Genomic DNA, 70,306 nt, shown 5'->3' on the forward strand with positions numbered 1-70,306 from the left:
GGAACCAGTCACTTTGGCTTCAGCAACGAATCAATTTGAATCAAATGACTTTTTAAAAGAACAAAAGCATGTTACCGTACATATTCTTTGTGAAGTGCATCATCTCCAAACATCCAGCACTTTGAGTTTGTTCTCCCCTGCTGTTCTTCATTGAACACTTCATTCTTTACTCTTACTCTTTTAAAAGAATGAGACCCTCTTGGTCAGCACACTGAAAAGCACAAATGCTGCATTTCACAATTTCACGCATGGCAGAGAAAAGCAACCTGGAGATTTGGTGTTGATGCTTCGCTGCTCCTGTAACGTACAAAGTGTGGCAGCATTTTGGCTTCTAAGAAATAGTCAACTCTGCAAAGACTGCTGTGTGGAGTAAAACTGCCGGAAGTACATTCTCACTCTCTTCAACCAGTTTTTAAGGCTGCATGGTATTCTTTTTTCTCACCTTTAAAAAAAAATAAAAATTGCAAGCACGAGTTAATTTCACTGATGCACATTTTTGCCAAAAGAAAATAAAATAAAATTTGTGTTTGCAAACTCTGTAACCTAATTAGAACTACCGAGCCATGAATTGAATAACATCACCTTTAAGCCATAAATTCACAGCTCTAATTATTATTATTACTTTTATTCCAATTTTAAATTTTAAGCTTAAGAAGAGCAGGATTTTGACACGACCTCTCCCTTCTGTCTATCTCTCGTACTTTTCTTATTCTTATAGGACACCACAGTGTTAGAGAAGATCATGGGAATTATAGCAGGGTTGTGGTCTTCCAAAACATGGCCTCTAAATACTTCCTGATAAACAATGTTGAGTCCTAATAATCAGCCAAATACTGCGTACGGCTCACATTGACACAATAAACAATGGTTCCAGTGGCTTTCTAAGATTTCGTGTTAGTTCCTTCAAGGAGAAAGTGGACCGTAACCGCTTTAAAGCTATTTTCTTATCGCACGCCTCGTCACAGTCTGCTCCGGGTTTCTTCCTCAACTCTCAGGCAGTCTTTCTACCCCGCCGTCCTTATCTCCCTCCCCTCTCCTCCTTCCTGCTCCTTCTGTCTCTCTGCTGGGGATGTTTGTTCAGGCTGTCAGTGTGCCATCACAAGAGTGGGATGTCTGTTGCTGAGTGGTCTTCTGAACTACCCGCCCGCTCTGTTAATCCCCTTTTCAGATGCACAGAGCAGAACCTAAAAAAATATGCCTGGCTTTTATATTCTCCTGGGAGTCTTTGGCTTTGGTTCAGTGTTTACATGGACGTGCCCTGTCTGTTTTTCTTCTCCTGACAGACATCTTCTAATCAGTGATTTACTGTATAATGACATATATATATATATATTTTATTTTTTTTACCACCTTTCTTTGTTAGGCAAAATGTACATGAAATATCAACTTAAATGTTAAACATATAAATATAAAAATAAAATAAGAGTAAAAGTGATGTGAAATAATGATAATGAAATAATTCTTGTATGTAATAATAACACTTAATTCTGCAAATCCAAAATAGTATTGTGGAACTATTCCTACTAAATACATATACTTTACCACAGTATACTGTACAGTATACTATACAGCTTAATAAGCAGCATAAATTAGTAGCAATAACAATAATGAAATGGGGTTGTAAGGGAGATTTTACGTGTACCTAAACAGACGAGTTGGTTACCAGACCTTTCCAAACTGGCTGTGTGTGATTACAGTAACTTCAGCCAGCGCAACAAGATTGATTTTTCACATTTGTATGAAATGGCATGAATCACCACCTCATGTGGGTGTTTCACTGAAAAATGAAACTGTGCAAGAGTAACACATTACCATTACTAGCTGCTGTGCAGGTTATCTCTCTAATGATCTACAGTGTTACCAGGCAGCCTTTGGCAAACGAGCATCATATGTCACACGCTTTGTTTGTAAATGTCATTCAGTAACGCCCCTTTAAAAGGTGTTGAACTATGCAAACATTCCACCTGCTAAACATCCGTATTTTACAGACTGAGGGCTGCATTAACAAAGCACGTCTGGTATGGCATCAGCTCCACTCCGCTCGTGGTCAGCTCTGTTTACCAACACACTCAGACAGACAGACAGCAGCCATCACCTATCTTCAGCCCAGGTGGAAGGGACATCTATCTCACTGTTTCCCTGCATAGTTGTCAGTAATCACTCTGTTGCTCGGTCTCTGTCAGTTCCTGCTGCTGATGTTGTGCTCTTAAAGAGATAAGACACATCTGCTCTCCCCCACAAGCTAGCTGATTAGCATTCGCATCGTCACAATTCACCCATGGGGCATCCTACCAGCATGAGCATTAACATTGGCATCATTAATAGCATGATCTCCACTCAGAGCCGTCTCTGCCAGACAGCACCTCTCTCCAGCTAAGCTGCGGAGTGAGTGTGGCTGGAGTGGACATCACCCCTGTAGAAAACAGTCTTCATCAGCCAGCCTCATTTGTACCCAGGCTTGTTATTCATTGTATAATTTGATATGCCTTTGCTGACTTGGCTTAGTACTCCTTTAACATGCTTCAGTGATGTTTGCTCCTCTACCTCACTGAAAATCTGTGATAGGCCAGAGATGAGGGGTGATATGAGCTTTTATGGGGCCAATGCATCAAATCTGTCTTTATTTCTCTGGAGGATTTGATCGGGCCGAATTTAGCAAAGACCCAGGTCAACTTATCTCCATTTTCGGCCCATCTCCAGCAGAGGTCACTCCGTGACCCAGTATGACACTGCAAACTGAATCAGTTTATGGGGGATTATAACCTCTAATGCTGAGTTCTGAGGATTCAGGCATCGATGCAGGCGCTCTGAGGTTTGTGAGGAGAACAGAAAAACCCCACAAATATAACAAAACAGAAAACGGATGAAGGGGCAGCAGCTTTTGAGTACGAGAGAGAGAGAGTGCAGTGAGATGTGGAACAGTTGTTCCTCTCATAAGGAAGCCTGTTGCTCCTACTGTACCTCCACAGCATTATCTCTCACTCCCACTCACTCTCACTTCCTGCCACTTAGATGGGCGACAAATTAAAGGAAGGATTAAACAGGTGAAGCAACATAATAAATGCAGATGCATCCACACAGAATACAAAGGGTGAATGAATGGTTTGATGAGTATGTAAATCATGTGAATCATATGATCTGGCCTTTACGGCCACTAGAGCTTAAAGTGAACACCTATGGGAGATTTTAGACAGTGCTCTCCACCACCATCATGGAAACACCAAATATGACCTGCAGGGTTTATGTTAAAGCACTGCTTTATGCATCTGCCGTGCATCTGTATATTGAGATGTATATTTTAACTTGTGGAAAAGGCGCTGAAAGTCAAAAAGTACCAGATTGTTGTCTCCCTCTCTGTCCTGTCCTCTCTCTCTCTCTCTCTCTCTCTCTGAAGAGCTCTCTGTGATTCTCCTTTCCCCCCCTCGTTCCCTTGCTCCTTTCCCAGTGGTGGGGTCAGCGGTCCTGTCCTCTCCACTGGAGCCAGTTGGAGTGACGAATGGCAACACGGCACTGCCAGAGGCCCACAGCACAAACAGTAAACAGAGCGAGGGTGGAGGAAGAGAGCAGAGGGGTGTGATAAGAAAGAGAAATGAAGAGCAAGAGTAAACTAGGAAGAGGAATGGAGGGGCTTGCTGCAAAGGACGAACACTAAAGGTCAAAATGTGTGCAGGGCGATCTCCGGCAGAGGCTTATGTATCTATTTTTGAAGGCTTGCATGAAATACCTTATTGCTGAGATCAGATATGAGTTTGCATACTTTTTAAATGTATTTCCCAGGTTTACAAAGATAGCCTCTTTCAAACCCTGAAATGAACAACTTTCCCCCAAGATGAGTAAGTGGTGCCGCAGTAGTGGCCTGGTGTGTGCTTGTCTTGCTGATCTCTCCCTTCTCTATCACTTGAAAATGAATATAGAGCATCTGTTTACCTCGCCAAGGAGAGCAGGCGCGGACAGACGGAGCGATGGCATTTTTCAAATGTGCAGAGCATTCACGTCTGTCAGCATGTAGCCGTGTTGACGCACTTTGGCTGAAGTCACCAGCACGCTCCCTCTCAATTATGCTTATCTTGGTGTCGTGTGAGGTATTAAAAATGCATTAGGCTCTAGCGCAATTATGATAGCTCTGACAGTTGTGAATAATACATATTTAATGGAGAGTAATACAGATTATTGCAAACTGTTTAATTGCATTTTAATTCCCCAAGATCCCGCCTGAAGAGATATGGTGACCAGGAAATCATTAACTGCATTAAAAATCCACTTTCACATGGCCAGGTGTGCCTCTCTATAAGCAAACAGCATGTGAGCACAGAGGATACTTCATTATAGATGTGACAGCCGTCTGACTTTGGCGATACTGCTGGGTTATGTGATATTTACAGACCATCCTTTTGAGTTTCTTTTTTTAAGTTGCCATTGCTTGATACTTACATAAGACTCTGTCTCTCTCCTTGCCCCTTTCTTCCTCTCTCCCTGTCTCAGTAAATCATTTCCCCAGGGCCAGTCATTAGCATCATCTGAAGTTGCCACGTCTAACATTGCTTCTCCCGACATGCCAATCCAAAAAGACAGTATCGCTTTGAGAATCTCACAAGCTCCACTGGAACAAAACAAAACAAAAAAAAAGCAAAAGGGAACCAATTCTGTGTGTTCACAGAGTGCGGCTGACATTGCGGGGACTCTGGTTTGGGCGCTGGAGCAGGTGATAGCGGCACACATGCACACACACACACACACACACACACACACACACTCTTGTCTTGTCGCCACCTCAGCCATCACTCTGAATGATGTCAGTCAAATTAATTGCTGTTCTCTTCCCGTGGCACGCTTGAGGAGGTTTCACAGAGGCAAGGACAGTCCGGGGCCCAGAGAAAGCGGGCTTTAGAGGACAACTCTGTGTGTGTGTGTGTGTGTGTGTGTGTGTGTGTGTGTGTGTGTGTGTGTGTGTGTGTGTGTGTGTGTGTGCGAGAGAGAGAAAGAATTATCATCACAGTATTTACACTTTTTCATATTTCTAATGAGCATAAACTTAATTTCATCTGAAGGAAATCTGTCCTCTAAATCTTCTGAGACTTGCAGTTTAATGAGAGTCGCTCATGACTCTTTAATCACTTTAAAGTGTTTATGTAACAAGACACAGCAACTAGTTTTACACCGAAATTCATCTCATTCAGATTTTCATGGTTATTGAAGACCGGGCACATCTACAGAGATATTCATTAGCTTTAATAAACAAAAACTGAATTCCACATCAACTTGGATTTTGATTTCATTCATCATTTTAAGAAACAGCAGGCAGATCTGGGAGGGAATGTTTAACTGGGTCGCGCAAAACATAATCCATCAGGCGTCCATGTCGCTGCTGTGCTCTCCCTCCACACTCCAACTACCTCTCACTCCCTCTCACTCCCATTCAAGCATCTGAATAGATTAGGGCGGGTAAGTTCTCGTGACAGGTGCATCCTTAATATACAAAGTCACTGAACCACTGAAAACTGAAATTTACAATCACCTCTGTCTCCCCATTTCTGCTGTGGCCCAAAATTTGTGTTTAGTTATTAGGTATTGTTGCAGGAGTCCAGTCAGTCAATTGAGGATGAAAAAGAGCGATGAATGACAGAAACAAAGCCAACAGTGGAGATAAAGAGGTGCCAAAGTGGTTGCTCTACTTTATTATTCCAGGCTATTCACGACTCCAGATTGGGCCTTTCACTTTGCTAATGACGGCGATACATCACCAGACTGAACAGACACATGAACACCAGAGTTATGCGAGAGTGAAATTTTGGATGTGAGACACAGCTGGTCCTGTTAAGTTTTACCCTTTAGACTCTGGTGTGAAATGTGCTCCAGGAAGTTTGCTCTGTGGAGGTCAAAGCTGTGCAGCCGTTCACACACACACACACACACACACACACACACACACACACACACACACACACACCACACAGTGGCTCTCACGGAAACGGACAAGTACACTTTTATTAAGCTGTGCGTTGAGATGTTTCCACACAGCTGAAGCAGACACTGCACAACTGTTTCTTCTGATGGGTTATACTGTTATGAATAAAACATAATAACATGTATTCATTGGTCGGACCTCCATAACATATTCTAAAGATATCGTTTTTAGCCAAGTACAAACACCTACTGCTTTTGTTCACTGAAGCTAACTGATGAAGAAAGTTAGCACATGAAAAAGTAAATGCAGGACACCAAGTTAGAGGTAACTGTGATGATGATGGCAATGCAACCTGTTCTTCATATTCCACCATACACTGATCATTCCTGGGTCTTATTTTCTTAGTTTTGGCCATCATTTCTATCAGTCATGATAACATTGTACTCACCGAGTTTTAGGATTAGTTTGACATTTTGGGAAATAAACATATTTGCTTTCTTGCAGAGAGTTAGATGAGAGGATCGATACCGCTCTCATATCTGTGCATAAAATATGAAGCTACTGCCAGGAGATGGTTAGCTTAGCTTAGCATAAAGACTGAAAGCAGGGGGAAATAGCTAGCCTGGCCAAAAGTGAAATACTCATTGCTCATTATATCTTATTTGTTTGATCTGAAGTATGAAAACAACAAGTTGTGGTGTTACGCAGGGTTACGTGTGGGACTATTTCTTGCCTGGATGCAGTGATTTCCTGGAGTCTTGCTGTCACTGTCTTTCTTTAACTGCTGAGATCTGGGAATACGGTGACATCACTAAAAAGATGTCTGACGAAACAGCAGAGACAGATCAGATGACAGGTTTCAAACAAACCCTCAGCTTAGTCGGGTTTATATGGAAGAAAGAAAAAAGGCGGATCTTTGATTACACAAACTGTCCATTGTCCCATCACAGTTTACAGACTGACTTCCTCCTTCAACTTTGACACACCGTACTTACTTTAGTTGTTACTACGGTTGAGGATTACTAATGTCCAAAAATAGGAATTATAAAAGATTCGATAAGTATTTGTTTGGAATCAAAACTCACAGTGCGTTAGTGCAGCAGGCAGTGCCTTGTGCTCATAAAATGTCTGTCCAATCCATTGCATGCCCTGTTGCCCTCAGTAACCTCAACTATTGTTGTTTTCCCTAATGCAAAATGTAGAAAACAAGCGTACCGTAATGAGAGGAAGCATTTTGGATTTGGAAAATCATGGATGAGAAAGTAAAGTAAAGTGGCATCAGTAACCTGGCGAAACTAGGTTGGTTTACAGCTGGTCTGATAGTCTGGCTGCTCGGGTTTCTTGCCCTGTCGAATTTCACTGTGTTAATGTCCAAGATGTTCCAAGATGTCAGCAATTACTTTAGTGAGTACGATGCTATCATAGCCGATAGGAATGATAGCCAAACCCAAGTTGTCATTTACCAAGATCATCCGTTAATAATTCACTTTAAATAGTAAATTAAGTCATTTACCTAAACATAATTTAGTCAAATACAATTCTGTATCAGACCCTGAATAAGCACAATGGTCAAAGACACCACAAGTCAAACAAAAACTTTGTTTGTTTAGGTCTCTGCCTTTTCCTTAAAAGAGGTCATCAGCTGTTGTTTATGAAAAATACAGGACACACAAAGTAATATGAAACACTCATCCATAAAACACTTTCAAGCAGTGAAACCAATCATTTATGAGGTGTCAGTTGAGTACATTTGGTTTAAAGTTGTAATGATTTGACATTTGGATGAGATAATAAATAACAATTCTGATCCAATATCAGCAATGAGATGTGACCTGCAGCCTGTATGCCTTTACATCCAAAATAAATCACATTTTCATTTTCAAGTGTCCATTTCTGGGAACTTTTAAAATCACAACATTAATGGATCAAGCCGGATGTAAAATCAAATGCTTTCTTGCTGTAATATTAGCTGGCATGTGGATGTACTTTACCTACATGTTCATCTGTGTAGAAACATGATTTGGTTTGACGCTTTGCTGCTGGAATCCTTGCACAGCACAGGATGCTAACGTAATGCGCAACAGTATTTCTGTGTGCTGTCATGTAGTTTCTTGAAGTGTGCATACTGGGTGCTGCATTTACACTGTATTTAGAGGAGCTTGTTTTGACAGTATTTGTGTTTGTGTACGTGTGTGTGTGATGGTATTGAAGAGAGCAGTGTCTGACAGCATTAGGGTGTGTGTTGCCCAGTCATGGGATTATCTATCCCAGGGGCGTGTCAGCACCGCTGCGCTCCCAGCTCCCTGGCACAACAGCCGAGAGTCTTAATCTCAATCCCTGAATCCCCTCCCCTCTTTCAGGAGATTCTTCCATTTGAAGACAGCGTCGCAACCACGGTGTGCACGACAAGCTCACTCTGACAGTGTGCACACAGATGGGCCACTCACCCAATGCAAACACGGGTACATGTAGGGTCACCGTATCCTTCAGTCACACTAAGAGTCAGCACAGAGAGCAGCGTTCGAAGTCGATCAGACCGGCCTCTACAGGAACGCTCGGACTCTTAGCATTAAGGATGAGTCAGTGCTGTGAGAGTCATGAGTCATTTCTTGTTTAGACTGACCGTCTCTATGTTGTGGCCTCCTGGATACAGTCTGTGGCAGCCCAGCAGGATGGAGAAGGCCTTGCGGAAATCTGCATTGAAGGCATAGATGATGGGGTTGAGGGAGGAATTAGCCCAGCCGAACCACACGAACACGTCAAACGTGGTGGGGCTGATGCAGGGGAAAGCCTCCCCTCCGCTCGACTGCTCGCAGAAGGGCACCATGCAGTTGAGGATGAAGAACGGGAGCCAGCAGCACACAAACACCCCCATGATCACCGACAGTGTCTTCAGCACCTTGGTCTCCCTCTTGAACGTCATTTTGAAAGAGCTCTCAGACTCTGCGATGCTGGAGCCTCCGCCCATGCTGTCGTGTCTGTTCTTGGCACTTTCGGCCGCTCGCTCCAGGGCCGAGATCCTCCTGATTTGTCTGTGTGCGATGCGGTAGATCTGGGTGTAGGTGGCCACCATGATGGCCACAGGGATGTAAAAGCTTATGAGAGAGGTGGAGATGGCGTAGGTCCTGTTCAGGCTCGAGTCACAGTTCTCTGGGCCGCGGTAGGATGTAGTGTTTAAACCTGAAGAGCCAGGGGACCCAGTGAGAGGGGTGTAAGGTTTAGTTTGGGCCTTGTGCCAGTTGAGCTGCACTGGGATGAAGGAAATGAGCACAGACAGCGTCCAGGCCACACTGATCATCACGTATGCCACTCTGGGTGTCATCTTCCTCTCGTAGCGAAAGGGGCTGGAGATGGCCCAGTAGCGGTCCAAGCTTATCACACAAAGGTTCAAAATGGACGCTGTGGAGCACATAATGTCAAAAGCCACCCAGGTATCGCAGAAGGACCCAAACGGCCAGAATCCGGCAATCTCCGTCACCGCCTTCCACGGCATCACCAAGATGGCGACCAAGAGGTCTGACACGGCTAGCGAGATCACAAAAAAGTTGGTCACTTTGGAGCGCAGGTGTCGAAACTTGGTGACGGCAGCGCAAACAAGAGTGTTCCCCAGCAAGGTGGTGAGGATGAGCAGCGAGAGGAAACAGCCAGTCAGGACGCGGCTCGATGGAGCCTCATCCATAAACCCATTGTCGATGACAGTCGTGAAGTTCATGAGATCCATCCCTGAACATGTGCCGGTTGGGGAGTGTTTATTTAAGTCATGCTGAAGAGCTACATTATATCCACAGGATTAGAATCTAGGAGGCTCCTGTGCTCCAGCCTTGCAAAGAAATCTCCATCATTGTGTCTTCTGATGAATGATGAATGACGAAGGATGAGATGTTCGAGGCAAACCCTCTCTGGGCCGGACATTTGCCTCCTGACTTTGTAAATTAGATTTGACATCGTTTGAGCTGCAGTGCTGAAGAGGTAGTGGTAACTTAATTCCTCGGAGTAATGACCGTGAGCTCTTCTGTCTGCCCTGTTTGTGGGTCCCAAATGGCTTTAATTTTAGGAATCCTGTCTGCTTACTTAAGTCATCAACAGCCCTGTGGATTAAAGAAATATAACATTTATTATATATTATATAACATTGGATATATGTGTATTCATTTACAGTTCTTGTCATAAAAATGCAACATTGGTTAAAATACTGTCTTTATTTTGGTGTCTTGTTTACGTAAGCTCTTGTGTATGTCATATAGCCGAATATATTGTGTATTGCCAGTGACCCGATTTCAAAGAGCACACAGGTTACAACTGTCACAGCAGGAATTTCCCATGAGAGCACTGTAATTATTAAGACGTGATCAAGAGTCCACCTTCCTACACAAAAAATATGTTTCTATTTAAATCTCAATCATCATACCCACCTCCGATTCACACAGACGCGGTCAGCTGTAGCTTGACTTCACATTTCAAAATAAATGTCCCATCGCTTCCAATAAGGACTTCGCAGCGTAAAGTCCATCCAAAAGGGCATCCGGTCAAAACAAAAACAATGATTGTATCCTTGACAGGCTCCACATCGCTGGCTTAATAAACAACACATAACAACAACAACAACAACAACAACAACAGTGTTCAGATGTCACTCAGTCATCACCGCTCGCGCTGCGTCCTCCTGCAGCCTCAGCACGCGTCTGCGGCCAAATCCCAGAGAGCGTGCGCTCCGTTGCTCTGACGTTGTCCCATTCAAGAGAAAGTGAAGGACTGGAAGCATGTGACTGTGGCCCTTCGGCGACCGACCCCGTTACACTGCCTAATGCACGGTGCGATAAGGCAGGTTACACCTGATTTGTCACGAGGACAGCCTCTTATACTCACGAGGTTTAAACATCACAGTGCCGACGAAAGCAGCCTGTTATCAGCAGCGCCTTCTCTTCATTCCATCCAGTTAAAGCTGCACTGTGGTGGAGTTTAATTAAATTAACATGCCGGTTATAAAACTGAATCAGGACAAGGGCCAAACACGCGGGGGCAGTGGGTCGCTGAGGCCACCTAACGGAGAAAGAGAACAACTGCGTGTCAAGCTGCAAGGAACACAAAAGCCCATGTGAGGGGTTTTACTTCTGTGCGGGATTTTAATGAATGAAATAGAGATTTTTATGAAAGACAGCTTTATGCCCAGACAGACGATTAGAGCAGAAACTCACGTTCTTCATCCAATCGCGCCAGAGTCTTCATGTGCACGCCAATGTCACCTTCAGCCGCAGTCTGCTCCGGCCGGTAAATCGTGCACTGCTAGTAAAGATCCTGGCAATATCTGCCAGCGTGCCCGTAGTTGTTTTATTCACTTCAAGCTGGTGTCTCGCACGCAGAGCGTAGTGGGATGCAGAGACAATCGTGACATGCCAGCTGTCACCTTATAGTGATGTGAGTACTTCTGACAGGAGGAAAAGAGACAGCTTTTACCCTTTTCCATCACAAACATCCACGCTATAAGATGTGTAATAATTGGGTTAAAGCCACGGGGCGACAATTAGTGTGTAGAAAAATAAAGTAAGACAAAAGTAATTGTCCTTTTGCCATTTCCCATCTCTCACTCTGTCCTGTAATTCTTAATCCTAATTATACAACAATAACCTGGCCTACTCTGACTGTAAACACTACATTTGTAATATAATAATACTGAATATTTCATTATACAATTACGACAAAGAAGCAATAATAAAACAGTGTTATTTGTTTTTTACAGTTTCAATATTTAGGATGTAAATTTAGCCTTTTAAGTATTGATCCCTGTTGAGAAATAGAGGACACAATTTGTTGATTAATTGCGAAGTCAAACGATAGAATATTAATCATCAACTATTTTGATAATCAATTAATTTTAGAGGTGCTGGTAGGTGGATTTTGTTACCTTCGGACAGAAGGTAAGGATAACCTTAGCTGTTTCCTCCTCTTTCCAGTCTTAGCTGACAGACTGCTGACTGTAGCCTTGTATTGAATGGACAAACATGAGAGTGGTATTGATCTTCTCATCTACCAAGAAAGCAAATAAGCGTGTATGCGAAACTTTAACTTCAAACATGTCAGCTAATCACTATTAGTGCTCTGCCTTCCACTTCCCTCCAAAGACCATCTAAAACATTTTCTCCTATTTGTTATGATCGTGTTTAGATTCTTGTCATCCTGTATGTACTGCCTCCTTTCATAAAGAGATGGTATGTTCTTCCCTTTTCCCAGGTCTTTTTCCGTGACTGCCTGAGTGCTGCCTTTCTTGGAGGACATCAAAGACGCAGCAGCCAGGAAGGGTCTAGAGATCAAAGGTCAGAGGTGAGACCGGGGCAGACGGGCAAGCCGAGGTGCATTGTGGGCACTACTTCAGAGCGTCCCTCTCCACCTGCCTCATGCTCGGCTACTTTTCTATGTTCAAAGGTGCAGCTGCTGCTCCTCTAAAACTCGTTTCCCATGCATTTCAAAGCTTCTCGTGCTGCACTGACGTGACTCAGAGGGCGTGTAGGAACAGATAAGACAAACCACAACTGGTTTGCACATAATCTGTAAATCTCCACGTTACATTTTCCAAGATCTCCTGTTGAAGTCATGGCAAACCTCTGTTTTTAGCCTGACGTGGGATGACAGGTACCCAGCCACCCGCAAAACACACAAGTGCTGTGAGTAAGACAGCTGAGAGCTAAACGGGCTGTTTCAGGAAACCTAAATGTTACAAAACCTCAAACCTCTCTCTGCACTGTGCATGTGTGAACAGCCAGCCCTGCATATTTATCAGTCATGCTTACCTGTGCAGGTTATTACGGGTCCATGTGTGTGTGGTATATAAACATATCAACTCCTACTGCTCTCCAGATGGGTAGAGTTGATAAGGGAGACAGTGATTCACTTAAGCTCTCTCTTTACTCCCTGTCTCTCCTCTATCATGCATTCACAGTGCACTTACACTTTTTATATAGGGTGAATTCAATCTTTTTATCTTTTAGCATCCAAATAGTGTAACAACAACATAGCAGCAGTTCAGTGAAGGATTTACAAATACTCAGTGAGAACAAATGAAGGAATTAGTTGATTTATTTGATGACAGCATTTCCAAACTGAAATAATGTTTTTCACATTGTGAATATTACTTTGCGCCATCCAGCCAGCTGAATACATCATATGAAAGGTCTACATATAAATAACAAAAATAAATACATTGTGAAATAAATAGACATAAATAATATTCATAAATACATAAATACACATTTTGAAAAATTCTGAATTGGAAACTGCATGAAAATAGATATCTAATACATTCACTGGACAAATCTGTAATTTCATTTTTATATGGAGACATTGACTGAAAATAACTCATCAGGAACAATTGAAGCGTCCCTGCATAAAACAGAAAACAGGCAGGAATCTTCATCTTCCCCTGGAGTTGTTCAGCTTCTTGAGGAAAGTAATGTACTGCCTGAAAGGTGCCGAAATGTTTGTGCTCTCCGTCATTTGGCAATGGTCAACAATCTGGAAGAGGAACAGAGAGGGTTTGGGATTACTCTCATCATGATATGCATGATATGACTCAGCAAGTAAACAGAAAGAACTCTGTATCTGTCAAGGAATCACACAGTCACATACCTGTTGGGTAACATTTCGATGTGGTCCTAGAGCCCTCAGGTTGGCCCTAAGTTCTTGGAGAATTTTCTTGCTGTTTTGATGTACCGTCACATTGGTAAGAAGGTGCTCCAGCTCCTTGATAAAGACACCCACACAGGACGACTGCAATGGAAAAATGACGAGGCCTAGTCAGGCTGTTGCAAATACAGTGCATGTGTCAATCACAAAGCTTGGTCTAGCCCATTCTGATTGCGGATGGTGAAAAGATGCAACACTTACCGCATTATTGGACATAGATTGTGATGGCACACGCAGTCCCTCCAGCTATAGGAACAGGGCATTTATATGAATGAATATGAATGCATTAAGCACTGAGAGTCATTGAGAGTGAAGCGTTTGACAGCAGACACAGGATGGTGAAGCCACAGTACACTGCAAGTGTTAAATGAAATAAGGTGTGATAATACCAATGAATTATACTTACAGATGTGAAATTGATTTTGTTGACTCTTTTGAGTTTGTTGAGTTTGTCCATCCTGTCTATCATCTCCCTGTTCAAGGCCATGTTTGACCTAACACTGTGGCAGAGATGCAACAGGACAACAAGGACCAACACGCACTTCGTCATACTGCAGCGTAGTCTCTCGCTCTCTTCCTCAGCAGCCTCTCTTTGTTGTCTTTAAGTGAGAGTCCTGATGTGAACAGTCTGCCCATTCTGTTTATATACAGAAGTCAGTGAAGAAAAGGAAGTCACTGATGTCATCGTTGTACACCTACCTGGAAATGCAAATCACTCACACAATTTTTTTTTATGCCATGTAATGTGGAAGTGGCGCATTTTAATAGTTAGCACAAATAAGCCTATTTTAAAAAATATTTAAAAAATATTTAGAAAAATCTCTGATCTTATGGCAAAATATTAAGAACCACCGCTGACTATCTTCCACCTGAAGAATTTAATAATCTGTTATGAGCGGCAACAATCTTTGCATCTGCATTCTGTTAGAAGACAATCTTGATGAGACAACACAACTCAACACATAAGGACTTTGTTACCTAAAGTGAACTTCCTTCCTTGTCAAGACATAAAGAAAGCACAATATTTAGGAACTGTGTGTACAAATGTAAATAGAGGATATTCTGTTATGAGCTGTACATTGAAAAGTATTGAATACAATAGCCACATATAGTGACATATTGAAGCTTATGTTCAATTTTGATGTTACGTGAAGCTACTGTGTTATATTGTATGGTAAAGTACATTTCCTGTGAGTATATAAAACACAAAATAACACTTTTTCACACACTTTTTTTGCATTATACTGTAGGACATTTCTGTCATTTTGTCCAGGACTGTATGACCTACAACTTCTCAGACTGAAAAACGGAACATTAAAATCTTCACAGTTCATGGCACATGGTCCAGTGGTGACAACGTTTATCTATAAATATTAAGTGAGAGGTTGCACTCTTTTCTTGTCAACTGGACTCCCCAGTTAAAAGCTTCGCAAATAGATCAGCTTTATAGAATTAATAAATTGTGGTGTCTGCTGACGTCATATTTTGAAATGACTGCGACCTCATTAGTGACCTTGTGATCTATTTACATCTCTCAAAAATGTTGCTATAATACAAACGTCCCCTCTCATTCACGAGGTAGAGCTGGTCTTAGAGGTGCAAATATTATAAAAGTCTTATACATCTTCTCAATCTACACAGTAACCAGTAAACCGATTTAACCCACTACTACAACATGTTAGAAATGAACTTGGGTGAACTGGTGTGTCTTTGACCAGAGGAAGCTCGATCGAGAGCAAAATATAGCACACTCTTACAAGTATAAGGAAGTACGTTCTTGAAGAGTGAAAGAAACTGAGATGGGCAACTCTCTTGCACCTCAGTCTCTGTGGTCAGAAAAACGATGTTTTAACTATTAACTATGGGTGACGTGATAGTTTCTATTTTACTTTTCCCATGTCCAGTGGATTAGTTACACTGATGACTCATGCCAGTGATAACATCTTGTTGATCTTTATAACTGATTTGCCAAAGAGTGGGTGGGGGAGATCCCCTCACAGACAGTTATAGTTACACACAGTATAGTTAATAAGTCACAGTTTCACTCCTACGAAACATGCACTGCCAACGCAGACAAATTGCTAGCTAGCTAACGTAGCAAAATACTGTCATGAGTGGCTAACGTCAGCTAATTCATCCAGACTCCCAGGGCTAATATGGCTGGTAAATTGGCTAGTTTGCCGTTTGCAAATCACTTTATCAGCTAACGATATGAAGCAACCAATGCCAGATCCATGCAGCGTAGCTAAGTTACAGCGAGCTGGCTAACTTAAGCTTGCCCGCTAACGTTAGCAAAATACTAACTGAGTGGATCTGTTAGTTGGCTATCTTGCCAAATTACTCCACCAGCTAACGTGATCCATGATACTAACTGTACATACAACATGTATTAACCTGAAACCCAATTTTAGCTATTCGAATAGTTTACATTAATTTCCTAAATCCTAAATTTCCCATGTTTGGGTCCAGACCCTCAAGAAAAAATCCACGATTGACCCAGAGGGACAGCTCATTGTTTAAAGTGGTATTTGTTCACTTCCTGAAAGTAGACCAAATTAGATTTAAAAGACCTGTCTTAAGTCCAAAGGCTGTCATTTGAAGGAAGTAAATAAAAATGGGTACAATTTCCTTGTGCAATTTCAGAAGTCGCACTCAGTTGTAGAGAACGTGCAGTGTCATTTCCAAACTTCCAAAATACTGTGAATTGACATGTGAATTGATTTAAGTTCTGCCTTTCCTCGTGTTCACTCATAAGTCTTTGTGAGGGAATAATCTAAATGATGTCAGATGAGTTCATGTGAGTGCTGCTGTGGTTGATAGAGCAATAACACGAGCTACAATCCAAATACAAACACCAATTTGATTTTAACTTGACCCAATTTCTAAATATGATAAATGCATTTCTCCTAAATGTTACCTAGTATCTTTGTAGATCTTCGTTGAGCTGCAACTTTGTGACTCATACTGGATCTAAGGTAGGTATGCAGTTGCAACGTTTTGCAGCTGTCATCATGGAAGTTTGTGTGGTGCCTTTGTCTTTAACACCATCAGTGGATGGAGTTTCAGATGAGTGTGCAAGTGTCAATTTGAGGAGGACTGAGGGGAACATCAGTGCTCTTCTGCACACAACAGGGGAATCTTTGCACTGAGGGAAAGAAGCAACAGAAAAATGGCAGAAAGAACCTACAACCTTTGGCCTTCAGTCACAATTCCCAAGGTCCTCAACTTATTCTTAACTCAAATATGTACATGTAAGTGCTGTTTCCTTTGATAGTGGTGTTGAGTGTTGATTACAGGGTTGTTAGTCCTCTCACAGACCTGATAAAGCTCAAAAGTATCTGCGTTAGATCGTGAACAGATTATGAGATAATGGGTCCCTAGTAACTGATGCTCCAAAGGTCCCCTGTCCTACATCCCGTACCCCCAGGCAGACACGATTCATGAAGATGTCAAAATGGCTTCTTTGCTGTGACATCTTCAAAGTGAAGCTGTTTTGCGAAAGGAGTTTTGACTAAACCCTTCGACTCTCCAACAAGAAATGTTGATAGTCACATGGAGGCTCTGGTTTATGGGGCCCCTTGACCTCTCTGGCCCTTCAGCGATTGCTGGGAAACATAGAGACTCACAAAGGAAAAGATAGTTACCTTTGATCTCTCTGTCTGGGACCTGTATGTTGTATTGCTTGTAAATGTAACGCTAGTGGGTGAACCTGAGATTGCTGACTACGAGTGCAGGAAAAAACTTTGGTCAACTCTTGAGAGATCGTGCGCTGATAACGTGTGAATCTTGCATTTCCATTGAGACACTATTTCATTTTGAGCTTGGCACTTTCAAAGCTTAACTTGTCACCATCAATACTGAATTCTAAAGATATGTAAAAATAGTTAAACATGATTCCTGTATGTCTGTACGTCTGCTTCACACCTTACCTATCTGCTGTGTTAGTTGCTGAGAATGACAAAGCGATAATCTAAGTGTGTGTGTGTGCACAACCTCAGAAAGGATTTTTTTTTAAAGCTGTTTGTTTAACAGTTGTTGTTTAGCTGTTTGGTTAGGTTTGTTTCACTAGTGAAAGTCATAAAGCAAAAGTACTTCATGAAGAGTTCACATTTTACACAGTAATAGATAACCGTTTTCCTTTGAAGGGACTAAAAACTTAGGAGAAACCCGTTTGCGCTACTGATGCTGTAGAACGGAGGCTCGATGGGAAAGCTCCAGTCAATACATACAGATGACAAATTAAATGAAGAATCCTGAATATGTGAATGGAGACCATAACAAATGAAACTGAATGGTTTCATGAGTATGAGCCCAGGCTTCTGTAGCTTAGTTATGTTAGCATAGGAAGCACATGTGGGTATTACGTAAGAGCATTAGGGCCAAACATAAGGGGAATAAAGTTGAAATGTTGAGAATAAACCTGACATTTCAGGAGTACATGGGGGACCTGGTTTTCTCCAGACAGTTGAGACCAGAGTTCAGTTATGGCATTAGAAAATGATTAAAGCTCAGTGGGCTTTGTGCAAATTATGTGAAAGAATCTACCTGTCCTACAGTCTGCTCTGCTATGTTGGTACTCGGCGCTCTGCTGATACGGTAGTATCCCATTCAGACCGTCTGGCAGACACCTGACCCTGTTTGGGACTAAGTCTGAATGAGACAAAGTTTAGGGAAGCTGCTGTGCGCTGCTCTGTATCAGAGATGGAAAACCGAGACTAACTGAAACTAACACTTCTGATCAGGCATAAATCTCACCTTTGTGTGGCTTATGGTCCACACAAATGTTAACTTTACCACCTCTGATGATGAAGTGCATCTCACAGCGGCTTCCCTGAACTTCTCAGTGGGAAGCATCCTGGAGTAAGACAGTCCAAAACAGAGCAAAGGAGCCTGTAAGTTAGGGGGGAAGCAAGTCAAAATAACTATAGGCTGTCAGGAAATGCTAAAACATGCACATGTAATCAAATCAACCTATAAGTGTATGACTCTAAGCCACCTATTCTATTATAAATTTATTCTCGAAATATTACAACTTTTTTCTCAAAATATTACGCCTTTTTTTCAAAATCTTTTTCTTTCTAACAGTGGCCCTAATACTCAGTCGTAGGATATAGCATGCTAACCTGCTAACAAAAGTAATATTGGGTCATTTCAGTGTGCATACTGTCATTCACATTGTTAATGAAATTACTACTCAATTCATTTATTATTACATTCCATTAAAATTAATTTATTGGTTAAACTGGTTCAACTTCAGTTAACCAAAATGTTTGTTAATGAGCTCCCATTCATATTACCTGCTGGTCATAGACCAGACCAGTATTGCATCATCAAGTGCATTTGGGAGGAAATAATCACATAATGTGAGAAACTACTATGATACCAGAAACAACTGTATTAATAACCAAAGCTTTCACACTGAGTTTGGGGAACATGAGATACATGAATATTCACTTTCAGTGTGGTGAATAGCTACATTTGATGGATAGCTAGCTTGAGTGGGAGGCTGCTGGAGTACAGTTGTACAGTTTAGCAGCATCAGTAAACATGACTTTGGTCATCCTGTTAAAGGTATTGTTTAAAAGCAAGTGGTAGAAGCTCCTCAGGGGAGTTCATTGTTGGAGTTGAAAGTGGGTTTAGTCCAGGTGCAGACCTGCCCAATAGCCTTTGGGCCTTGCCGCGGTTTGTCTGTCTGTTCGTCTGGTGTAAACAACAAATAAAACACACACCAGGTGAAGACCAGGTTCTTGCAAAAATTCAGTTCAATTGAGTTTTTCCTCTCATCAAATGAACAATTGTCCAACTATTTGTTCCAGTCACATTACATCTAATCCTAAATGTCATTAAATCTAACGTGATAAAAACTAATGCTCTACAGAGGTAGTTTTGTAGTTGCAGCAAATACAGACACTCAATTTTTTAAAAAGAAAAATCTGTTACATGAATTATTCTGCTTACTTTGTATTGGGGCAACAAGTTTGTTGCATCAATAAAATACTCAATGGCAAAATCGACGCACCTTTAATGAAGTGATCAAAAACAGCACTGTATCCACAATCCACAAGATAATAATAATAATAATAAGAATGTTTCATTTTTATTTTATTCATTTTAGACACACATGTTTTTCTGAAGGTAGGTGTACTGGATATTTGTTTCTTATTCTTGGTATTTATCTGAATTTGAGTTATCATAACATCTTTGTGGCGAGCTGTATATACCACATACTTCCTTTGAAAGCATAACTGCAGTGCTTTTTGTAATTTGCTTTAAATCCTGTTGTGTAATAACATAACAGACAAAAACACTGAAAGACCATACAAACAGTATGAAACATTAGGACACGTAATAGATAAGAGGAAAGTTTTGACCTCCTGTTAGTGCTTTTCTATCTTTATGAAAGTCATGATGTGATATGTTACATGTAGTTTACAAGTTAAGAAAACCTGGCTATTGCTATTTTTTACGATAAGAATAAAATATTATAATAAGTGATTCTAGATACTGTACAAGCTTGTGTTGGATATAAAAGAATATTTTGTAAAATAATACAGTCATGTGTGTCATATTCATCATTACCATCACTCCTCATGATGCTAATCAGGAACCTCATTCAAGAATATTCACGTCACTGAATGGCCACAATAACAACACACACTGAGCAGGACCTCATTCACTCTCTCTAGCCCCACCAAGTGTCTTGAACATCATCTAGCAGTAAAACGGCAACTTATTTCAGCCCTGCCATGTCTCTTGGTGTGTAGTAAATGTACTGGAGGGCAGCAGGCTTCCAGTTTTAGCTTAAACTGTGTAGAAGCCTCATGTCCTTTTTAACAGAAATTGATATTTCACTGTTCCAGCTGTGGTGTAAAGTTTTTAAGGTTGTAAGGGTGTTTTTATCCCTTTTCCTTCAATGCTTTCAGGGTGACGGTCAGTCCTCCAGCATCACAGAGCTGAAACTCCTCCTCCTGTGCATCATCCTGTGGCCACTGAGGAACAGCAGTGTCAACTAAGGCTGCTTCGTCCTCATGTTCTTCTTCCACCTCAGCTTCCTCAAAGTCATCTGGATACTCAACTTGCTCTGAGACATCAGGAGCTTCTGGAAAGAGAGAGAAAGAATCAGCTGAGATCATTACTGTATATATACTAACAAAATAAGCTATTGACAAAACTACTTGTGGCCGTACGATCGTATAAAAAACAGAAAAGCAGCAAGCCCTCACATTTGAGAAGTTTTTTTTGTGTAGTACGACGTTGTATTTCTTCTTGCCTCTTCCATGAATCATCTCAAGACCCCTCAGACTTATTTTGTGACCCTTTAGAGGGGGCCCGACTCCTTGGTCGGGAACCACTGGATTTAAAGACTAGCTAAATTAAATCATACTTATGCATTGATGCATTAGCAATAATTATGTAATAATATAACAGGCTATATAAGAAATTAACACTCACCAAAGGCAGTTTTCTGCAGAATGAGTACTTTTACTACCTGAACTACATTTTTGCTGATAATACTTTTACTTAAGTAGAATTTTGAACATAGGACTTGAGTATTTTTACACTGTGGTTTGAGTACTTTTACTACCTGAACTACATTGAGCCGATAATACTTTTACTTAAATAGGATTTTGAACGTAGGACCTGAGTATTTTCACACTGGTTTGAATACTTTTTCTTAATTAAAGGATCTGAGTGCTTCTTCCATCACTGAGAAGAAGATGTTTTGCCTCTAACTTACCAAAAGGCTCAGCAGAATCGCTCCTCATTGTCGACCCCGAGTGTTCACCGTGCTCCTCAAGAGAAGACAAACTTCCATCTTCTTCAAAGTCCTCAGGATAGTGACAGTCGCAGTGGTTTTGTCGTCCAGCACACAACGCATCATGGTCTTCCTCCTCCACACCACTAGAACTGGCCTCCATATTGTGTTCTTTCTCTTCCCATGAGTGGGACTGACTGAGGACATCTGGCCGTGGTGTGGCGGGAACACAGTCAGTCTCTGTGTGTTTAATGTGCTCTAAATGGTCTTGCACATAGCCACTGCTAAGTATACAGGCAGCGCTTGGCCTGCTTTCTGGGTTGAGGCAGAGCATCCTCTGGATCAAAGAGGACATGTTGTCAGGGTAGACGTTAGCCACGGGATCATACTCTCCTTTGGTGATCTTGTAGAACAGACTCAGGAGGTTCATGGCTGCAAACGGAGGTCTGAGAGCACAGACCTCATACAGCAGACAGCCAAGGGCCCAGATATCAGACTTGGAGCTGTAAGGGACGTCCTGGCAAAGCTCTGGACTGAGGTAGCTGGGTGTCCCAACACATGTGGAGGCCATATCAACTGTGTTGGTCATCATTCGGGATATCCCAAAGTCCCCTAACTTCACCATGCCTTGCTTTGTCAGCAGTACATTAGAGGTTTTGATGTCCCTGTGTAGTATTTTAGTCGTGTGTATGTAATCTACAGCCACAGCGACCTGTACAAACCACCCCATCACAGTATGCTCTGTGAAAAACTCCTCTGGTTGCCTCTCCTTAACTTTGTCGTCTAATGTCCCACCGTCACAGTAGCTCATCACAATGTAAATGAAGCCATCATCAGAGTTCACAAAGGCGTCGCTGCATCTTACTATGTGAGGGTGCTGCAATCTCCTAATGATTTCAGCCTCTTGCAGTATTGCCCTCGTTGTTTTTGCTGTCCTCGTGTCCTCTACTTTGATCCTCTTCACCGCGTGCAGGCTCTTGCCCTCTACGTGCCTCATCAGGAACACGTCTGCGGCTCCTCCCCGGCCCAGACACAGAACCTTCTCGTACTCCTGCATGTTTTGTCTGGAGCCGAAAAGGTCTTCATTAAATAAGAAAAAACAAACAAACAAACAACACAGTGTCGAGGTAAGGAGCACAGCTGTCAACATGCGTCAGGGAGCGTTTGTGTTCAGTCTCGTTGCCATGGCCACCAGCTCGCTCTGACGCCGTGATAGGAGGAGAGTTTTCTGGTAAATAGTGTGTATCAGTGGCTTCACCTGTTTCAGAGTTACTCATTAAAAAGATGTGTTTTTAATGAACTGCCAGCACACAGTTTTAGGGTTTAAGTGATCGCAACACTTTATCTCTTCTGGTTATTATGCTTATCTGATTTCCCTTTTTAAACCATCCTTCATAAATCGTTTTATTGTGGCCTTGTTTTGATGTTTTTTTTAGATTGTGTATTGTTTTCTGTATTTATTGTATGTACTTCTTGCGTGTTTTAATTACCCAATGATGTAGCATAATGTTTTCCTCCTGTAGGCTATAGTACACTATGATCTTTGCTGACATTAATAGGCCTATTTCCTATTATATCTCTTTTTAGAGTTACTGTAACATCCGTCCAGGGACTACAGATTTTTTTATATATATATATATATATATATATATATATATATATATATATATATATATAGAGAGAGAGAGAGAGAGAGAGAGAGAGAGAGAGAGAAATAGTCTTTTATTTAACTGTTAAATACGTAATTTGGTAACATATTAATGACAGGGAAAAAATAAAGGCTTAGAATATGTCTAGGCAATATTATGGTCCAAGATAGTCATTGGATTTGAAACTACTCCAAAAAGGAATAAAAGGAAAGTGACATTTTTATATGAGAAGAGAAACGATTTTTTTTCTCTTTTTTTATTTAACATTTAAAATAAAGGTACATAAACTGTATTTTATTTTGTGAACTGATGGCTTTATCATTTGAGACTGCACACTGTGGTACATTTCACCAGGCGGCGGTATGGACGTTAACTGGCAGCAGTCTACCAGTAACTAGCTAAAGAAGAAGAAACACGCTGTCTGCGCAAGTTGCTGCGCATGCTAATCATAACACACCATGAGCGCATGCAATTGAAGTTTTGTCTTTGTCATTATTTCTTGATTTTCATTATACGTTTATCTAAAATGCCACCAAAGGGAAAAGGTGGCAAGGGTGGTAAAGGTTAGTGGTCCATGAGTTATCTTCTGTTAATAATGTGTTATAAACTTACGAGTCAGACACATTCACTAGCTTGTAGCACACAACTGTTACACACACTTCCATGCGAGGATGTAGCTAGTCCTCCAGATTTAATATTACCTTATAGCTTGCTACAGTTTTGTTGTATGTTATTGCATAACGTGTCGTCATGGTACTGATCGTTGTCACTGTGTAGGAGCTGCTTCAGGAAGTGCAGACGCCGACAAAAAAGAAAAAGCACCCAAAGGAGGCACTGCTGTGAAGGTAACGTTAATTACATTTTTTTACCCGAAGCTTCACTGCAAGAGTCAAATGTGACATAACAAGGGATTTTTACTAAGCGATGACTGCCCTCTTCCTGTCCTCCTACCACAAAGCCACTCATGGAGGAGTTGGCTGGGAGGAAATGATAGCTGAACGTGTGGTTGATGTAATGTTGCATCACTGATGAGCAGTAAAATAAGAGGTGAATCAAAGAAGACTGATAACAGATTGTTGTGTTCGACACTAGACAGTGTACATCCTTTCACCTTTGAACTTGTTTTCCATCTTTGTCACTAGATATCTTTAACTGACACGTGTGATAATGACATGACAGTTTAACTGGCAATCATGGGAACGACTTAAATATTGGTTTTGTTTTGGATTCAGAGCTACAGTTTGTTCTCAGGAAATATTTCATGCATCCAGTTTTATCTCCAGAAAATAAAGCAGCAATAAACATTATGTCTGCATAAAGATCAGATTTGGGTCACAGAGGAAGAGCCTGTCCCGGAAAACATTATGGAGTTTGGGAGCTTTGTGATATTCATCATAACCTGTATACATGATCTATTTATTGGGATGATTTATCTTTGTCTGCTAATCACCAACCATTGTTTATTCCTGGAAGTCTAACTATGCTTCCATGACCTGTGCTTTTTCCCCCAGGTTCGGCATATCCTCTGTGAAAAACATGGAAAATGCATGGAGGCAATGGAGAAACTGAAGGCTGGAGTCCGTTTCAGTGAAGTAGCGTCACTATACAGTGAAGACAAAGCTAGACAAGGAGTAAGAACGTGCACTCATAACCATTTTCCATTTTTCCTTTGGTGCCTTTTTATCTCTGATTGTGTGGTTTTTCGTTGCTGGGTTCAAATTATCCCAAAATATTAACTATAAGCCCTAACCACAACAGTCCTCTGCAGTTTGCCTAATGTGGAAATGAAAATGTGATACATCATATCATCATACAGCATGACATGTGGCTTGGATAAGATCATTGTTGCAAAGTAAATGTAATGGGGAAAAATCCAAAGACCACAACAAAGTTTGCACCTCTATAGCCATATGTATCCTAACCTGTGGTGATAAATGTCATGTACCTAAACCTCATAATGAGTCTTCATTGGTGGTGAATTCCGGACTGATGAATAATGATTATTTACTCCATTATTCACAGAAATGTGGCTGAGCACATGTGCTATTTTTCACCTGCTCTGTACATCTTCTGCTTATTCACACCTACATCCCACCAGAACACCTACACTGGTGTTCTTCCGTGAAACTTCCGTTGAGATATTAGGCTGTTATTCAGGGACACCATGGAAATGTTTGTTGTGTGTGTTGAGTTGTTGGAAATATTACCATGCAACAAAGCTTTTATCTCACATCCTTATCTGTGCCCTAATTATGCCTGGTAACTGAAGACGTAAAAATAGTTGTCAAAATATCACAGTTTCTATTTTCAGTACAGTACCTTTGCCTTTGTTGCTCACGTGCACTCACTTGTGTCCTGGCTTGGTACCCATATTAGGTGAGTACTATGTGTTTTCTTCATGACTGTTGTGTCCCTGGCAGGGTGATCTGGGGTGGATGACGCGAGGATCGATGGTTGGACCTTTCCAGGATGCAGCATTTGCCCTCCCTGTCAGCTCCATGGATAAACCTGTCTACACAGACCCTCCTGTCAAGACCAAGTTCGGGTACCACATCATTATGATAGAGGGGAAAAAGTGATGTGGAACATCTCAACGCTTTAAATTAGGACGTACAAATTCTACAGTGTGTTATGTTGTGAAACTGATTATTTCCTGATCTTACTGTTTGCTTTATATTTCACAGAATGTTTAAGAATAAGAAAATTAAGTGATCCTCCTGTGTCAGCTTTGTCTCAGTGTGTACACTACCTTACTGACAATTCAACCTGAGGGGATTTCTTTTGCATTCACAAAACTCACTGGATATTCTTTTTCAGCTTGATTAAGTTCGTGGAAATCAAACCACAAATGGTCAAATAAATGCTTTTTCACAGTGGTACAAAGTGTGTAAAGTTTGTTTGTGTGTGTATGAGAGATGTGGTGGCCCTGCTTCAAAAAACGTCTGCTTTAAACTCTTTCTAAAAGTGAGTGTTGCCTTTAAACGTGATATTGTTTTTTTAATTCCAGAAATATAACTCATATTTCTTTAGAGGGTGTACATATAAATTAATGAGGCGTTACTGTTTCTGTTATTCTGTATTCTGGAGATAACTTACAGTTAGCTGTTAGTGCTAACTGAAAAGGTGGACTCATTTTCAATTATAGTTGGTAAAAATGAGATGAAAGAAAATTACATTTATTTACTTATTAATAATTTTCTTTTCTCATGTAATTGTGTGATGTATAAAATAGTGAGCGGGGTGGTGATTCTACTGCTAGCATCCAGAGCACTAGGCGGCAGTAGCCCGCAGAGGTCGTAATATCACCGCCAGCATCAGGAAAAGACAGTTGACGTTGTTACGCCTTGCTAGATGATTGGCGAGGAAAGAAGATGGCGGCGCCAGAGGAGCCAGAATTATCTCAGGCGCAGACTGAAAAACTCCTCCAATTTCAGGTAGACACCCTAAATTCAACACTTACACATGTCTGTTTGAAACCTCATATAGTAATACGTTAACGCTGATACTGAACCCCTGTTAATAGAGGGAACCGCGCGTGTTTAAATGCTTTTTGCAGTCAACTTCGATAACGTTACCCCCAGCCCCCTAACGTTAGCCGTCAACTTGAGTCAGCGCTAACGCTAGCAAAGCTAGCTAACATTAGCTAAGCTAGCTAACAAGTTAGCAGACTTTAAGGGCCAGAGGTAGACTTAAATAGCTTAATATTTCTTACGTTTTAATCTGATACATACACCCAGTCCAACTTTTTTCATCAATGTCCCTCCTGCTGCGTTGTAATGTCTATTTTCACTTTACGTTAACTTGGCTAACGTTGGGTTTACACTGACGCTCCCTATTACTTGCTGAGTTAACGTTCGCACAGCAATCATTATCGAGCTGTCACTGAAGTTTCACAGCGACACAATTGTTTTTAGCTACGCTAAATGACAGTGTTGATTTTACGACACTAATTTCCTCCCCCTTTGATCTGTTGCCTGTTCTGGTTTTCTTGGTCTACTATTAGTAAGCTAGCCGTTGAAATCACTTGAGATTTTGGAGAGCTAGCTAACGTTTAACCTGTCCCTACTCGGGGTAAACGGTTTTTTCTCTGAGCATGTTGACGTTAATTTCGAGTTTAGATAGCTCTCTAACTAAATGATAGTTAATCGGCTACTTAAATCATTTAATTCTTAACTGTTTGACAACCGATTTAGTTTTGTATGATTCTTGCTAACTATTTTATGGATAACTTGACACAGCATACCAGTAGCCTGTAAGCTAACGTTACAGAAGGAAGCCCTGACTACATACGAGCTTGCTTTTTTACTTTTTATATGCAACTTGAGGCCTTCAGTCTGACTTTCTTTTCATGTCTAACAGGACTTGACTGGCTTGGAATCAATGGACCAATGTCGTCGAACATTAGAGCAGCATAATTGGAACATAGAGGTAAAGTCACATTTACAATTGGATTTTTATGGCTGTGTTTTGCACTTTTTTATTCATATACAAATTCTGTGAACTGTGCTGGCATTCATCACTCATCTTGTCTTTCTCTTCTTTGCTTGAGTCAAGTATGATGGACTTAAATGTATGTGTTTCAGGCTGCAGTACAAGACAGACTTAATGAGCAGGAAGGAGTGCCCAGTGTGTTTAACCCTCCACCATCCAGACCATTACAGGTCAACACAGCAGACCATAGAGTATATAGTTACATCGTCTCAAGGCCACAACCCAGGGTAGGTCTGCAGGTTCTTCCAGTGTCTGTGCTTTAGGATGAAATCTCTGCGTAGCAGTTAAAGATTTTCACCACTCTAAATAAGATACTGGATTATTCTTACAAAATTCTTAAAACTAATGCTCATGCTTGACACATAGACACATGCTAGCAGGACTTTCTCAGTAAATTTCTGTTGTTAATGTTGTCACTCACATACTGTTCTGACATAATAAATAAGTGAATCATATGTTCCTTTTAAGCCAATTCTTGAGTAACCGTTAAATCCAAGTTTGTTTCTTCTTCTTCATTGTTTCTTCTTTTCAGGGATTACTAGGATGGAGTTACTACTTGATAATGCTACCTTTCAGATTTACATATTACACACTTCTGGATATATTCAGGTAATTCTAGCACATTGATTTAAATTTCTAGCTGCTGGAAGGTAAACTTGTAGCTGCAGGAAGGTAATTCATTGTCATAATGTCTTTTTTTCTTCAAGGTTTGCCCTGCGGTTCATCAGGCCAGATCCTCGTGGTCGTGTGACAGACCCTGTTGGAGATGTTGTGTCCTTCATTCATAGTTTTGAGGAGAAGTATGGTCGGTCACACCCTGTATTTTACCAGGGAACATACAGTCAGGTGAGTTCAGAGATGTGGCGTGCCAATGACCAATTAGAAACACTTATTTTTTTATGCTCAGAGTCGATTTCAGTTGGTGGACGAGGTGAAATTGCAATAAGTGTTTGCTTTTGTTAACCCTGAAACATGTAGGCACTGAATGATGCCAAACGGGAGCTCCGCTACTTATTAGTTTACCTTCACGGAGAGGATCACCAAGACACTGACGAGTTTTGCCGGTATAGTACCTCACTTGCATCACTTGAGTGTCGGCCATCACAATTTGTTACATAGCGCCTGTTTTTGCTCTGTGTATGTTGTTGCTCTGTTTTACAGTTACTTGAGTTTGTGTTTACTCAAGGCACACTCTGGTTGGTCTTTGCTGCATGTTATGAAGGCACATAAGCTCTAGTTTAATATTAATATATTTATACATAACATTTTTGTTTTGTACCCACGTGCACATGAAATGGGTCTTCCCTGTGAAATGGTTTGTTTTGAGCTTCTGTTCTGTCACTTTCTAGCTCCACGTTATGTACAGAAGAGGTCGTAACCTTCCTCAACACACGAATGCTCTTTTGGGCATGCTCAACCAGCAAGCCTGAGGGCTACAGAGGTATGCAAATTTATTGTAACACTCCATTTGTTGTCAGTCAGCTGTTAATGTAATATGCGTTGCTCTCTTATATCTGCTAACTATTACTCGCACATGTAGGCACACTTCATATGTCCATGTCCTGTATGAATGAGATATTGTACAAACTCAAACTGGAGGACCTGAAAGTGAATGAAGTGCCCTTCCTTACAAGCAGCTTAAAAAATATTTGTTTGTGTTGTGAAAATCATCAAAAATTAAAACAGACAGCGAGTCCTGTGGATTGTTTGTAGTACCTGGGACATTGTTTCTGGAAAGAGTTTCTTGAATGCACTTTTTTGATGCTTTGAATTCCACAAACAAACATTCCATTTACCTCTGCTGTGTCAGGGTGGCAATTGTAGTCTCAGAGAACTAAAAACTTTGGCACATTAGACAGAAACTATTTTTGACCATCTAATTAAATTTAAAAAATGTACAGTAGCAACACTGTTGAAACGGTGAGATTTGACTGTAAAATCTTGATGGGTGTGTTTCAGTGTCCCAAGCATTGCGGGAGAACACCTACCCATTCCTGGCCATGATAATGCTGAAGGACCGCAAGATGACCGTGGTGGGCAGGCTCGAGGGTCTCATTCAGCCAGAGGACCTCATCAATCAACTCACCTTCATCATGGATGCCAACCAAACACATCTGATGTCAGAGCGCCTTGAACGGTACTGGAAATGAATGCATTCGCACTAGATTGCTTGACACAAGACATCTCATCTCTATTTAGGTTGGCAAAGACTGAAAGTTACATGTTGTGGTCGTTGAGGTTAGGATTGAGACTGAAAATGTGTGTGATGATCATGTAATTCAGTTCAAGTCAAAAACATGTAAGATGGGACATTTTACACAAACTTTAAAGACATATCCCATAGTTAAGAGTAAAATCTGGCTTCACTAATAACTTTACTTTATCTCTAGGAATATGTCACCTGGCGTTTAGCTAAAAAAATCTTTTCAGATTTGGTGCTGAAACAATACATCTGTGTGCAGACTTGTATCCCAGTTATGAATCATATCCTCACTTTGATCATTTTTCTGATACAATGCTTACATGGAATACAGATATAAAAAGGACACTTCCTAAAGTTGTGCACGCAAACATACTCTTAAGCCAAAAGGAGAGTAAATCTTTCCCTGTATAATGCCACACTCTGCTAGTATACCAGAAAAGTTTCATGATTTACAGACCAGTGTTTTTTTTCAGGGAGGAGAGGAACCAGACCCAAGTGCTCAGGCAGCAGCAGGATGAGGCCTATCTGGCCTCCCTCCTTGCCGACCAGGAGAAGGACCGAAAGAAAAGGGAGGAGGAGGACCAGCTGAGGCAAGCGGAGGAGAAGGTCCGACAGAGTGCTCTTGCTGAGGAGCGGAGACGACGAGTGAGTTTATTTCATGGAGGCCTAAACTAATGAATTATTTAAATAAGACAGTCGTCTCTCAACACACATACATTTTTTCTTTTTTGATTAATCTTGTCAATTTTTGTTGTGACTCCAGACACTCGAGGAGGAGAAGGAGAGGAAGTCTGAATGTCTTCCCCCCGAGCCACCTGCAGATGATCCAGAAAGTGTCAAAATAGTGTTTAAGCTGCCCAACGATACACGAGTAGAGAGACGATTCCTCTTCGGGCAGTCTCTGACGGTAAGTACCGCTGTTGTCAAGACCCTGTGTACACACCTGCTTGATTGATCTTATCCAGTGGTTTTCAGCTCGTTTGACAATGATATCTCTACATATTTGACAAAGTTCAAATTCATTTTAATCCACTAGTGCCATGTGCTATGTACAGCCAAGTGTCTGGAGGCTCCTCCAGCTGCCCCTAATTACTAGTTTGTTCAACTGATTTAGATACTGTAATGAATGAATTCACTGAAAGGTATCATTGCTTTAAAACACAGAGAAGAAATGCTTTATAATTATGTGATATTTTTATATCTGCAGATCACTACCACTTGTGGTTATTTACCAATTCACTTGATTATTTTTTCTTTCTCAGGTAATATACGACTTCCTTTTCTCTTTGAAAGAATCCCCAGAGAAGTTTCAGATAATTACAAACTTCCCTCGCCGAGTCTTGCCCTGCCTTCCGACTGAAGAGCAGCCCAACCCTCCCACACTGAAAGAGGCGGGGCTCAGCCGCTCCGAGGTCCTTTTTGTTCAGGACCTTACGGACGATTAATAGATGACATACCTCCTCTACATGGAAATGCATTTTCCTCCAATGCCCACCCACTCCTCTTTTTTCTTTTTCTTTCTTTGTTAAATGGCCATTATGCACAAGGGATAATTGAGATAAAATCCTAACCTGGAAAAATTTAACCACCCTGCATCCAGTCCTTGTTTGGTTGTGTTTACGGGGTTCCCAATAGCCTGGAAAGTCTTGAATTTTATCAAATAAATGTCTCCTAAAGTCCTTCCTTGAGCTCATTTGTATCCGTGTGGACAAAGAAGTTTGTTTTCCATTGTATGTACTAGCTACCAGTTAATTCTTGTCCTTCCTCACCAGTAATTGTTGCAGCAAAGCATTAATCATCTACTGAAATGTACTGAAATGGTAGCATAGCTTTGTGCAAAACCGGAACCATACCATATCCCATATTCATGTCTGGGCAACTGAGGAAGGCAGGTTGTATTAATACCTACTGATACACACAGGATGCAGCATGAAGTATGGACTTCTATGATGGTGTGAATGCCTTGGCTAGTTTTTTGTCTTGATGTCAACGTGATGGTTGATCCTTGTGTCCTAATTCAACATCCTTTTTGCCCTGAAGTTTCCACCTTCTTCCTCCACAGCGACTTGACAAACACAGAACTGGTCTCAGTTGGGTTTGGTACTGCTGTGCTTGTTAATCTATGTGATGTGGAGAGCATGTGTACTACTTCAGGGAGCAGGTTGGTGGATTTGGACATAAAGGAATTATGGGAACCCTGTCTTAAATGAGCCATGACCTGTACATAAGTTAGATATTTAAAACCCCCAAATTTACCTTACTTTTTTTATGTTGTTTTTTTTTGACTCATCTGTGTCATAAAATGACCAAATGCAGGTTGGTTACTATGTAAAGCAGACTGCCTCAAGTTCATGAAGTTTAAAAATACAATATTTAACAGAGGCCACAGCTTTTACATGTGGCTTTATCTAGTATAGTACGAGTCTGCCCATAGTGTGCCTGTGGTTACTCATAGATGCCTGTTTTGCCTGTAACATCTAAATGGGCCCATGTAAAGATGTAATTTTCCAACTATAAATTAAAAACGTTTTAAAAATGTGGGTTTATTGAGAATGTACGACACTTGCTTGTGGTACCAGTGCATCACATGAGCTTTGGGATGTTGTAGGTAGTACTGCATTTTAACCTTTCAAAAAGACAAGTGTGATATTGGTATACATCATACATTTATTAGTGAACAACCCTTTCAAATCAGCCACAACAATTAAAAAAAAAAAAAATATGATTGCACTACTTGGTAAAGCATAACTAGCAACTTTCATTTAAAAAAAGTACAAATCTTAAAAATTTCAAACAGTATACAGATGTATATATAATACACTAACTAGTTATGTTAAATGCTACAAACAATATGATTCCAATGGAATGAAAAATTATAACATTAATAAGAACCATTTCCTATATATAATATATATTAGTTGTTTTCTCCCCTCCCACCCCCCAATACAAACATGGAAAAAATGAGGTAACTGTAAATGTGCAAGTACCAAAGCAAAATATCTGCCTAACACAGAACACATGCCCCTGGCTCTGTTGGCGGGTGGGTAGTCTGGTGTTCAGGCAAGGACCCCTAGAGGCCAGGGAGAGTAAGAACAGTAAACCATTATCCCACCACAGCAAAAGTCATTGGTAAACAATAAATGGCATCTACGGAGCAATCAATCACAAATCCTAAATAAATTTTAGCTGCTTATTGGAACACATTTTTGCACCACACAAGCTGTGAGATTATTCAATAACTCTTAACAGAAAGACTACAAGACTCTATTCTCAGTTGTCATTAAAAAGTAACTCTTTATCTAAGCCTTAATGGGAGGTTCTCCTTTTATTTAACAGGGTAGCTGGATATTGTCAATTAAATATTTACTCCGAAAAGAATAGTGCTAACATTAACATGAATTAAGGTATCTATATGTGAACAATACATTTTAAGATATTGATACACTGAGAGCAAGAGCCTGATAGGCAGGTACAGTACTACACTGAAATAAGTATGACAACACTTTATTCTTTTTTTAATCCCTTAAACTATATTGTTTTTCACTGACATTGTTTAGGGGTATTAGTATAACATGCTTTAAGAATACATGGGATCCATGACAAACTATTGCATTCACGCAAGTGAGTTTTCATACCTAAAAGCAGAACATCTAGCACCTTTTCACTATGGCTTTTGATAAACTACAGTAGTTTCAGAGCATGTAATCTTCAGTTGTTAGGGCAATAACAGTAACACAATGTATGTAAGAATTTCTGGACTCAAGACCAGTTTTTTTTTTCTTTCCTATAAAATGAAGTTAGCGCAATAAAATCTTGTAGTCATTCAGTTCTATTACAAATGTGTGCAGTACAATGCATGGCAGTTATCAGCTGAGCGTTAAGATCCAAACCCCCAGAACCCAAAGCCAACTAGAGCTAAAAATCAGTTGGGATCTGGTTGACAAGCATGCATATTGTGCACCGTTAAATAGGTCCCCCACCAGATTTTGAGATATCCTCCACTATAACACACTTGTTGTACTTTTTTTTCTCTTTTTTTTTTAAAGTCATGCAAACACCTCTGAAGTAGATTTGGGAGTGAATTAGGTAGGATAGTGTGCACCGCAGCACATTTAGAAATGGGATCACAACCGCTATGTGGAACATATGGTTTGAGTAAAAGAACAAAAGTCAAACAGGTTTGAATAATACACTTGTAATGAGTTGCAGTGTACATTGCCTCTTTTCAGTGAATACTAATAACATATTTACTGATCTTTTATTCTTGCATGCCTGTCTTTAAATGATGTAATATCTACTATTTCCGACAAAACAGAATATTATAATTGATTACATTAAATTATTTGTGGTCTGAGGAAAACGACCAAACTAAATTCAGATATACCCTTTTCATGGCATCCTTTCCATTTGAAATGGACTGTTCTCCTTTATTTTTATATACCGAGAGGCCCTGAGTGATTTTTTTTTAACTTACAATATATGCCAGCGAATAGGTATGTACACGTAGGTAAATTCTCAAAGCTGTGGGTTTAACTCATTAAATGGCTTCTTTTTTTCTCTCTTGAAGGTGGCACACACATCAAAGACTCACATTCACTTAAGAAACAAAAAAGGTAAAGAAAAAGGCAAGATCCCTTTACACATAAAAGCAAAGGTTACAACTGCCTGTTAGTGCTTACTGGGGCAGTTAAGAGACAAGAGTGATTCCAAAGCAAAAGCCCATTTGTTGCTCTTTTCCCTCCCACCGCAAAAGTATCCTGTTTTTTGTTTTTTTTTGTGTGTGTGAACACAAGCAGGGAACTAGAAGTCTAACAGTGTTTCTAACCTACTGAACACTCCAGCTCTGTCATTAGAACCCCGACCTGATCACTGAGGGATACAGACAGCTGGCATCACCAGTGACTTCTACAAGGGTTTTCAACATTCTTCTGTCTTCAAACGTTTATCTAAAAGCATTCATACTGAAGCTATACATACAGTTGCTCTTTTATAACACCATTAACATTGGCCTAAGACAATGACCTGACCAAGTTACCAGAATATAACACATACCATACACAAACATTGTTAGTGCTCCAACTGTTTCCTTCAATGTATTTTCTCTAGAAGGTAAAACCAATAAATAAACCTTTTTTTTTTTTTTTTTTTAAAAACGGCATACTTTTAAAACAAGTGGAAATGACAAAGTATTTTCAGGATTAGTAATAGGTTTGTGCTTGTCAAGGTCATAAGAAGGCAGATCTGAAATCTTGAACAGTATAGGCTATATCTGTATATTGGATTTGGCTCACAAGGAAAGAAATAAAAAGCCCAGTCTTCCAAAAAGGGGAAGAAAGTTCATTTAAAACTCGCCACTCACTGCACATATTGCTTTCTGCACAGGCCTCCAGAGCTCTATGGCGTCAGCATAGCCTTCAGACGAGGACTCCCATCCTTAAAAGCGGTCAGGGTGGAACCACATGCTAGTCTTCCCTTGTGGCGCTTTCTGAATAAGCAAGCAGTTCTTTTAGTATGCTTCTTTGTCTCTTCTTTTTCTTTAAATTTTGATGATTTTGGTGGCAATGCTTGATTAAAATATTGCTAGTCTGAATCAACAGTTCATGCAAATCCTAGCATGCTGCCCTGTATCCAGTGGTTACACAATGCATTGGCTCTGTGAACAGGACAAACACACACACGCACACACGCACGCACGCACGCACGCACGCACGCACACACACACACACACACAATATGCACACACGCGTACACACTTGCCAGAGGAACAATGCTGACATGGAGGGTGGATGTAGCACTTGTGCAGTTATGCCAGATGACCTCGAAAAAGACGCAGTCCATTAATCCATGACTGCTTTTGTACAGATCTGTGTTCCAGAGTGGATAATCTGGGGTAGAAAATACCCCACAGTTGCATGTCCCATCACTTGCAGTCCATAACCTCAGGCTTGATAGAATCTGCATTTAACCACAGCAAGTCACACTTTCACAATAGCATTGGCAAATCTAAAAGAAACAAGGGGTGAAACTGTTGAAATGATCAATACATTATTGCAGAACATACATTATTAACAAGTCGCTTTGCCCAACACCTACACAAACATGCATCTATGATGGTCAGGCGTCGCCTCCAAACACAGATACCCATGTTGAAGTATTCCTATTATTTTTCTGCTAATTGCACAAGGTGTCCAGCCTATCATCCTCCAGGCTCCCCGACTCACCTCTTCCAATGCAGGACTCCCACTATTTGTGAACACCACAACCAAATCCACTAAATAAAAATGAAACCCTGTAAACAAAAGCAGCAAATAATGCATTGTAGGGAAAATCTTTGGAATCTGCAACGAAGGGGCAGAGAAAGAACTGGCTGGCGATCCCAGAACTCTGGCTATAGGCTGCAGTAGGCAGTGGGTTTCATGAGACTTGGACAATGAAGCACAGCAGAGGTACAACAGGCCCCAGAAACAATCCTGGATTGCTTATTATTTAGGAAGGGGCAGGAGTAGTGTGTTGGTAAGCTATATTTACTGGAGGACGCAGGTTAGGTGGCAGGTGTCCCCAGTTTTGGGACTCTGGTGTGTGCAGCTTTCCAGTTCAGCACTCAGAGATAGAGAAAGTTCTCACTCCACCTCCCGGTGTACGTCCGAGGCATCAGCTCGGCAGATGGGACAAGTGCGATTGGTCTGGAAGTCGAGCGGAAACACAAGCGTTAAAGACACTAAGCACCGTGTATCAAAATATTCATACAAAACGACAAGAACCAAACTGGCATCAACTTACCTTTAACCATTTGTCCACACACTTTGCGTGGAATTCATGGTTACACGGTAATACCCGAAGTAGCTGCCTACACTCAAAGTCACTAAAGCACACAACACACCTGAGGGGAGGAAAGGAATGCGTTACTCGGATATAGATACATCTATAATCGGCTGAACAAAAGTGATTTGCTTTGTTAAAAGTTGAGGAAAAGGCTTACAGCGTTTGTTCAGATAGATGATTCTCTGAGTTGAATCTGTAGGACGGAAGTTGCTCTATATCTGCTTTAGTGAGTCCACGTGGTTTCGCTTCACCCAACCTCTCTGCCAGATTCAGTAATGCCTACAGAGAGAGAGAGAGGACAATGCTGGTCATGTTTTGGGTCTGTCAGGACAAGTGCTCCATAAAGCCACCAAATCATTTTTTGTCACACCGTTAACCTCGGAGATATAATACAGTGAGAAAAGGAAAGAGGTAACCTTTCCTGAAAAGATGCCTGGTGCTATTTCTGGCTTTTAGAATGTATGGCCACATACAAAAGATGAGAACATTATTGTACTTGTGAATCTCTACACATGTACATGAACTCCTCACCAACCATCAGCACCTTTACATGTGTACAATGTATTGTCATTTCCAGTGAATTACAATGGATTGAACACCATCACACTAACCTCATAGTTCTCCATCTCCACATCATCCACATCCAGGTCTAGACTGATGGCTGGGCCCACTGCTGTTGGAGGCACAGGAAGCATTGACCTGAGCAGAGAGAGAAACATACCTTGTTGAGCAAGCATTCACATTAATGACCACACGATTAAGGCTGCTATACTTCATAAAACAGGGTGCTTTTATTGCAGGTACTCACAGGAAGTATGGGAGGAAGCCTGGGTAGTATGATGGAGGGGGAGGAGGAGGGGGGAGGGGTTGCTGCAACCGGTATCTCTGTCCACTCACTCGCCGGGGCAGCATGTGGGGATATGGCTGAGGAGAAAATTCAGCGAATTGTGTAAAACAGAAGTCTGTGATTAAAGTGAACTATCTTCTTCCATTTCACTTTATGATGATAACAAGTTTTAGAAAAGTTTAACTGCATTAAAAAGGACAAGCTGAAACAAGAAGGACAGTTTTACAGTAAAGTGACAATTCTTTTGGAAGCAGTTAGTGTGGGATTACATTTTCAAAGTACATTACATTTATTTCCACAACTGAAGACAGCAGAAGGTGCAGCGTGTGGTGGCGTTACAGCTGTTGGAAGGCACCTCTGACAGAGCTGTGCAGAGCAACAGCAAGTCATGTAATGAGTAATGTACAGTAAGTAACTGCTGCTACTGTGAAGCAAAGTAATGTTATTACTTTTTCAATGAGTAACAAGTAAAGCGAGTAACCCGAGCACTGGTTAAGACAGTGGATCCTAAACTTTCTTCTGACACTTAAAGGCGTTTTTTTAACAGCCAACAGAAGGGAGATAGGTGACTTTTACTGAAGTAACATCATCAAGAACATGAACTGCATGTTTTGCCACAAATGTCTTTTATTAGTATCTGTTGTAGAAATGAAAAATGCAAGTAAACTGCCAGACATTTAGAGACGAAAGACATTATATTATTATTATTATTATTATTATTATTACTACTGTGCAGTTAAGTTAACTTAAGAGCAAGATAAGCTTCTTTGTATTTTGGATTTGATGTGGTTGCTTTGTGAGTATCACCAGTTTTTCTTTTCCTCCCTGTCAAAACCATCTTATAATCTAAATGATAATGGTCTATTTAACTGACTCCTCCTATTACCCCCTGCTTATATGCACCCTCTTGGGTAAGAAACACTCTTCCCCAACAACCGATGGATAGATAGGTTCAGACTGTTGCAGTAGAGCTGTTCAGTCGCCAGCAGTATGTGAATGCATTTATCCACACACAAGGATTGAACAGCTTCCTGCAGCACAATCCACCGTTGAAACAATACCACTTTTAGTTTATAAGTGTGTAATGACATGCCCGCAATCGGATACAAAAACAGTTTCGAACTAAAATGTAAAACTTTTTAATATGTTCTGTGTACTGGACAGCCTCCAGCAAGTGTGCTGTCAATTTCCCTGGGAAATAAAGGTCTGAAAGAGGCTGTCTTACCACTCCAAAGGGAAGCTCCTGATGCAGAGGCTCTTGAGGAAGATACTGTAGGGGCAGAGAAGGAGGCAGCGCTGGTGGGTGATGAGAGGGAGGGTAGGAGAAGGTCCCTAATGGGTGCTGGTCCCCTCTTAGGTCAACTTCATTCTCTACCCTCTGTAGAGGCTGAGAGGAGAGAGACGTACAGAGAAGGTTACTGTTAGACGCGACATATGTAAGCAAATGAACCAACGAGTGATCGCATCCTACAACCACTATGCTGTGTTTTCATTGATGTAGCACGAGTATGCTGTGAACTACTCACCATGCGTGGGTGTTGAGGCTGTAAAGGGACAAATTGGCTCAAAGGAGTAAGGTGCGGCGGCTGGTGGGGGGGTACAGATGGGGTTGGGTGCAATACAAAATGTTCGCTGGAGATCAGGGGTGGAAAGGCTTGATAAGACACTGGCATATGCTGCATGGTACATGCCTGTATGAGCTGAGGAGAGAGAAAAAAAAACACAAGAACAGACATAAATGTATGTAAGTCAATTTTCTTTTTTTCAACAATCAAACTCAGCACTTTGAAGCAGCCTCTGCCTAACCAAAAGACATTTGCTCCTTATATTCACAGGAAGGCAGTTATAATGGAAGCATGTTGTAAGCGTGTAGTGAACAGAAGCGATGCAATACATGAAACCACAGACCTGACAGTACTGCCACAACACCACACTAATTACTGGTCTGTCTCCACAAATAAACTACATATACCACATAATCATATTTTATGTTGCTTAGCTGTTCCTAATATTTGTGCTAACATTAAGACTAAGCCACAAATCCTTCACAGTAACAGCAGCAACTTATTTGTTAGTCATGAACAGTGACAGATTGCATGGCTGGTATGGTGTGCTACATGGATGCCACTGACATTTGGGCTCTTCCTTTTCAAACTCACAGGAGGAGGAAGGCAGCAGAGCAGAGAGAGCTGTCCGCTGAACATTACCGAGCATGCTGGGAGCTGCTGAGTGTTGCACCCTGGGAGGGGCTGCCCGGTGTGGATGGGAAATCCGTGGGTCGTCACCGTCGTAACAGTGTATGATATCGGAACTGATCCCTGGTGCATCTTTTAAGACAAGAAGTGGGGTGGGGGGGTGACTCCACAATCTGCCTAAAACAAAAGCATGTCTGCCAAAAATGTTTAATAAATGTTGGAACTCCTTTACCCATCAGGTTGTTCTTGTTCTGTTACCTGGTCGTGTAGATCCACCATGATGGGGCTCTGCTGGGGCAGGTGAGCAGCAGGGTGAAGCATGCGTGGTGGTGTGCTGGTGTGGCTGTATTGTCTGGACTCATCTAAAGGAACCTGTTGGTGATGTTGGGAGAAAAGCAGATGATGGAAGTTCTCATCCTGGACCAGGGAGCTGTGCAGCACAGGTCTGTCTCGTCTCCCCCACTGGCGTCTCACTGGTGGACTGAAAGATCATACAGGAAAAAAAGAATAATTGCCACAGATGGATCCATACATTATCCCTATAAACAGACCCGCATCAGGTAGATGGATTACATGCTATTTCCTTTAAAATTAGCTCTCAGTTGCATTAGTTTAGGTGCCAAACTGCTTTTCCAACCATTTAAATGTGTTTAAGTTTCAACATTTTGTTTTTTAAAGAAGTGGACATACAGAAAAGACATATCAGTTTAGTCATTTAACACTGCTAACTAATCAGAGTCACAATACCAGTGGTTCAGTGTTTTCCAACTAAAAGTGACTAAAATGCTTCCATAAAAATCTACCTTAAAGATGTGATATTTAAAGATATTCATATTACAGGTCTATATATCCAAATAAATTAAGTTGCATATCTATTATATTATTGGCAGAATAATGCACAGATGTCAAGATGGTAAGTGGAACATATGTTGGAAATCTTAAACATCTTGCGGAGAAACATGCAAGTCATACTTGTGGGCTGATGGTGCTTGAAAATCTGCCTTATCTTAATGAGTCAGTGTGCAGTTTTGCTGGATAGATGCTGGGAGACATGTTACATGTAACAAAATACTGTAGCTGGAGGCTCTAATGCTCCTGATGAAGGAGATGCTACTAGGAACCCTTAAACATGAAATCACTGCAGAGCCAGTGCTTTAAACTTAAGAGACAAAACATGACCCTGATAAGTCTAGAGAATTCTGGGTTTCTCATGTTCTCCGGTCATGTGTTTATATCCAATATGTGGTGGTCTATAATTCTGTCAAAATATCAAAACAATATATGCCACATTTGTTTTAATTTACATTCAGGAAAAAGAAAGGTGGAAACTTAATTTTAATATTTTTAAGTTAGATACAACAAAATAAATAAAACGTATCTTACAGAAAGACATGGCAGGGTTTTTACCTTCTCCTGAGATGCACTGGGGCGTTGCAGGGCTCTCCAAGGAACCTCCTTGGGTTTAAGGGGGCTGTTGGTGGCAGCCTATTTACTGCTATTTCCCATGGTCGCATTGGTGACGTCGTGCAGACGAGTCACGCTCTGGGAATGGAAACCGTACAGTGGAGGCACTTGTATGTTGCCTCTGATTGTCTTAACCCTGCAAAGACACACCAATGAACAAATTCACAATCCTGCTTCTTATGCTGCAGAACTTATTTATGTCCTTTATCTATCAATTGAACACACAGGCTAGTCATTCCAGAAATTCATGAGGTACAAAATGAAAATGATATCAGTTGATAGCTAGTTTTACTCACTCATTTAGCATACCAGAATATACCAGTGCCACCTTATATCAAAATCAATTTTCAGATCTGTGTTACACCACACACCCCAGTAGGATTAGATATGTTGTTGTAAAACTGAATATTATGATTAGAAGCTAATAAAATAGGGGTTGAAATAATTTAAACTGTTGGTCATTTCTCCGAGGACCACTCAAGGTATCTGGACCCCACTTTTGCAACTCCTGTATTTTTCAGTAGCATAAATCTAAAGCAATCTGATTTTTAATTAACCGTGCTCTAAATCCCCTAAAATTAGTAATGTAAAGAATAGATGAGTGATTTGAGAAAATGTTTGACTTCATATTTTACTGAAGCACGCGTTTTTCTTGAGGGAATCGTTTATTTCACTGCTACATTTCGCTTTCACTGACCTTATTCAGGCTTCTTATATTTCATTGGAAATGGCCTAGTTAGGCACAAGCATCAGACAATTTCTATATATTTGCATGGTGACTGACGCCAACATTATCTGCACACATCAGCATACAGTTGGTCTGCAAGACCTGTTCACTCACAAATCTAGTTATTTATCTGGATAATATTTAATTGCACACTGCCCCCTCTCTCTTGTAAGGTGACATTAGCCTCCCAAGATGACTGCTGGGTCTTTTTAAAGACTTAAATATCTGTACTGAAATTCATATTCACTTGCTTTAACATCCCAGTGGGACTTTCAAGTATTGCTTTATTAATGGCAAACACACTTACAAAACAAAACAGTGTTATCGCCAGCCATAAGACAAACAACAGTATCTTGGCAATTCATAGGCACCTATAACTAAATTCACGTAAAAGAAAAAAGTCACAACCGTATCTCAGTTCAGTTAAACACATCCCTTAGTTATATTTTTAATTCCAGGGTATTACAAAGATTTGCCGTTAAATGTGTTGAGTTCAACCAATATACTAAATATAGTGTGGAAGTGGCAGTGTAATTAATGCGGTATATGCGGGGACATAATAAATAGGGGTCGCTGTGGCCTGCCTGAACAAAAACATGGAAAGCCATGTGCTCAAAAGACAAAGCAACAACAAAAGACATGGTAGGCAAGCGGAACTGAGAGCTACCATACAATTTAGGAAGCCACTGCAACGTTACACCATTTCTTAAAAGTATTATGCAAAGCCCTGCACACATCACTGCAAACATGACAAACACGATCGTTGTGGCAACCATTGGTTCCTTATTGCCAGGGCAAATTCGACGTCCCCTGCTGAAGGAGAGCAGCTAACTTTAGCCAAGCTAGGCTAACGCTTTGTCCAAGCATAGTAGGACTCACCAGCTGCAGATAACTGCCTATAGCAGGCTATTTAGCCAGCATGCTAATACGTGGTTAAGACGTCTGCTCAATTGTCACCGCATATTCTACCCATGTACCGTGTAACACCATAAACAGAGACCAGCATTGAATGGACAGGTTTAGCTAGGTTATGAGTTGGCCAACAACACAGCCCACATCTTACTTTCTTAGCTAGTTTGCTTGCTCGGTGAGAAGGGGAGATGGCAGGTGTTTCAGCCTCCGAAATGTCGTGTCCCATCAAGTTATCCTTGCATGTGAACGCCTCTAACCGACTACCATCAGCCAATAGAAACTAACGTTACCTGACTAACTTATCAATCGACTGCTGTTTCGTCTGAGAGATTTTTGACAATGTCGGACGGAGCTGCTAGTAGCTTGCTAACGCTAGCCAGCTAACACAAGCTTCCAACTGCTGCATAGGGAATCCGTTTTCTCCAGAGACCGCAAAATGGCCTGTCCGTTAACGGCAGCGTTTACCTGTGCGGGAATTACCGTTAAACGTACGAAAAGATAACGTTAGCACCCAACGATAGAGAACATTCCTTGGCGCGTGTATGTTCCTTGAAATGCATTGTTATGACGAAACCACGCCCCCTTTCGGCGTGACCAATCAGCGCGCAGCAAACACAGACAGCAGACATCCAGACAGTCTTCGCTATAATTTATCAAAACAAGCAGTTCCTGTTGTTATTTGTAGCTTATAAACAGTTAGTTTATAACCTTTCGTTTCCAATTCTTACTGTCTCTTGCTATCTATCACAACTGGTTATAGTGCTTATTGAAATAATAGCAACCAGCGTTGGAAAGTAAGTAGGTACATTTACTCAAGCACTTGAGTATTTCCCTTGTATGCTACTCTATACTTCTACTATTGCACTTTTTACTCCACTACATTTATTTCACAGCTAGTACTTACTTACTTACTTACTTTTACATTTTCCTAAATCAGTTTATAAAATATGATGCATTGTTATAAACTACCCAGCAGTATATAATTCAATTAAAATTCACCACCTCACCATATATACATTGAAGTACTGCTTACTTATTAATGAATTAGTAATAATGACCCAGTAATATACAGTAATACTGACAGGGGCCATTCTGCATAGTGAGTACTTCTACTTTAGATACTTTAAGTGCATTTTTGTTGCTAATACTTTATTAGTAAATTATCTAATACTTACTTACTTCCAGCACTGATAATCACTCAGTACAAAATAATCAGAAAAGGTTTCTACAGGTCAAACATTTAACCATTTGAGCATCAACAACGTGAAAAGTTTGAGAATATCCCAACTAAACTAAAGCATCTCTCTTGTGGCAACTTGTCTTCCTTCAAAAACAAAAATATTAGTGATAAATGTATCAATTTCGACCTAAAGTGTTTATTTTGTAGAAGACACTGCACTTAGGTCTGTAACTCTACAGTGGCCCACAGTCTGTTTTGACTCTCACTGGAGGCCACAGTGTCCTACTGTTCCGACTACCCAGCTTATTATGTAATATTGCACTTGCATGATCAAGTGAGGAACATCCTTCATGAGCTATTATAAGACATTTCTCAGCTGGGTATTTGTAGGCCAGCGAATGCAGCTGCAAAATATGGTATGTGATGCTGCACTTGAGAACTATCAAGCTTTATTAGGCCTTATAAGCTACAAATTAGGCCCAATTTGTCCAGTAAGAGTTAATAAATAATGTCTTTGTCTGTCTTGAATGCTTCCCTGCAAAGCATTGGAGCATATCTGGTCTTTTGAATGCATCCAAAAGTATGCACCTAATGACAAGCTGACTAAGGAGAGCAGCAGTGGTATGCAACATAGACTAAATGTAAACATTACACCATCGGTCTCGGTAGCAGCAAAACAAGGAGGGGCTGGAGGTTGAGCAGGATGACAACCCTAATAACCCGTCTAACCGTCTCCCGTAAACACGCGCCGCAAATCTCCAAAATTCAACCGAGACAAAGCAATAACAAGAGGAGGAGTGCAGTTACCTGATTGTTAATATGCAAACATCTGATCACTGATAATTTCCTTGTAATGTTCACATCTCGTTAGGCTAAGTGCGGCATCCTACGGTCAGCTGTTCCTGTGTGGAACATTCCGTGGATTTCACCACTGCTGTAAAAAAGGTGCTAAACATTAGACTCGCGTGTTATCACCACATTCTGGCTGTGTATTGCGCGGGTTTATGGTTTTGCAACCCCCGAGAATATTTCCGTTATCGCCATTTTTTTAGTTTAGCAAACGGTAATCCAGCCGAACTGTTGTTTTGATTTTCTGCAGTTCCCTGTTACACCCCCATTTCTGCGTATTTGCAGAGCAGAGAGCACACGCCACGCTGCCATTTTTACCGTAATGGACAGAGAAAACTGTGTCAGCCTGACTCGGAAGTTCAGGGTCGCCTACGAAAAGCATTCATTTGTAATCTGGGGATTTAGTGAAAAAAAGAAAAGCGATGGAACAAATATTCATAAGCTTTATTTAAATAGAAGTAGTAGGCTAATAGAAAATACTCTGCTACAAGTAGGCTAGGGTCCTGCATTCCCATTTTTACTTAAGGAAAAGTACAGAATCTATTACCAGCATAGTTTACTTAAAGTATCAAAAGTAAAAGTACTCATTATGCAGTGTTATATCCCACTGAGCAATTTGATGTTGAAAACACGTTTCATAGATTCAAATGTATGTCTACTTGTCTGTAGACGTTTAGTTCTGATTAAAGTTATTCAAGATTGAAAAGTGGGTTAATAGTCCTCAAAGCTAGAGTTAGCCTACACGTTGTTTCAACATCTTTTCAACAACTACATAGACCTTTACCAGACGATCAATAAATGTTTATCATACTAATCGAGACGTCAACTAAATTTTCACTTTTAGACTTATTTTCACCACCAATCTACGTCCTTTAGACATCTAATAAATAACACAGATGACCTAATACAGTGATTACAGTCTATTATTTGAAAATGTAAAAAACCTTAGATAACAAAAGGAAATAAACACAAGCTATCTGTACATTAATTTATTAATGGGACATTTTCTATCTTTTGATTATCCAGGAAGAGTATATTATTAGTTTGTTATTATACATATGCTGGTCAAGGTAGAGCTACTCTTACCCACTTTATTGGAAAGTTTAGCTCACAGTACATCATATTTTGTTGACTGTATGTGAAATCTTAATCTGCAATGTAACTATTAAATGTTGTGGGGTCAAAAGTGCAAAACTTCCCTCAGAGTTGTAGTGGAGTAGAAGAACAACTTCAAAATTGTACTTCAGCACAGGCTTTGAGTATACTTAGTTACTTTTCACCACTGCTCCTCTGTAATGTCTGTAGATTAGTAGTAGATTGTGTTGACTTTAGACAACACGCAGGATTAACATGAAGAGTTAAAATTCCCTTTTGGAAAAAGTAGTCTATACATTTTAAAGAAAAGGTTGATATTAAACTGCAAAGTATTCTACAGAGACGGTATAAATATCAACTCACTATATGGCCCTTTTTGAGGAACCTTATAGATGCTTTTTTTTCTCCACCTGCTCAAAAACATAGAGCGATTAGACCTCATTTAATGATAAATGTTTTTACAAGAAATCACTTAGGTTAACCTATCTGATTTAACCCATGTTAGATCTTAATGCAATGTACAACACGTTTTATTTATTTTTGTGACCAGTTATTTCAGAATCACATTTTGGTACACACACACTGAGACATCATTATCATTTCTCAAAAAAAAAAAAAACACCAGAAAGACAAATGTCCTCAATTCTAAAAAGTGGATAAAACAACACTTCAGTAGTTTAACCCATGAGAACCCAGACCAATTTCCCCTTCAAGGAAAATTATGGGGAATACACCACAGACCAAGTGGACCACATTGAAGACATTTCTGATGGGGTTTTTTATACTTCCCCTTAATGTCAAAGATCTGTGATGGTACATATACGTTACATTGGGCGTTTATGGTAAATTTACTTGTTTTATTGTTTTATATTAATTTGTTCAAGAAATATGGTCAAAACAGGTTGACTGTATACAGGACACACTATTAAAGTATTAGAATCGTTAAATGGGTTTTAACTTACCTTTAGTATCAAAATACAGGTTTTTGAAATTAGTTGCTTCCTTCACTTGTGTTTATATGTCACACCACCATTTTGAAAAGGTCATGTCACAGTCACATGACTGTGACATGACCACCACACCAGGATGTTACGTATATGTCGCTTAGGGACTTAATGAGTTGAGATCAAGCACAAAGCTGTATAAAGAAGATTCTGGGGCCTTTGAAGTGTGTGTTACACTGGTGTCACCATGGGTTCTTATGGGTTAATATAGGAAAACAAGGATAATGTCTAGTGTAGACAATACAGCAAGTCCTACCCCACCTTAACCCTAAAAAAGGCAGGTAATAAAAGAGGAAGGGGGGAGGAAAGGAGGGTATGCTAGATTTTATAAATTACATCAGACACCGCAACTATCAACACTTGCGTGAGACTTTCCAACATGCTGATGTATTGGCACAAGTTAACTATTATTATTGTTTATTGCATTTTAATTATCATCCTCTGTGAAATAATGAGCCAGTGTGCCTCATTACTTATCAGGACTTAATCATCTTGTCCATGAGGAAAGACAACACCCTGACTGACCGAGGGAGCATTCAAGTCAGATTTGTTTTTTAAACTTCTGTTTCTGTTTACTGGAATTGCTTTGACAATGTTTTATAACATTTCCTCCCATTTATATGTTTTTATTGCCGGGTTAGGCGTGCCAGTGCTGTGTTCAATACTGTTAGTCATAAACCAAAGTCTAATTGGATAAGATTTAAGGAACAGATTTCTGAAATGTGTGTCATCAATGCACTGACTGATTTATTTTATGTAAATGTTTATATTCCTGCGGTTTATTAGCATGTACCTTTGGTTGTCTAGTCTTCATAAAAGGTCTCATGTTCTGTTCAACTAACTGAACGCTGAGCTTCATCTCCTGAGGTAATGCAGAAAGCTATTACCTAAATCTTCACTAATCTGACCCACTGTGATACTTTTGACACATTATAGGTCAATTCAACAAATTAGCATCATAATCCTGTTTTTAGCCAAGCTAGTGGCATGGCTCAAGGGAGCCATTTTTCCTAATTAGCAAATGCTAGCATGCTTACACATTAAACTAAGATGGTGAACATGGTATGCTAAGCATCAGCATATTGGCATTGTTACCATGTTAGCATGCTGACATTAGCATTTAGCTCAAAGCATTGTTGTGTCTAAGCCTCACAAGAGCTGCTAGCAGGGCTGTAGACTCTCAGTTGTTAAAACATGTGTATCCCTATTAAAAAAGGCAATTCTCTCTCTTAAGTACAGTTAGTATAAAATAAGTATAAAATCTTACAATGAGTAGCAAATACCTTTGGGCTGTATTTTTCATTTACAACAGAAATAATTACTTTTGTGGTATCAAAAGGGATTCTTTCAAAATCCAAAGAACACTGTTGAACCAAATAACAACCATTTTGTTTCGAACACAGGCAACATTTACTGTACACAGGTCGTGCTTTTGTTTTGAGGCAAATGTCTGATTATGAATGAAACCAGTGAGAGCAGATAATCCTTTGTGTGGTGCCCTGTAATTAGGAGGGCAAGCCGAAAGGGAGGGCTTATTGGGAAGAGCTCATTAGGGAGGTACATGGATCTATGCTTTCTGAAAAAGGCATTGGTCCACTGATTGGTTCTGATGAGACACGATTTAGAAAGGCCTCTGGTCACTTTGGATTTTCTCAATGGAAGCAAAGAGACTGCTGTTGTTGCCATGACAACAGAAGCACCCATTCAAACAAAAGAACAGTTCAGATGCTCCTTGGTTCTGGTATGAACATTTGTAACCCAGTTTGGCACAATGCCATGTATTACTGGTGACAGGGCTGGCCAGCCAATGGTGGAGTGAGGAGCTTTCCTGGTGCTGTCTCTAATTACTACCCAGGCTTAAACAGCCTTAATGTAGCCATGTGTGAGAGCAAACAACAGGTGGATAGTTTGAGCTTGGCAGAGTTGATTTGCTTCACTTCAATGAGATGCGTTTGGGTGTTTTTTTCAACAAACATACACAGGGAGGAGGTTTAGTGCTGTGTTATTGGCTGCGCGTTTCTTGTACATGTTAATCATTTCAATTTATGACTACGGAACAATAATCACTTGGAGGAACAGGAGCCAAAGGTCTCATCTAGACACCAGTAAAGGAGAAGCTCCTCTGTGAATGTCGTCTGGTAAGTCTGACTGCTGCATTTTAAGTTAGATTTACCTTTTTAAAGAGTAAGTTATGTTTTTAGACTCCACAATAGAACAAATGCAATTCTTCTTCTCGATATATGTGTGCTTTAATGTGCTGATATTGAATAGATAGGAAATATGTGCTGTTCTCTCAATCTGACATATTAAAATTAAACAATTCTCAGAAGCATGGAGATACCAAAGTGATTAATCAATTGAAGTCACAGCATTAAAAACCTAAAAAAACTCATTGCTCATAACATCCAAGACCTACCAAAAGTGCAGATTAAAATTTTCTTTTGTCTTTACACCAAGTAGAAACAGTCGAACTAAAGTGAACTCATTAAACTAAACTCAGGGTTCCTTAAATCCTTAAAGGGAACAATCCCCTAAATAAAGGTCAAATTAATTTTTACAAACTGAATCATGAATGTAAAAATGTCTCCGCCTAATTACCTCTGCTCTACCTCTAACTTTATCAACAAGAGGAAATCACACAGGGCAGACAGCTGGCGCCATTCCTTTCTCTCTGTAATGAAACTTTCCAACATGTTATGGCACTGTGCTCAATGATGTCACAGAAACCACCCGCTATGATGTTGCTCATTTGGGAGTGGCCATCTGCAATATGCTGTTAAATTTCAACCCATAGAAATCAGGGCAAGAGCAGTTTTCTGCCCTGTGTGATTCCCTTCATGTAACTTCAGTGTGTTTTGTTCAACTGTTACACCGAATACGTCTTGTCATACATGTTAATTAAATTAAACCGTTACCAAGACAAATAAAATGTTTTGCTATTAATAAAAATGTCTTTATTTTTCAAGATAATCGTGACAGATGAAATTGTGAACGAATGAAACATCTGAATTTTCTTTAAAATGTCATAATTACAATTGTCTTTTTTTGCCTTATAAGTAGGGCTGCAACCTACGATTATTTACATTATTTATTAATCTATTGATTGTTTCAATTAATTGATGAATCGTTTTGTCTATAAAATGTTGCTTGAAGTCCAAATCAAAAATATTCAACTTACAATGATATAAAGCCTCACATTTGAGAAGTTGGAACCTGCTAGCATCATGACTCTACGGATTGCAATGTCAGTCTAGGACAGTAGGCCCAACATTTTGGGCCAGACTGAAATATCTCAGTTTTATGTTATATTTCACTGCTGAATTGATTTAACAATCTTGAATCTTGATTGCCTTGAAAATTTGCTCAGATATTAATGGCTGCCAGAGGATGAATCCTACATACTTTGATGAGCCACTGACTTTTCCTCTAGCGCAGTTTTTAGTGAAATATCTTTAGATGGATTGCTGTTAAATTTGGTACTGACATTCATAACCCATTAATTGTAATAACTTTATACATTAAATATTCTACCTGCTAAACATTAGCATGTAAACATGCTGATGTTAGGATTTGGCTCAAAACACGACTGTGCCTATACAACCTCACAAAACTGCTAGCAAGACATCATATGGTCTTGTTGTTTGATAATTGACGATTAATCAATTATTAAAACAGTTGCCAACTAATTCTCTGTTAATTGACTAATTGTATTAGCTCTACTTATTAGATTACTCTTTCTTTTCATTTGCAGACATGGAGGGCATCACAGGAAGTATGTTGTTGTTGTGCCTCTTGTACCTTATCAGCTTAACTAATGGTAAGTGTTCAGTTAATTTTATTGTGACTATGTCATCATGTCTTTATATCACCACTTAACATTCTGCTTATACTGCGTGTTATACTGTGTGTTTCTACAGCAAATACCAGTCCTGCAATCCAAACTTTTGTTTATAGTGTGTGTGAAGACACCCCCATAGGTATATATATTTGTGTGTGTGTGTGTGTGAAATATTGAAAGCAATTTTTATTTCACTTTTGTGACATTATTCCTCAACAAATACTGCACACATTTATGTATGTTCCACTGATGTTGTTTTCATAGGTAGAGTTGCGTTTACTATAATCGCAACAGATACAGAAAATGACAAACTGACTTATTCACTCACTGGGCCCAATGCTGGATACTTCACAGTTGACAACAACACTGGGAGAGTATCAGTTGCAAGGGAACTAGATAGAGAGGTATGGTGTGGTGGAAGTAGAGACTTTTCAGTTCTCAACAGTTTCATTTTGATTCTGCGTCTATGTGTTTTATCAATTTATCTAATAGTTCTTAATTGTTTTTATTCTAGGGGGGTGGTGATTTAATGCCAATTGGAGTTGTTGTCTCTGATGGTCCCAATGCTGTAAGTGACAGTTCAGTTTGTGTTAATCATCCATTTCCATCAGTTTGTTCATTATATTCATATAGCACATCATGCAATGTCTTTCAGACACCAGCCAATTTAAATCTAATATTATTAGATGACAACGACAACAAACCCATATTTCAGGAATCTTCATATGATGTTAATGTCCCAGAAGTAAGTCAAACTCTACTCCAGCATGTCATGTTGTTAGTATATATAATGTCAGTGAACCATGTACTCCAAGAATCTGTGATAGAAGAGCATCAATGTGCCATCCATCATGATGTCAGCATTAACTTACACAGTTGTTAATGCTGAGATACATTTGTGTGTTTAATTTTCTGTTTTTCCCCCCATCCAATTCATCAGGATACCACCGTAGGTACGTCTCTGTTTAGGGTGCAGGCCAGTGATAGAGACAGTTCAAATGCCGGTGTTATTAAATACAGCATTGATGAAGTAAGCGTCCTTTGTAAATCATGTAATTGATTCATATTATATTCTGATGTTCCATAATCTTTATTGAAGCATCATTTACACTGTATTTTCTAGGTTACTCCATCTGATGGATTCAGTCTGTTTAGCATTGTAAACACAACTGGTGAAGTCAAATTAAGTGGACGTCTGAATTATATTGAATTGAGCACTTTCTATCGGCTGAAGATTAACGCAACTGTAAGTATCACACTATCAGATATTTCCTTTTTCAACAAAATCCTCTGTTAAGCAGCATATGATTTTTGAATTTAAATGTCTTTGTGTGTCCCATAACAGGATGGTGGTGGCCAATGTTATTACAATGAAACCAAGTACTTCTCAAGCGTTGTTTTTTCCTTCATTACGGTTGTGGACGTCCCAGACCTCAGCCCAGAGTTCCGTGGTCTTCCCTACTTAGGGAAAGTTGAAGAAAATTCTCCTGTGGTGAGTGTTGATAGATTTTATTGAAAGTGCTGCATTGTTAAATGTGCTTATCTGATTGATGTTAATTTTCAAAGAGCCCATGAAAAGGAAATTAAGGTTTTATTATCAGTATGTAAATATATTATATATATCAATATTACACATTTTCACATTTCTTTGTATGACACCTGCTTTTAATTGTGATACATGTACATACATGCCGTTTTAATGTACATTTTTGTCCATTTTGTGTGACAAAGCTGCAAATCATGGTCTGATATGACACAAATCAACAGGCAGTGAGCTGCTGAGGCTTTCAACTTCTTTTGGTTTCCAAAAATATTATTTTTCCTTTGCCAGGGCACGTCTGTTTTCAGAGTGACTGCCATAGACCGGGACACAGAAGTCAATGATGATATCATCTATGCCATTGAAAGTGAGCCTCATCAACTTAAATAAAAAAGTTAGAACAATTTGTTGTTTGCACTGAGTGACTAAGAAAAAAATGCTTTTCCACATTGTTTGACAGAGTCCACAGCAGATGGCCTGTTTAAAATCTCAAGTGATGATGGCGTCATATCTGTACAATCTGCAATTGACAGAGAAGATATTGGTGACACTGTTACCCTGACTGTAACGGTACAGTTACATTTTTACACATACATCAATTTCCTCCTTACTATTTTATTTTTGTTGGGCATGTTCTCAGTAGGCACAGAGTAATAGTACTATATATGTTTTTCAAAGTTTTAGTGTACAGTTGCTGCAGTAAAAATGACTAGTGTACTGAATAGTTCCTATTCCATTAAGTATCATAGTGACTACAATACAGTTCCATGGTGACAAAGGTTTTTAGGTTTTTCACTTATGTACCACTGTTAAAGGAATGGTTCAACATTTTGCAGAGTGTGAGATAAGAAGATTAATACCACTCATGTCTGTACGCTAAATAGAAAAGCTAGAGCCAGCCGGTGATTAGCTTAGCTTAGCATAAAGATTGGAAGCATGGGAAAACAGCAAGCCATGGTTAAAAAAGAATTTGAAAAATGTACGGATTGAACAAACGAGATATGGCACGTTGATAAGGTAGCATTAGAGATGCTGGAGGGAAGATCTTCTCTAACTCTCAGCAAGAAAGCCACTAAGCGTATTTCCCAAAATGTTGAGCTATTCCTGTAAGATTTTAAAAATTTGTTTTGCCAAACCTCTCATCGTTCTTTGAGCCCATTCAGTTCCAAACAGCGCAGAAAACAAAGCTCAAGCTAATACATCAATGTGTTTTGCATCAAAATGAGGCTGGAAAGTAGAAACATTTTAAGAGTTTACTCTCACCTTGAAGAACATGTCATGTTCAAGAGCCAGGAGGGACAGTCTTCTGCTGAACACAGGTCGAATGGAGGTGTCATGGCGAGGAACCCAGGGAGTGAGACTGTGTGGGCGCAGCGTCTTGATAAGGCTTCATAACTTCATTGTCCCTCCTGTGGCTCCTGTAATGAGAGAGAATGAGGCGAGGAAGCAGTAAAGGGGTTTGTGAGAAGCGTTGTGAGAACAAGGTTAGACACACCTGTTAAGGTGCATAGGCACAGGAAATTGGATTAGAACTAGGCGTGATGTTTGTTCCTGGTCCTAACTCATAATAACTTCATTTATGTTAGAACCAGTCTTATCGCAATCACAGCACATAAACACCAAACAAAGGAAAGATGCCTACTGCAGTGATTTTACACAATTATTGTACTCAAGTTTCAGTACCTCAAAACATGCAGAAAAAAAACAAGAGGAGGGGGAAATATCTCTCAAGCAGTCTCATAATGATCATTTATGTGTTACCATTCTTTGGCTTGATACATTGTGTTGTATGAAGGGTGTAGTACATAATTAATGTGACAAACATTTCTCACACATTTGAGAATAATTAAAACTAAATATTACATAAAGTCTTCTTGAGTTTTGAGAACCTTATTTAATTAAGAGCATGTTGGCAAATGTTTAGATGGTGAAATTATTACATTTTGTTCTATTTTAGGCTACGGAGTCCAATCTAGACATCCATGGGTTCCATGCCAACACCACAGCAAATGTACAGATCAACATCATCGACATCAATGACAACAAGCCGCAATTTTACAAGTGCGGAGGCTCAGGAGACGAGCTCTCCTGTGTGGAGGCGAGTCACTTCACAGGAGAGGTCTTTGAGAACTCGTTGGGGTCTGTATTCATCAACATGACGGTCAAAGATAGGGATAGGGTAAGAAAATCACCAAAAAAAGAAAACAAGAAAACAGTCTTCAATTAAAAGATAAGGTTTTCCTGTAATGCATGTATAATAAGTGACCAGCTCCAAGTAGCATTAATGATCAGGCATGAATCATCTTTCTTGGCTTTTCACAGATTTCCACAACTGAGCTAACCCTGAGGGGAGCTGACAAAGACGTGTTTTCTGTGGAACCTCAATCTACCATGTCGGACAGCATTGTTCAGCTTCTAGTCAAGCAGTCCCAAAAACTGGATTTTGAAGAAATACAGGAAATGGTTCTTGAAGTACGATAAGTTAAAAACAGGCCATGAGTCTGTGATAATAATATTAGCAACTTCTTTCATCTTTTGGTTATCATATGTGTGATTTTTAAAGCACTTGACCAGTCTGTGCTTGTGTTATGGTGCAGGTGATTGCCACAGATAAAGAAGAACCCATCTTCCAGTCCACTGCGACAGTTACAATTACGATCAAGGACACCAATGACAACAGCCCAGTGTTCCCACAGGACACGTACAAGTTGAATGTGGCTGAGCACTCTCCTGTTGGGACAATAGTGGCGAACATTACTGTAAGTCCTTTACTATCTGGATTCAACAGTTTGGGCTTGCATTTAAGAAACTCTTGAATCAGAGGAGTTGTTTTTTTCCCCAGGCAGAGGATCCTGACACGATGGATCAAGGCAACATCACCTACAGACTTCTTCCAGACAGCATGTATGTCCACACTTATTTGAATACAGCCACTGTCTACATTTTGCTGTCATGCAAACTGGGACAACACCACTTAGAAGTCTGTATCTGTGTTTCAGACTACTGTATTTCGACGTGGAGCCACATACGGGCTCAATTTATGTGAAGAACGAAACCCTGTTGGATCGCGAGGCCAGATCACTGTATTCAGCGACGCTGCAGGCCAGAGACACAGACGGCAAGCCCAGCACCACATTACTGGAGATCACTGTGACTGACATCAACGACCAACATCCAGTCATGAACAGAGACTCTTACGTGGAGTTTGTTGAAGAGGGCGGACATCTTGATCTTAAGATAGAGGTAACTGTGAGAGATCAATGAGATAACAGTAAATATTTCCATCTCATAGGTGTTGATGCTGTACTTAACAGGATTTCTCATTTCTTTGATTCCCTGTTTCAATAAATAGTTTGACACCTCAATTCCACAGGTTTTGTAATGGAAAAAGAAAAACATTGCAGAGAGTTGCAGAAAGCAATTTGAAAGTCAAAAATGTTTCATTTTATTCATCATCATTTTATAATTTTAGGGATGGAGGATGTGGACACCGCTGTTATCTTGTAGTCTCAGGGTGTTTTTCATATAGGCTCCTATTTCCAATAAAGAGACATCTTAAAAGAGTTCTCCACCGATTTAGCGCTTTACACTTCCATAGCATTATCAAACTGGACGGTTTAATAAAATCAGAATCAAAATCGATGCAGCAGAACCAGAGATATACTCTTCATTCTTCTTCCTTGTCAAGACCTGGTGCCTACGTTACCCACAATTACCACAATGCAGCCTCTTGCTTCAAGCAGACATGAGTGGGCTACAGAGGTATGCCTCACTTTTTTCTAACTCCACGCCCCTTGTAGTCTTCAGCCCCATCAGACGTTCACTACAGCATACAATTATATTTTAGACAATAGTATTCTTCCAACATAGTGGCAAACGTTTGGGGAGGGCCCTCTGCTGCTTCAACGTGACAATGCACAAATGCAGGTCCATAAAGAAATTATTTTCCCAGTTTGGTGTGGAAGTACAGTGCCCGACCTCACTAATGCTCCTGTGGCTGAATGGGAGCAAATCCCTGCAGATGGGTTCAGCCTTCCCAGAAGAGTGGAAGCTGTTGTAGCAGCACGTTAATGACCACCGTTTTGGACCAAGATGTTCAACACATATAGTCCACATGCCTTTTTTGGGGCCTTTTCTGAAATGTAGTGTCTTGACGATTTCTTTTCATGTTTCTCATTCGGACAGGCTACTGATGCAGATGACTCCGCTACGGTAAACAGCCAGATAGTGTTTGGAATTGTACCAAGCAGGTACAGCAATAACTTCACCATCAACCCTAACACAGGTGTGTTAACAAACAACGGTGAGCTTGATCGTGAGGCCCTCGACCCGAATCTGGGAGGGAAGATCGAGCTCAATATAACGGCAACTGACAAGGGTAGCCCCCCATTGTCTACCATGGTAACAGTTATCATCAATGTAGAGGTAAGTCTTCAGCAGTTTGAAGAAAATTATAGGTGCTGTGATGCTACTGATGCTGCCACTTCTGGTAAGGATGATAGCAGTCAATGTTTTCTTTTGATGCATCCCAGGATGTCAATGACAACACACCACAATTTGAAGCCTCCTCTTATGAATTCTCTGTTAAAGAAGGAGAAAAGGGTCAGTATTTATTTTTATGAAGCACTTTCAACGGTTCATAACTGTGTGGCTGTATTTTGATTTTATTTTCCCATCCAATCAGGTGCATTTGTGGGTTCTGTTTACGCTGAAGATTTGGACCAAACGACAGCCTATAGCCGCATTTCTTTCAGCATCATTAATGGAAGCTTTGGCAGCTTCATCATTCGGACCTTTGCAGAGGGACGGGGTTACAGGGGAAACATCACCGTGGACCCTGATATTGAGCTGGACTACGAGAGCGCTCGCAAACAATTCAAGCTGCAGGTAGAGGCAACAGATCTGGAAAAGGAGAAAGCTGTAGTGATGGTGAAGGTGAACGTGGCAGACGTGAACGATGAGAGGCCCGAGTTCAAGCTGATAGCGTCCGTGACAGTGAAGGAGAACACCAACATCAGCGGGGCTGTTGGGAGTTTTACAGGATGGGACAAAGATGGAAACCACTCACTGGTCTATGAGCTGGAATCCATCAAATGCAGATGCAACAGCTCTCTGACACACTGCAGTAGCTTCATCCTGGATCCGACGGGGGAAGTCAGAGTCAACCCGGAGGAGCTGGTAGATTATGAGCATTGTGACCAGGTGGTGATTGAGGCTCAGGTGGTGGACGAGTTCACAGAGAAAGGAGAGAACAACAGTGTCACAACAGGTCAGCACTGGCTTGAGATAATAAACAGATAATAACCTACAAACACTCATCTCACGTCACTTCATGTCATTTTTCTTTTAATGATTTCAGGAGAAATGGTAATCAACATTGAAGACATAAACGACAATGCTCCAGAATTCATTTTCTCAGATTCCGTATTTGGTGAGTTTATATTTGAGTTTTATATCACTGTTAGTAAAGTTGAATGAAAGCAGTGTTTAATTTTGGCCTGTCTGGTCTGTCTACTCGTGACCCATTGTCACGGCTCGCATGTGTCTCTGGTTTATGACCAAGTCAACCAAAGGCTGTTTTTTTTCCACATTGGATTTGAGACACATTTTTGTTGAATTTTGTCCTTTTTGTCTGTTTTGACAGCATTATAATGGTTACTACTGATTTTCTGTCTTTGGATTTTAGTTGTGGTGTCAGAAAGTGCAAGTAAGGGGACGTCAGTTGCTGCAGTCACTGTGAGTATGAATGAAAAACAAATAACTGGCAGGATTTCAGCTTCATCCTATATGTGCCATGGCGTCTAGACATTTTTGCTTGCATCTCTTGTTGCTCTCAGGCTACAGACCTTGACTCTGGAATAAACAGGGAGATTGAGTTTAAAGTCACAGCAGTCCAATTTGAAGACACCAACAATCATACAAGTAACATGAGGATGCTGTTCGAGGCCGTCACCACACAGCAAAAGGACATTTATGTTGGAATTATTCAGTGAGTACGAAGTGATCCATCTGCTACCATTCTGCCCTAAACACTTTTTGGGTTTTCTTACAATCTTTGGTGTTTACTGCTGCACTGGATGGATCTTTGAACAGGTCAGGGGGAGCCCTGGACCAGAGCCTCTGTTTGAAGTGACTATTAATATTTGTTGTTGGAAAGTCAATCAAACAACCACCAAGAGATGCAAAATGGCCACAAAGGGATGTAAAATGACTACAAAGAGACACAGAGTGACTACAAAGAAACAAAACAACTGCAAAGAGGCACATAACAACAACAACAACAACAACAACAGAAAGATGCAAAATTATTACAAGAAGACACAAAAATGACTGCAATGAGACACATAACTACTACAAAGAGACACAAAACTGCCACAAAGACACACAATGACTACAAAGATGACCACAAAAAGACGGAAAACGGCAACAAAGAGAAAATTACCACAATGTGTCTCTTTCAGTCTGGGAGTCTTGGCCCTATGTAGGAGGGGTGGGGGTGGTATGGGCTTATACATGTCTGTGGTCAGGGGCCCGTTGTCTCGTAATCTGTTTATGGCTCTACTTGTGATTTCCTCCACTTTCCACAGAACTACAGAGGGGCTTGATATGACACTGAAAGGGAAGTATTTGGTAACAGTAACTGCAACTGATGCCGGCGACCTCTCCACCAGCACCGTACTGGAGGTGAGTGACTGACATCAAGCAGCGGGATTTTCATTCATGACCCGCAGTGAAACTTGTCTGTGTTGTAAACACCAGACAGAAATTAAGACTTCAGTCTGTGTTAATACTTCTGTTCTTTTTATTTTGCAGATTTTCACAGTTGACGAATCATATAAAGTTGAACTTGAGTTTACATCTTCCGAAGACGAGGTTGAAAAAAACCTCAATGAAATCCTCAAGTACATTTCTCCTTGCTATACTGTTACTTTTAGTAAAGTTTTAATCTGATAACAGAGAATTGAGGAACTGTTGTATTTTCATTTAATTAACACTTAAACCTATTCTCATCTGATCTCTACATTTCCAGGGCGCTTACTGCTGCCACCAAGGCTGCAGTTGAAATTGTTGCAATCAGGTCCGACACTGCTCGAGCATCCAGGCAAGTTCCTTTTCTCATCATCTCTAAATTTAAATCACCATACATCAAAATAAATTACACTGATGCAGATCATGAATTATTGGCTGGTGTTGACAGGAACTCCAAAATAATCTTCACTTGCATGCACAGACTGCTGTCCACTAGGTGGTGCCAGTGTCCCTGTAAACAATCATACTGTTGAGGATAAATTATCTGCTGATAATTGTAGATGCTAATTGCAGCAACACAAGAGGATTTTGGTTTTAAATTTAAAACGCCTGAAAAAGTTCATTTAGGTTTGTTATTTTAAGTGAGTGAGTAAGTTCTTCTTCTCTCAGGGCTTCAAGTAACACTATAATAGTGGCATATTTTGTCTACTCCAACGGGACTGCTCTTACCTCTAATGAAGTGGAAAAGATGCTCTCTGATCCTGAACATTATCTTGCGCTGGGGCAGCTGGGCCTCAAGAACATTGTAAGTATGAGCAGTGTTAGAGCTGAAGGGTCTCTTTTCTGTTCTGTCTGTTATAGTGTGCTTTCTTCAGGCTACATTATCAACTTAATTAAAGCAGTGTTACAGTGTTACCCCTTGTGCAGTTTTGGAGTAGTTCTCCATCATTTCTTCTCCCACTGCTGTTGATGTATCATTTTCCTCAGTACTGGAAGACATTTTCTTTTACACGGGACAGTGAGTCCCTGAAATAGAACACCAAGTAAAACTAAATCATAGCAAGAAGCACATCAGTACTGCTACTGTTTCTGTGACAGAGTGTTGCAAATGTTTAAAATATTAAGCAAAGCTACAACATATTGAGCCTCTTTGGAAGCTAAAAGTAATGACAATTTCTTTCAACTTTTCCGCATAGCCGTACATCAATTGTGCCTGAGAACACTAAAATGAAGATTAGTGTTGTTATCACAATAATGATTTATTTATTTTATTTTGCGTCTGGGATTTGTTTAGCTGAACTGTTAATTGGGAGGAAAGGTGCAGCCAGGGGGGTGGTTGTGGTGTTTGAACCCTGCTATCATTATTATTATTATATTTTACTATAATTTATAACTATATACAAAAGATAGATTTCTTACTTCTGTTTCAGGGGAAAGCTCCTGTGAACGAACCAGACGCAGACCCCGTGCAGTACATCCTGCTGGGGATGGTGGGAGGCCTCATCATTGTGCTGGCTGTCCTCACCATCTCCCTGATGTGCACTCGCAGAAAGTAAGAAAAAGGGATTAAAGGGAAGTTAGGCACAGGATTGGACAGGACAATTAACTATTAACAACACAGTTAATACCAGTAAAGCCACACTTCCCAGCTTCCAAAGTACCATTGATCTAAAAACATCTATGAGCTTTGTCTGTTTACTAATCAACTCACTTCACACTACAGCTACAGGAGGAAGCTAAAGGCAGCCAAAGCCATGAACTCTGCATCCATGGTGACCTCTGAAAACCAGAAAAGTGGTCCTGTGGTGCCTGGAACCAACAAGTACACCATGGAGGGGTGAGGAGACAACAGAATGAACGCAATAAAGGATGAAATATAACATATCTCTGACTGTGTTCGTCTTCCTGTGTCTGTCATTATTTGCTAACAGGGCTAATCCTGTTCTCAACCTGAATATCAACACAACCATGGTCCTGGACGTGGACGAGGAGAGCTCAGACGTGGACAAAGTCAGGTAAAGAAACGCTCTCTGTGATGACCTCGGCCATCTGTTGATAGCGGTTATTTGCTCGGTCACCGCAGTTTGACAGGTTGGCGGCTCACAGTGACACACGACCTCTCTCTCCTCGCTGTAGCAGTGCTGGTTAATAGACTGGGATTGTTTCCAGGTGAACATTTTGTCCCAGTGTGCTCACTACAGCCTGTTGTGATGGAGACACATTTTGACTCCCATCGTTGGCATGTGACCTTTATTTAAATCAAAAACCAACACAAACACTCTCTTTCTGAAATGGTTAATTGAGCAAATGGAGATTATAAATTGACACCTTTGTTTTTCTTTTGCCATTAGTCTCAACTCTCTGGACTACAGCGATGACATGACCCTTCCTGAGAAGGATTCACAACCGATCATGGTGAGTTTATATTTTTAAGTACATCTTCATTTGTACTTATTAGAATATGATCTAATTTCAAAACTTGTCTGCTCCTCATTAGCAGATGATCCAGGAGGAGGAGGAGGAGGAGGACGGCGGGCCACCAGAGTACATTGAGCCTCTGGGTGCAGCGCTGGCCCAACGGGGCCAGAAGAAAGGCTCTGACAATCCTCGCGTGGGTATTAGTAACCCCGTGTTCAGCACTACAGACCTGTGATGTGTATAATGAAGGTAAAGCTCTGTTCGAAGTTTACCAGTCTACCAGCACATCTCCTTGTACGAGGACATGGAAAACTTTGGATAGAGCCCAGCAACCTGTTTCCAGTCTTCATGCTAAAGCTAATTGCTAATTGCCTGCTGGATGTAGCTTCATATTTAGCACAAGCACATGAGAGTGGTTCAAACCTTCTCATATAGCTCTCTGCAATAAAACGAACAAGTGTATTTCCCAAACTGTCTAACTCCTTCCTTAAAACATAAATCTCATCTAGACACTGAAAAATTAGACAAAAGCAAAAGGAAAGCAAACAAAACAATTGTTTCTTGCACATATGAATCACTTTATTTTTGTTAAGCGACGGTTTAAAAACTGTTTGGTTTGCTTTGAAGTTATGTCAACACACAATTCTAATTTTTTGTTGCAGCTGATGCTACTAGAAAGAAAATCCAAAAAGGAAAGAGGAAAATATTGCATAATGTCAATGTATGAATGAAAATCTTAATCTTATTTATGAGCCGAAAGGCTTAGCTTTGTGCATGTTTAGTTAGTCAGTATTTGCTTTGGGTTTGAGATACTTGTTACTTAAATAAAATCTCATGCAGTGTGACTTTGTGACAAGCAGCAGACTGAAAAAACAATTTCACTGTTTACTGACATCTAAATGAATGTATCAAGTGCAATCTGTAAATAAAATCAATTTCTCCAAATGTGTGTTTGATCCCACTCTTATGACTTCAACATATGAACACCAACATCACTGACACTGTAGCAACCGCTGAATTAAAATACATTTAAAATAAGTTTCATCACATAATTTACAACTGAATCACTAAATATGGTATTAAAATACAGTAAGTAGTAATGACTAAAATACCCTCATATCAAGGTGTCATTGCTTTTGTCAAATGATCACGATTGTGCTCGTCATCAATACATTTTTATACTTTTCACAATACAAACAAGTCAAAACATTGTGCCAAATCTAAAAGCAGAATATAAGACATACAAAAGCCTGCGCTAATGGTGGGGACTCCTCTCACACACAGATCAAGGCAACATTTAGACCAATTTTAACTTCCATACGTTCCAAACAAAATGACCTCCAGGCTGTAGTGACTGACCACGGGGCCATAAATCACACTCAAAAACTGTCACTCTACCATCATCTCTTTCAGCTGATGCTGTGTTAAGCATATTAGCAACCAGGAGGAGGGTTGCCATGGCTTCATATTGTCTGAGGTGCATTGAAAAAAAAGCATCAACAGCTCAAATGACTCAGTAGACAATTGAATGGTTTGGTTGAAAAACATTAAAGGATAAGAGCTGACGATGGGATTGATACATCACCCTCGTTCTTCCAAATGTAGAAACATGGAAGAAACATCTTGTATGGCTGATTCTGAGCTCCATGATAGAAGTTGTATATTAAATGCTTTTGTGCTTTTTTTTGTCTCGTGCGAGGAAGTGATTTGCTTCTCACACTTTCAAGACAATGTCACGTTGAAGTGAATCAGTGAGTGCACTGTATCACAGTCACGTTCATCAGGTATCATGTGATTTTCCAGCACAGGGGTTTTTTCACCATTCTTGTGTCACTCAGCAGTATGAGCTTTGGAGCAACAATGCGGCTGCTGCATGTTCTCCATCAGCTGACGGAAGGGGTTTCTTCTGCGGCGGCTCACCTCCCCATCTCGCTCTCCCCTCTTCCCCGCCCGGCCCTTACCCGAACCCGAACCCCCCTGGGTGGACACTGAAGACAGAGGCATGGCCGAGGGGTTGAGCGGAGGAGGGGGAGGCATGGAGGGCTGCTGCTTCTTCTTCACCTGTTTCTCCAGGTGTTTCTGGATGGCTGAGCCCAGCACAGTCACTTCCACCACCGCCCCGTACACCTCCCACGTCATCCCCTTTTCATCCCAGCTCACCTCCTGCACCGGCTCCTCGCCTTTCTCCTTACCATTTATTGCCTCGTCTTCAGCGGTTACTTTCTTCTCCTCTTGAACTACTTCCTCTTGGGCCTCCACCACCTGCTCCTTTTTATCCTCTTCCTCCTCCACTATCTTCTCCTCTGTGCTGGCTTCCTTCCGGATCTCAGGGAAAGTGGTGTTGGTGGGCGTTCTCGGGGTCATAGGTGCTGTAGCGACAGAGCGAAACTCCACCTGCTGTCCCACCTGCAGCTCAGCGTCTTTAGCATCCACAGCTCCGCATTTCCCGAAAGAGCTGGGGAAGTAGAAGGCATGGTCCCCCTCAGGAGGGGTCATGGGGCTGGTAGCCGCAGACTGACACTGCACCACCTCCAGGCTCACCTGTGTGCGGATGTTGTGGCAGCCGAAGGGAGCTGGAGATTCAGGGACAGGAGGCTTTGTCTGGGAAAGGTCTCTCACCTCTCCACATGCTTCTTTGTTTTCTTTGACCTCTGACTTTTCACATTGCATGACTCTTTTTGCTTCATCACAAGCAGAAACAAAGGACTCTTCTGTTTTGTTCTGTGGGGGGTTTGTGTTTGAGGTGTCCTGTATGTGATCAGGAGCAACAGTTTCTGTGGAGATATTTTCCTTTCCATCCCCCCTCTTTACATCGCTGTTGTTTTCTCCGAGTTCCTCATGTTCATCTATTTTGACCATCTCTGGCTCTATGGGATAAAAAGATGACTCGGCCTGCTCTTCCTCTTCCTCCCCATCGTTGCCATGATGGGTCACCAGGATTTTAATGTCTTGATCCATGCTTCCCATCCTCTGCTGCTTACACTGCTGATTACTATCCTCCAGAGTTACTTGTGAATCTCTTAACCCAGCAGCGGGGGAGCTAGCGGAGCTCTCTGGAGATGCATTGGAGCTGAAGCCTTCATTCAGCTCCTTTGATGTGGTGAATTTCAAATCTCCAGTTATCTCTGACTCAGCCTCAGCTGGACTTTTTGTCGCGGGGAAACTCTCTTGCTGGCCACTCTCCCTCTGCCCCTCGCTCTCTTTCACTTTCTCCTCCTTCCCCACTGTCTCTCTCCCAATAAGCTCTGGGAAAGCCGAGGTCGATGGCGTCTTTGGGGTCATGGGGGACGTGGCAACAGAGCAGAACTCCACCTGCTGACCCACCTGTAGCTCGGCGTCTTTGGTGTTAGCACCCACAGCTCCGGATCGCCCAAAAGAGCTGGGGAAGAAGAAGGAGTGGCTGCCCTCGGGAGGTGTCATGGGGCTGGTGGCTGCAGAGCGACACTGGACCACCTCCAGGCTGACCTGTGTACGCATATGCTGCTGGCCGACAGGAGCTGGGGAACGTGGATCGGAGGGGGCTGGAGTTGATGGCACAGACACCAAGATATTCTCGACTTCTGCCCCTTTTTCTCTATCATGACCCATGTTCTCATCCTCTCCATCTCCATCACTCAGGAACTTATTAGAGAATGTGGTGTCATTATGTGTAGCTGTTGTTGTTTCATCAGCTTCTGGCTGTTGTGTCAGAGGGATGGCGTCAGTCTGTTCAGAGCCTTTAACTCCTACAGAGTCTGATTGTTTAGCGTTGCCACAAACCCCTCCTGAAACCACTTGATCTTTGGATATTGGATTCTTATCTCTCTCCTCGACGTAGCTGGCATTCATGTGAAGCGTTGGCTGATAGTCCCCATGAGTTGTCGACTCTTGACTCATGTTTATCTGAGGTCCCTCAGGCTCGGTGCTGCCATCTGAGCTGCCTGGACGCTCTCCATCATCTGCCTTCTCGCAGGGCTTGTGGTCCTCTCTAAGACCTCTCATCTCATCCTTAAGACTTCCCATTTTGTCTCGGCATTAAATGAAGTACCTGTGGGGCATAACACAGCACTGACACACTGTTTGAGCAATTTGTAATCAGTAACTATGACAACAAGCGGAGTGGAGTGAAAATTGAAGGTTTGTTTTGGGGGATAAAATTATTCTGTCGTGCGATGTCGATGTCAAGTATCCAAACACTGACATGCAACCAAGTTACACCATTGCTACTATTTGATGGGAATTACTCACATGCTTATTAAGTATCACAGGACACCGGAATCTGGGATATTTAATATTATTACATGCATAATTAAACTGCATTTTAAATGCCAGATTCTTTTGAACATTTCACTGTTTGATGATATCTCAGATTGTACCTTTCTAACCTAAAAATATATCCACCTAGTTCATATTCTAGTTATGCTTGAATCCATAATCACATAAAAAGTCATGCACAGGAACACAGTACTTGTCAGTACTTGTCAAATTTTAACTATGAAAACAAGCAGCATAAAACAAATTACAGGAAATCATGAGTAACAGACATACCTCAGCAGTCTAAGTCCGACTGAAATCTCTCCACAACTTTCTCTCAGATATTTGGGTCAAACATTGCAAATCTCTCCGTTGATCGAGACCCACATCTGTCCGTGTTTCTCCCCTGTTGATTGATAGTGATTGCAGCGGCTACAGGTTTGTCTCTAGAAGAATCTATCTTAGGCAATCCTCGCTCTTTAAGCTGTGGCTGTGTCTATTGAAAAGCTTCACATTTCCAGTTTCCCTGGAAACCACGGTCGGGCTCTGGCAGTGTGTGTGGTAATGTAATGACAAAATCTATGTTCAGCTCTCTCATCATCAGTAAATTATAGTAATTAACTCCAGGTTCTCATAGCAACACAATGGCAACTGTATGCAGGGAGATAAACCTGTGAATTGGTGAACTGGCTTCGCCGGAGACATTTTTGGAAGAGGCATAAATTGGAGATGAAAAGCTTTCATGTCACAACAGATGAGGGCTTCTGAAGGGAGGGAGAAGTATGCAGAAGAGGGATTTTTCTTCAACGGATCACTACTTTTAAGTGAGACAGCAGTGTGAAGGATTTGTTTGACCACTCTCACTGTGAATAAATTAATGTGTAATTGTAGTAAAAAAATGTGTTTTGGCAGATCACCACATGCTCATTAGAGTCCCAGGAAAGTAATGCAAACTCAGGTGTTCTGTCTAGGAAATGTGTGAAATGTTAGTAGAAGTGAGTGTTCTGCTGCAGCAGTGAGAGTGCATGAGAGACAACAGGGGATAACAGCTGAAGGAGCCTGGAGGAAGCTGCGCCTCCCACACAAACAAACACTTGTAAAACCACCACGTCTTTCGTACTCATTCCTCCCTCCAACCTCTCTGCTTTTGCGACATGCATTTCTTTAGAGCCTCAGTAATTCTGCTCGCCTCAAGTAATTGTAGAGGTTATTATTAAATATGTAGGCTATTTCTCTCATTTTTGAGAATCTTCCCTGTCTTGCTTGTACTGTAGCAGTGGGCTGCAGCTTGGCCAGAACACCGTGTACTGACAGAAGTATTCTCACCGTTAATTCAAAGGCCTCCACCAATCCCCGGCCGCCACAGAGTTCTGTTGCCTAGCAACCACTGTAGTGTGGCGGAGGGAGATGTGCTGCTGAGGGCCAAGGTAGACAAGCTCTGATCATATTCTCATCAGGAGCCATCAGCCTGCCAAAGGCCATCTTCTCAGCAATGTGTTGGTAATAATGAACGTAGTGAGCTCCGAACAACAGGATGCAGCACAGACAGCTGCTAGCAGTGTTATCTCCACTGTGTGTGGCGGGATATCACATCTTAAAAACCTGAGAAACAAGTTGGTACGTGTTTTTATTTCCCAAAATAGTCACATATAATGAAATTCTATAATAAAGCAAGAAACACAAATGGAAAATGGTGTGAGGAAAATAAGAAATAAGACAATTTATAAAGATTTCTTTTGGAATGTTTTCTGATGCCAACATACTCCCATCCCAACATCATCACATGTCTAAAACCTTTGGATGGCCAGACAAGTTGGCACCAGGTTTTCAGCTAGAATTGTTCATTTTTTCAGGGATCACTTGGTCTCCATTTTCTGTCCAAACTCCTTGATGGTGTCCGTGGCCTTGTCTGCAGCTTTTCCTATGGCTGATTGAGTCTGTCTGCCAGCTTCTTGAGCAGCTTCAAGGAGTCAGAGGGAAGCAGAAGAGAAACATTCAGGAAGTTAAACTACAAATAATTAGGCTGAAGAAAGTTGTACAGAGTTTGGTCATCAAACTTTTGTTATCAACTTCGGAGTGTAAACATAGATTTATGTGTATATAAAATATAATGTCCCAAACATTTGAGTAAATTTGTATTTCTATTGTCCACACAGTGTTGCAAATAATACATTTATAGTAATTCCAGTATCAATTTGCACACTTCCAACTCGAGATGAGAGGAGTTTTTAGTTTTTTCATCCTGTGACATCTTGAGTCGCTCTAACTCCTGTCTGCTCAAAATAATATATCCATTGTCACATCATGAAGCTTCAAACACAGAGGAGCGTGCACTTTACCCGTGTTGACTGTTTCTTTGGAGGAGTCTGCCACCTGCTGCACAGCCTCTTGAGCTGCCTGCACTGGAAACACATCACAGGGACAGTTTCAAGACTTCAAGTAAAAACTCGAAGATCTCAAAGTCCTTGTAAAAGACAATTTTGTGTGAAAGATAACAATAAAATGATCTATCAGAAAGTGTTTTATCCATCCTTTTGTTCGTCTGTCAGACCTTCCAGTGGCCCTTTGTTATCTTTTATCTGTAGTTCTGTACCTGCAGTGTCTGTGACTCCCTTCGCGGCCGAGTGGCTTGTGCCTTTCAGGCTTTCAAAGGACTTCTTGAACGAGGCCATGGCTCCTGTATTTGTCCCTGCAGCGTTCCACACATTCGTCTGAGCTGACAGCGGCGGCAGCGGCGGTTTAATACCCTCTGTTTGAGCCCGACAGCACCAAGCCTGCACGTTCCAGCCGGATTAACCCAAACAAAACCCACCCAAAGAGGCCCGATCAGACTGGCATCCCAACTATGGCAGTGTCCTGCCAAGGGCCAGAGCCCGCTCAGCAGATTTTTACACATCCTGTAGTCAAACCCCCAGACAAGAGTGAGCAAAAAAGGGAAACATGTGAGGACGATGCATAACAGATCCTCATTTACACCAACAGGCAGAAAAAACAGTTGGTTACAAGAGGTCTCAGTGATCAATGCCAACAGTGAGTTTAAACATTATCAAACAACACTAACAGATGGTTTCTTTTTTTACTTTTTATTTACAGAGGAATGTATGTCTGGCTTAACACATAAACCTTTATATTGACAAGTCCTGCAATTTAAAGCACATATTGATATGACAACCATTATGATTTCAAGACATAATATATTGACTTTAACTTGTTAAAATCTTCAGTACACACAAACACACACACGCACACACAAACATGTACACTCTGTCCATTTCTAACGGATAGTTTACTGGAATGATTTCACAAGCAACTAGAAAGATACAATGTAAAAAACTCTTACTTTAAAAATGTCGAAAGAAATCTCCAAAGAAATGCAAAAAGAAAGAACCCACAAACAGGCATTGTCGACACTTAAGAGGATATTATTGATTTCATATCTGCTTGCAACCGGACATATTTATTTTTTCCACTCCCAATGTCTCATTGGAAGATGATGAACATCTATTGCACGTTTTCTAAATACAGATACACACAAGTACAAAGTCACGAGCCCTGGCTCTGGTCTCATTTCGTTGGGAGGGAATCAAGGAAATGAGACAGAGAGGGCAAATCCTACATCTCAATAAATACCTACACCCAACACATTACATTAAGAACATGACATTTACAATATATAATAATAAAAGATTTGTCTTGAAGGAAGAACATTTTTCAGTGGGAATGCTTGTCTTTTTTGTTCTTTTTTTGCAACGGGGGTATAATTGTAATAGTTTCAGCATTTGTCCTTTTTATTATTAGAAATATTATTGTGCTGCTGGTTGGATGGTGGTTTGGGCTGATGCTTTTATGCTTCTGGCTCGTAGTCCTGGCTCTCCTGGGAAGAAGAAGAACCGATTTTAGAGAGACAGGCGGGTCAAATCTGCAGCACAGAGAAGCTCCAGGTTGAATTCAGACAGTGAGACTTTAATTAACAACTTAATCGTATGAAATTCAACTTAAATCGGTTTAAGAAGAATATACATGACAGAGGGCTTATGGTAACACATGATCGCTCTCTGCTGAAAGCAGTGATGTCACTCCATCACAACTGTAAGCTCCTCTGCTGTTTCAGTGTCTCTCTCCAGCCTGCAGAGGGCAGCACAAGCCTACACCAGCTCCAAGGACGTGTCGTGAGCACATTCCCAGCATCCTTGTAACCCTGCACACGCCTCCTCCACGCACATGATCATAAAAAAATAAATAACAGCCTCCAGGAATGTGCAACAGTCTTAGGTCATCTGATATTTTCACAAAACCAAGAGTGATACTAGATGAGATGGATTTTTTTTATCTCCAAATCCTCTCTGAGAGGGCTCACTTCACTCTGCAGCACTCAGACTCCATATTTACAGCAATGCAGGGAGACCCTGACATTACCCACAATGCACAGAGGCAGAGCGCGTCATCACCACACCCATTCAGACTGAGTTCTCACATCGCTGGTGTAGCATAGGATGGGGGAGGGGAAAGAGATGCGGAGGAGTAGGAGAGAGAGATGGAGGAGGACATGGATGATACAAGCTACTGCCTCTGAGAAATTCACTTTTAATTTGCATTTCAGGGAATATCTCTTGTTTCATTCCTTTAACTGATTAACACAGTAATCTACCGATGGAAGGCTGTAAGTGGTAATGAAAAGAAAATCTGACCAAATGCTCTGAATAAATTGAACATTATTAAGAGATTATGCAAAATCTCGTATTAAATCTTCC

General features: G+C 40.8%; 8 protein-coding genes across 9 annotated transcripts in view; 3 read left to right on the top strand and 5 right to left on the bottom strand.

Annotated features, from left to right (window-relative positions):
- Positions 1-8,507: 8,507 nt before the first annotated feature.
- drd1a (dopamine receptor D1a) lies at positions 8,508-9,626 on the bottom strand. Its single transcript, XM_070913184.1, has one exon. It carries the CDS (start codon positions 9,624-9,626, stop codon positions 8,508-8,510), a length of 1,119 nt encoding a protein of 372 aa, XP_070769285.1.
- A 10,852-nt stretch (positions 9,627-20,478) lies between these two features.
- nek12 (NIMA-related kinase 12) lies at positions 20,479-22,395 on the bottom strand. Its single transcript, XM_070913791.1, has 2 exons — positions 21,321-22,395; positions 20,479-20,681 (listed from the first exon to the last, which is right to left on the bottom strand). The coding sequence occupies exons 1-2, from the start codon at positions 22,393-22,395 to the stop codon at positions 20,479-20,481; spliced, it is 1,278 nt and encodes a 425-aa protein (XP_070769892.1).
- Positions 22,396-23,421: 1,026 nt separating this feature from the next.
- Positions 23,422-25,864, top strand: pin4 (protein (peptidylprolyl cis/trans isomerase) NIMA-interacting, 4 (parvulin)). Its single transcript, XM_070913555.1, has 4 exons — positions 23,422-23,550; positions 23,765-23,832; positions 24,499-24,618; positions 25,408-25,864. Exons 1-4 carry the CDS (start codon positions 23,427-23,429, stop codon positions 25,564-25,566), a joined length of 471 nt encoding a protein of 156 aa, XP_070769656.1. The 5' UTR covers positions 23,422-23,426; the 3' UTR covers positions 25,567-25,864.
- Positions 25,865-26,353: 489 nt separating this feature from the next.
- faf2 (Fas associated factor family member 2) lies at positions 26,354-32,212 on the top strand. 2 transcript variants are annotated; one of them, XM_070913258.1, is made up of 11 exons: positions 26,354-26,421; positions 27,347-27,415; positions 27,571-27,705; positions 28,011-28,087; positions 28,186-28,324; positions 28,457-28,542; positions 28,828-28,919; positions 29,438-29,615; positions 30,155-30,326; positions 30,445-30,588; positions 30,944-32,212. In XM_070913258.1, exons 1-11 carry the CDS (start codon positions 26,359-26,361, stop codon positions 31,124-31,126), a joined length of 1,338 nt encoding a protein of 445 aa, XP_070769359.1. In that variant the 5' UTR covers positions 26,354-26,358; the 3' UTR covers positions 31,127-32,212. The 2 variants fall into 2 exon arrangements, with proteins under 2 accessions (XP_070769359.1, XP_070769360.1); XM_070913259.1 differs by lacking the exon at positions 28,011-28,087 and having other exon boundaries at positions 26,377-26,421.
- Positions 32,213-35,350: 3,138 nt separating this feature from the next.
- rnf44 (ring finger protein 44) lies at positions 35,351-41,095 on the bottom strand. Its single transcript, XM_070913260.1, has 10 exons — positions 40,953-41,095; positions 39,804-40,026; positions 39,510-39,677; positions 38,877-39,050; positions 38,576-38,737; positions 37,312-37,427; positions 37,115-37,202; positions 36,661-36,782; positions 36,462-36,561; positions 35,351-36,364 (listed from the first exon to the last, which is right to left on the bottom strand). The coding sequence occupies exons 1-10, from the start codon at positions 41,057-41,059 to the stop codon at positions 36,302-36,304; spliced, it is 1,323 nt and encodes a 440-aa protein (XP_070769361.1). The 5' UTR covers positions 41,060-41,095; the 3' UTR covers positions 35,351-36,301.
- Positions 41,096-50,529: 9,434 nt separating this feature from the next.
- Positions 50,530-61,557, top strand: cdhr2 (cadherin related family member 2). Its single transcript, XM_070913687.1, has 30 exons — positions 50,530-50,593; positions 50,694-50,753; positions 50,879-51,018; positions 51,129-51,182; positions 51,270-51,359; positions 51,555-51,644; positions 51,738-51,860; positions 51,960-52,106; positions 52,446-52,521; positions 52,615-52,724; positions 54,112-54,333; positions 54,477-54,626; positions 54,752-54,913; positions 54,997-55,058; positions 55,154-55,397; positions 56,340-56,579; positions 56,687-56,756; positions 56,839-57,423; positions 57,514-57,585; positions 57,841-57,890; positions 57,992-58,143; positions 58,742-58,838; positions 58,968-59,056; positions 59,185-59,256; positions 59,574-59,709; positions 60,335-60,456; positions 60,628-60,741; positions 60,836-60,919; positions 61,256-61,319; positions 61,402-61,557. Exons 1-30 carry the CDS (start codon positions 50,530-50,532, stop codon positions 61,555-61,557), a joined length of 3,897 nt encoding a protein of 1,298 aa, XP_070769788.1.
- Positions 61,558-67,411: 5,854 nt separating this feature from the next.
- Positions 67,412-68,227, bottom strand: adirf (adipogenesis regulatory factor). Its single transcript, XM_070912790.1, has 3 exons — positions 68,149-68,227; positions 67,895-67,957; positions 67,412-67,515 (listed from the first exon to the last, which is right to left on the bottom strand). The coding sequence occupies exons 1-3, from the start codon at positions 68,225-68,227 to the stop codon at positions 67,412-67,414; spliced, it is 246 nt and encodes an 81-aa protein (XP_070768891.1).
- A 1,172-nt stretch (positions 68,228-69,399) lies between these two features.
- sncb (synuclein, beta) overlaps positions 69,400-70,306 on the bottom strand; it is a 10,366-nt gene continuing 9,459 nt past the window's right edge. The window contains exon 5 of the mRNA XM_070913633.1: positions 69,400-69,429. Coding sequence (XP_070769734.1) covers positions 69,400-69,429 — 30 coding nt within the window. The remainder of the gene's footprint in view (positions 69,430-70,306) is intronic.

This window comes from Enoplosus armatus, chromosome 10, assembly GCF_043641665.1.
Source record: "Enoplosus armatus isolate fEnoArm2 chromosome 10, fEnoArm2.hap1, whole genome shotgun sequence".
NCBI lineage: Eukaryota > Metazoa > Chordata > Actinopteri > Centrarchiformes > Enoplosidae > Enoplosus > Enoplosus armatus.

Coding starts and splice junctions, on each gene's coding strand:
- cdhr2 (XM_070913687.1), top strand. CDS start 50,530: ATGGAGGGCATCACAGGAAGTATGTTGTTGTTGTGCCTCTTGTACCTT. Junction 52,522..52,614: donor TATCATCTATGCCATTGAAA/GTGAGCCTCATC, acceptor ATTGTTTGACAG/AGTCCACAGCAGATGGCCTG. Junction 57,586..57,840: donor TTTCTCAGATTCCGTATTTG/GTGAGTTTATAT, acceptor TTTGGATTTTAG/TTGTGGTGTCAGAAAGTGCA.
- nek12 (XM_070913791.1), bottom strand. CDS start 22,395: ATGCAGGAGTACGAGAAGGTTCTGTGTCTGGGCCGGGGAGGAGCCGCA. Junction 20,682..21,320: donor CGATTCTGCTGAGCCTTTTG/GTAAGTTAGAGG, acceptor CTCTCTTTCCAG/AAGCTCCTGATGTCTCAGAG.
- faf2 (XM_070913258.1), top strand. CDS start 26,359: ATGGCGGCGCCAGAGGAGCCAGAATTATCTCAGGCGCAGACTGAAAAA. Junction 27,416..27,570: donor AGCATAATTGGAACATAGAG/GTAAAGTCACAT, acceptor TATGTGTTTCAG/GCTGCAGTACAAGACAGACT. Junction 29,616..30,154: donor ATGTCAGAGCGCCTTGAACG/GTACTGGAAATG, acceptor GTTTTTTTTCAG/GGAGGAGAGGAACCAGACCC.
- pin4 (XM_070913555.1), top strand. CDS start 23,427: ATGCTAATCATAACACACCATGAGCGCATGCAATTGAAGTTTTGTCTT. Junction 23,551..23,764: donor AGGTGGCAAGGGTGGTAAAG/GTTAGTGGTCCA, acceptor GTCACTGTGTAG/GAGCTGCTTCAGGAAGTGCA. Junction 24,619..25,407: donor AAGACAAAGCTAGACAAGGA/GTAAGAACGTGC, acceptor TGTCCCTGGCAG/GGTGATCTGGGGTGGATGAC.
- adirf (XM_070912790.1), bottom strand. CDS start 68,227: ATGGCCTCGTTCAAGAAGTCCTTTGAAAGCCTGAAAGGCACAAGCCAC. Junction 67,958..68,148: donor GGGAGTCACAGACACTGCAG/GTACAGAACTAC, acceptor ATGTGTTTCCAG/TGCAGGCAGCTCAAGAGGCT. Junction 67,516..67,894: donor CAAAGAAACAGTCAACACGG/GTAAAGTGCACG, acceptor GACTCCTTGAAG/CTGCTCAAGAAGCTGGCAGA.
- rnf44 (XM_070913260.1), bottom strand. CDS start 41,059: ATGCGACCATGGGAAATAGCAGTAAATAGGCTGCCACCAACAGCCCCC. Junction 38,738..38,876: donor AGCCTCAACACCCACGCATG/GTGAGTAGTTCA, acceptor CTCTCCTCTCAG/CCTCTACAGAGGGTAGAGAA. Junction 36,365..36,461: donor GTGTGGACAAATGGTTAAAG/GTAAGTTGATGC, acceptor CTCGACTTCCAG/ACCAATCGCACTTGTCCCAT.
- drd1a (XM_070913184.1), bottom strand. CDS start 9,626: ATGGATCTCATGAACTTCACGACTGTCATCGACAATGGGTTTATGGAT.